Here is a 72,089-nt window from a genome sequence, read left to right as displayed (position 1 = left end):
TGCGCGTGTGCACTCTAAACAGAAATGAGTAAAATGGGAGAAAACTACTCATTTTTACACCCATACAGGCGTTTTAGTGTTTAGAGTGTGCGTGCGTTCGTGTGTGCGCGTGTGCACTCTAAACAGAAATGAGTAAAATGGGAGTAAGCTACCTCTTTTTTTACTCCCATATAGGCGTATTCGAGATTAGAGTGTGCGTGCGTGCGCATGCCTACGTGCGTGTGCACTCTAAACAGAAATGAGTAAAATGGGAGAAAGCTACTTCTTTTTTACTCCCATATAGGCGTATTCGTGTTTAGAGTGTGCGTGCGTGCGTGCGTGTGCATGCCTACGCACGTGTGCACTCTAAACAGAAATGAGTAAAATGGGAGTAAGCTACCTCTTTTTTTACTCCCATATAGGCGTATTCGAGATTAGAGTGTGCGTGCGTGCGCATGCCTACGTGCGTGTGCACTCTAAACAGAAATGAGTAAAATGGGAGAAAGCTACTCCTTTTTACTCCCATACAGGTGTTTTAGTGTTTAGAGTGTGCGTGCGTTCGTGTGTGCGCGTGTGCACTCTAAACAGAAATGAGTAAAATGGGAGTAAGCTACTCATTTTTACTCCCATATAGGCGTATTCGTGTTTAGAGTGTGCGTGCATTCGTGTGTGCGCGTGTGCACTCTAAACAGAAATGAGTACAATGGGAGTAAGCTACTTCTTTTTTACTCCCATATAGGCGTATTCGTGTTTAGAGTGTGCGTGCGTGCGTGCGTGTGCATGCCTACGCGCGTGTGCACTCTAAACAGAAATGAGTAAAATGGGAGAAAGCTACTCCTTTTTACTCCCATACAGGTGTTTTAGTGCTTAGAGTGTGCGTGCGTTCGTGTGTGCGCGTGTGCACTCTAAACAGAAATGAGTAAAATGGGAGTAAGCTACTCATTTTTACTCCCGTACAGGCGTTTTAGTGTTTAGAGTGTGCGTGCGTTCGTGTGTGCGCGTGTGCACTCTAAACAGAAATGAGTAAAATGGGAGTAAGCTACTCATTTTTACTCCCATACAGGCGTTTTAGTGTTTAGAGTGTGCGTGCATTCGTGTGTGCGCGTGTGCACTCTAAACAGAAATGAGTAAAATGGGACAAAACTACTCATTTTTCCTCCCATACAGGCGTTTTAGTGTTTAGAGTGTGCGTGCGTTCGTGTGTGCGCGTGTGCACTCTAAACAGAAATGAGTACAATGGGAGTAAGCTACTTCTTTTTTACTCCCATATAGGCGTATTCGTGTTTAGAGTGTGCGTGCGTGCGTGCGTGTGCATGCCTACGCGCGTGTGCACTCTAAACAGAAATGAGTAAAATGGGACAAAACTACTCATTTTTACTCCCATACAGGCGTTTTAGTGTTTAGAGTGTGCGTGCATTCGTGTGTGCGCGTGTGCACTCTAAACAGAAATGAGTACAATGGGAGTAAGCTACTTCTTTTTTACTCCCATATAGGCGTATTCGTGTTTAGAGTTTGCGTGCGTGCGCATGCCTACGCACGTGTGCACTCTAAACAGAAATGAGTAAAATGGGAGTAAGCTACTTCTTTTTTTACTCCGATATTGGCGTATTCGTGTTTAGAGTGTGCGTGCGTGCGCATGCCTACGCACGTGTGCACTCTAAACAGAAATGAGTAAAATGGGAGTAAGCTACTTCTTTTTTTACTCCCATATAGGCGTATTCGTGTTTAGAGTGTGCGTGCGTGCGTGCGCATGCCTACGCGCGTGTGCACTCTAAACAGCAATGAGTAAAATGGGAGTAAGCTACTTCTTTTTTACTCCCATATAGGCGTATTCGTGTTTAGATTGTGCGTGCGTGCGCATGCCTACGCACGTGTGCACACTAAACAGAAATGAGTGGAATGGGAGTAAGCTACTTCTTTTTTACTCCCATATAGGCGTATTCGTGTTTAGATTGTGCGTGCGTGCGCATGCCTACGCACGTGTGCACTCTAAACAGAAATGAGTGGAATGGGAGTAAGCTACTTCTTTTTTACTCCCATATAGGCGTATTCGTGTTTAGATTGTGCGTGCGTGCGCATGCCTACGCACGTGTGCACTCTAAACAGAAATGAGTAAAATGGGAGTAGCCTACTTCTTTTTTTACTCCCATATAGGCGTATTCGTGTTTAGAGTGTGCGGGCGTTCGTGCGCATGCTTACGCACGTCTGCACTCTAAACAGAAATGAGTAAAATGGGAGTAAGCTACTTCTTTTTTTACTCCCATATAGGCGTATTCGTGTTTAGAGTGTGCGTGCGTGCGTGCGCATGCCTACGCACGTCTGCACTCTAAATAGAAATGAGTAAAATGGGAGTAGCCTACTTCTTTTTTTACTCCCATATAGGCGTATTCGTGTTTAGAGTGTGCGGGCGTGCGTGCGCATGCCTGCGCACGTCTGCACTCTAAATAGAAATGAGTAAAATGGGAGTAAGCTACTTCTTTTTTTACTCCCATATAGGCGTATTCGTGTTTAGAGTGTGCGTGCGTGCGTGCGCATGCCTACGCACGTCTGCACTCTAAACAGAAATGAGTAAAATGGGAGTAGCCTACTTCTTTTTTTACTCCCATATAGGCGTATTCGTGTTTAGAGTGTGCGGGCGTGCGTGCGCATGCGTACGCACGTCTGCACTCTAAATAGAAATGAGTAAAATGGGAGTAAGCTACTTCTTTTTTTACTCCCATATAGGCGTATTCGTGTTTAGAGTGTGCGTGCGTGCGTGCGCATGCCTACGCACGTCTGCACTCTAAATAGAAATGAGTAAAATGGGAGTAAGCTACTTCTTTTTTACTCCCATATAGGCGTATTCGTGTTTAGATTGTGCGTGCGTGCGCATGCCTACGCACGTGTGCACTCTAAACAGAAATGAGTAAAATGGGAGTAAGCTACTTCTTTTTTTACTCCCATATAGGCGTATTCGTGTTTAGAGTGTGCGTGCGTGCGTGCGCATGCCTACGCACGTGTGCACACTAAACAGAAATGAGTGGAATGGGAGTAAGCTACTTCTTTTTTACTCCCATATAGGCGTATTCGTGTTTAGATTGTGCGTGCGTGCGCATGCCTACGCACGTGTGCACACTAAACAGAAATGAGTGGAATGGGAGTAAGCTACTTCTTTTTTACTCCCATATAGGCGTATTCGTGTTTAGATTGTGCGTGCGTGCGCATGCCTACGCACGTGTGCACTCTAAACAGAAATGAGTGGAATGGGAGTAAGCTACTTCTTTTTTACTCCCATATAGGCGTATTCGTGTTTAGATTGTGCGTGCGTGCGCATGCCTACGCACGTGTGCACTCTAAACAGAAATGAGTAAAATGGGAGTAGCCTACTTCTTTTTTTACTCCCATATAGGCGTATTCGTGTTTAGAGTGTGCGGGCGTGCGTGCGCATGCTTACGCACGTCTGCACTCTAAACAGAAATGAGTAAAATGGGAGTAAGCTACTTCTTTTTTTACTCCCATATAGGCGTATTCGTGTTTAGAGTGTGCGTGCGTGCGTGCGCATGCCTACGCACGTCTGCACTCTAAACAGAAATGAGTAAAATGGGAGTAGCCTACTTCTTTTTTTACTCCCATATAGGCGTATTCGTGTTTAGAGTGTGCGGGCGTGCGTGCGCATGCCTGCGCACGTCTGCACTCTAAATAGAAATGAGTAAAATGGGAGTAAGCTACTTCTTTTTTTACTCCCATATAGGCGTATTCGTGTTTAGAGTGTGCGGGCGTGCGTGCGCATGCCTACGCACGTCTGCACTCTAAACAGAAATGAGTAAAATGGGAGTAGCCTACTTCTTTTTTTACTCCCATATAGGCGTATTCGTGTTTAGAGTGTGCGGGCGTGCGTGCGCATGCCTGCGCACGTCTGCACTCTAAACAGAAATGAGTAAAATGGGAGTAAGCTACTTCTTTTTTTTACTCCCATATAGGCGTATTCGTGTTTAGAGTGTGCGTGCGTGCGTGCGCATGCGTACGCACGTCTGCACTCTAAACAGAAATGAGTAAAATGGGAGTAGCCTACTTCTTTTTTTACTCCCATATAGGCGTATTCGTGTTTAGAGTGTGCGGGCGTGCGTGCGCATGCCTGCGCGCGTGTGCACTCTAAACAGAAATGAGTAAAATGGGAGTAAGCTACTTCTTTTTTTACTCCCATATAGGCGTATTCGTGTTTAGAGTGTGCGTGCGTGCATGCGCATGCCTACGCACGTGTGCACTCTAAACAGAAATGAGTAAAATGCGAGTAAGCTACTTCTTTTTTTACTCCCATATAGGCGTATTCGTGTTTAGAGTGTGCGTGCGTGCATGCGCATGCCTGCGCGCGTGTGCACTCTAAACAGAAATGAGTCAAATGGGAGTAAGCTACTTTTTTTTACTCCCATATAGGCGTATTCGTGTTTAGAGTGTGCGTGCGTGCGTGCGCATGCCTACGCGCGTGTGCACTCTAAACAGAAATGAGTCAAATGGAAGTAAGCTACTTCTTTTTTTACTCCTATATAGGCGTATTCGTGTTTAGTGTGCGTGCGTGCGCATGCCTACGCGCGTGTGCACTCTAAACAGCAATGAGTAAAATGGGAGTAAGCTACTTCTTTTTTTACTCCCATATAGGCGTATTCGTGTTTAGAGTGTGCGTGCGTGCGTGCGCATGCCTACGCGCGTGTACACTCTAAACAGAAATGAGTAAAATGGGAGTAAGCTACTTCTTTTTTTACTCCCATATAGGCGTATTCGTGTTTAGAGTGTGCGTGCGTGCGCATGCCTACGCGCGTGTGCACTCTAAACAGAAATGAGTAAAATGGGAGTAAGCTACTTCTTTTTTTTACTCCCGTATAGGCGTATTCGTGTTTAGAGTGTGCGTGCGTGCGTGCGCATGCCTACGCGCGTGTGCACTCTAAACAGAAATGAGTCAAATGGAAGTAAGCTACTTCTTTTTTTACTCCTATATAGGCGTATTCGTGTTTAGTGTGCGTGCGTGCGTGCGCATGCCTACGCGCGTGTACACTCTAAACAGCAATGAGTAAAATGGGAGTAAGCTACTTCTTTTTTTACTCCCATATAGGCGTATTCGTGTTTAGAGTGTGCGTGCGTGCGTGCGCATGCCTACGCGCGTGTACACTCTAAACAGAAATGAGTAAAATTCGAGTAAGCTACTTCTTTTTTTACTCCCATATAGGCGTATTCGTGCTTAGAGTGTGCGTGCGTGCGTGCGCATGCCTACGCGCGTGTGCACTCTAAACAGAAATGAGTCAAATGGAAGTAAGCTACTTCTTTTTTTACTCCTATATAGGCGTATTCGTGTTTAGTGTGCGTGCGTGCGTGCGCATGCCTACGCGCGTGTACACTCTAAACAGAAATGAGTAAAATGGGAGTAAGCTACTTTTTTTTACTCCCATATAGGCGTATTCGTGTTTAGAGTGTGCGTGCGTGCGTGCGCATGCCTACGCGCGTGTGCACTCTAAACAGAAATGAGTCAAATGGAAGTAAGCTACTTCTTTTTTTACTCCTATATAGGCGTATTCGTGTTTAGTGTGCGTGCGTGCGTGCGCATGCCTACGCGCGTGTACACTCTAAACAGAAATGAGTAAAATGGGAGTAAGCTACTTCTTTTTTTACTCCCATATAGGCGTATTCGTGTTTAGAGTGTGCGTGCGTGCGCATGCCTACGCGCGTGTGCACTCTAAACAGCAATGAGTAAAATGGGAGTAAGCTACTTCTTTTTTTACTCCCATATAGGCGTATTCGTGTTTAGAGTGTGCGTGCGTGCGTGCGCATGCCTACGCGCGTGTACACTCTAAACAGAAATGAGTAAAATGCAAGTAAGCTACTTCTTTTTTTTACTCCCGTATAGGCGTATTCGTGTTTAGAGTGTGCGTGCGTGCGTGCGCATGCCTACGCGCGTGTACACTCTAAACAGAAATGAGTAAAATGGGAGTAAGCTACTTCTTTTTTTACTCCCGTATAGGCGTATTCGTGTTTAGAGTGTGCGTGCGTGCGTGCGCATGCCTACGCGCGTGTACACTCTAAACAGAAATGAGTAAAATGCGAGTAAGCTACTTCTTTTTTTTACTCCCATATAGGCGTATTCGTGTTTAGAGTGTGCGTGCGTGCGTGCGCATGCCTACGCGCGTGTGCACTCTAAACAGAAATGAGTAATATGGGAGTAAGCTACTTCTTTTTTTTACTCCCATATAGGCGTATTCGTGTTTAGAGTGTGCGTGCGTGCGTGCGCATGCCTACGCGCGTGTACACTCTAAACAGAAATGAGTAAAATGGGAGTAAGCTACTTCTTTTTTTACTCCCGTATAGGCGTATTCGTGTTTAGTGTGCGTGCGTGCGTGCGCATGCCTACGCGCGTGTGCACTCTAAACAGAAATGAGTCAAATGGAAGTAAGCTACTTCTTTTTTTACTCCTATATAGGCGTATTCGTGTTTAGTGTGCGTGCGTGCGTGCGCATGCCTACGCGCGTGTACACTCTAAACAGAAATGAGTAAAATGGGAGTAAGCTACTTCTTTTTTTACTCCCATATAGGCGTATTCGTGTTTAGAGTGTGCGTGCGTGCGCATGCCTACGCGCGTGTGCACTCTAAACAGCAATGAGTAAAATGGGAGTAAGCTACTTCTTTTTTTACTCCCATATAGGCGTATTCGTGTTTAGAGTGTGCGTGCGTGCGTGCGCATGCCTACGCGCGTGTGCACTCTAAACAGAAATGAGTAAAATGCGAGTAAGCTACTTCTTTTTTTTACTCCCATATAGGCGTATTCGTGTTTAGAGTGTGCGTGCGTGCGTGCGCATGCCTACGCGCGTGTACACTCTAAACAGAAATGAGTAAAATGGGAGTAAGCTACTTCTTTTTTTACTCCCGTATAGGCGTATTCGTGTTTAGAGTGTGCGTGCGTGCGTGCGCATGCCTACGCGCGTGTACACTCTAAACAGAAATGAGTAAAATGGGAGTAAGCTACTTCTTTTTTTTACTCCCGTATAGGCGTATTCGTGTTTAGAGTGTGCGTGCGTGCGTGCGCATGCCTACGCGCGTGTGCACTCTAAACAGAAATGAGTCAAATGGAAGTAAGCTACTTCTTTTTTTACTCCTATATAGGCGTATTCGTGTTTAGTGTGCGTGCGTGCGTGCGCATGCCTACGCGCGTGTACACTCTAAACAGAAATGAGTAAAATGGGAGTAAGCTACTTCTTTTTTTACTCCCATATAGGCGTATTCGTGTTTAGAGTGTGCGTGCGTGCGCATGACTACGCGCGTGTGCACTCTAAACAGCAATGAGTAAAATGGGAGTAAGCTACTTCTTTTTTTACTCCCATATAGGCGTATTCGTGTTTAGAGTGTGCGTGCGTGCGTGCGCATGCCTACGCGCGTGTACACTCTAAACAGAAATGAGTAAAATGGGAGTAAGCTACTTCTTTTTTTACTCCCATATAGGCGTATTCGTGTTTAGAGTGTGCGTGCGTGCGCATGCCTACGCGCGTGTGCACTCTAAACAGCAATGAGTAAAATGGGAGTAAGCTACTTCTTTTTTTACTCCCATATAGGCGTATTCGTGTTTAGAGTGTGCGTGCGTGCGTGCGCATGCCTACGCGCGTGTACACTCTAAACAGAAATGAGTAAAATGGGAGTAAGCTACTTCTTTTTTTACTCCCATATAGGCGTATTCGTGTTTAGAGTGTGCGTGCGTGCGTGCGCATGCCTACGCGCGTGTACACTCTAAACAGAAATGAGTAAAATGGGAGTAAGCTACTTCTTTTTTTACTCCCATATAGGCGTATTCGTGTTTAGAGTGTGCGTGCGTGCGTGCGCATGCCTACGCGCGTGTACACTCTAAACAGAAATGAGTAAAATGGGAGTAAGCTACTTCTTTTTTTACTCCCATATAGGCGTATTCGTGTTTAGAGTGTGCGTGCGTGCGCATGCCTACGCGCGTGTGCACTCTAAACAGCAATGAGTAAAATGGGAGTAAGCTACTTCTTTTTTTACTCCCATATAGGCGTATTCGTGTTTAGAGTGTGCGTGCGTGCGTGCGCATGCCTACGCGCGTGTACACTCTAAACAGCAATGAGTAAAATGGGAGTAAGCTACTTCTTTTTTTACTCCCATATAGGCGTATTCGTGTTTAGAGTGTGCGTGCGTGCGTGCGCATGCCTACGCGCGTGTACACTCTAAACAGAAATGAGTAAAATGGGAGTAAGCTACTTCTTTTTTTACTCCCATATAGGCGTATTCGTGTTTAGAGTGTGCGTGCGTGCGTGCGCATGCCTACGCGCGTGTACACTCTAAACAGAAATGAGTAAAATGGGAGTAAGCTACTTCTTTTTTTACTCCCATATAGGCGTATTCGTGTTTAGAGTGTGCGTGCGTGCGTGCGCATGCCTACGCGCGTGTACACTCTAAACAGAAATGAGTAAAATGGGAGTAAGCTACTTCTTTTTTTACTCCCATATAGGCGTATTCGTGTTTAGAGTGTGCGTGCGTGCGTGCGCATGCCTACGCGCGTGTACACTCTAAACAGAAATGAGTAAAATGCGAGTAAGCTACTTCTTTTTTTACTCCCATATAGGCGTATTCGTGTTTAGAGTGTGCGTGCGTGCGTGCGCATGCCTACGCGCGTGTACACTCTAAACAGAAATGAGTAAAATGGGAGTAAGCTACTTCTTTTTTTACTCCCATATAGGCGTATTCGTGTTTAGAGTGTGCGTGCGCATGCCTACGCGCGTGTACACTCTAAACAGAAATGAGTAAAATGGGAGTAAGCTACTTCTTTTTTTACTCCCATATAGGCGTATTCGTGTTTAGAGTGTGCGTGCGTGCGTGCGCATGCCTACGCGCGTGTACACTCTAAACAGAAATGAGTAAAATGGGAGTAAGCTACTTCTTTTTTTACTCCCATATAGGCGTATTCGTGTTTAGAGTGTGCGTGCGTGCGTGCGCATGCCTACGCGCGTGTACACTCTAAACAGAAATGAGTAAAATGGGAGTAAGCTACTTCTTTTTTTACTCCCATATAGGCGTATTCGTGTTTAGAGTGTGCGTGCGTGCGTGCCCATGCCTACGCGCGTGTACACTCTAAACAGAAATGAGTAAAATGGGAGTAAGCTACTTCTTTTTTTACTCCCATATAGGCGTATTCGTGTTTAGAGTGTGCGTGCGTGCGTGCGCATGCCTACGCGCGTGTACACTCTAAACAGAAATGAGTAAAATGGGAGTAAGCTACTTCTTTTTTTACTCCCATATAGGCGTATTCGTGTTTAGAGTGTGCGTGCGTGCGTGCGCATGCCTACGCGCGTGTACACTCTAAACAGAAATGAGTAAAATGGGAGTAAGCTACTTCTTTTTTTACTCCCATATAGGCGTATTCGTGTTTAGAGTGTGCGTGCGTGCGTGCGCATGCCTACGCGCGTGTACACTCTAAACAGAAATGAGTAAAATGGGAGTAAGCTACTTCTTTTTTTACTCCCATATAGGCGTATTCGTGTTTAGAGTGTGCGTGCGTGCGTGCGCATGCCTACGCGCGTGTACACTCTAAACAGAAATGAGTAAAATGGAAGTAAGCTACTTCTTTTTTTACTCCCATATAGGCGTATTCGTGTTTAGAGTGTGCGTGCGTGCGTGCGCATGCCTACGCGCGTGTACACTCTAAACAGAAATGAGTAAAATGGGAGTAAGCTACTTCTTTTTTTACTCCCATATAGGCGTATTCGTGTTTAGAGTGTGCGTGCGTGCGTGCGCATGCCTACGCGCGTGTACACTCTAAACAGAAATGAGTAAAATGGGAGTAAGCTACTTCTTTTTTTACTCCCATATAGGCGTATTCGTGTTTAGAGTGTGCGTGCGTGCGCATGCCTACGCGCGTGTGCACTCTAAACAGCAATGAGTAAAATGGGAGTAAGCTACTTCTTTTTTTACTCCCATATAGGCGTATTCGTGTTAAGAGTGTGCGTGCGTGCGTGCGCATGCCTACGCGCGTGTACACTCTAAACAGAAATGAGTAAAATGGGAGTAAGCTACTTCTTTTTTTACTCCCATATAGGCGTATTCGTGTTTAGAGTGTGCGTGCGTGCGTGCGCATGCCTACGCGCGTGTACACTCTAAACAGAAATGAGTAAAATGGGAGTAAGCTACTTCTTTTTTTACTCCCATATAGGCGTATTCGTGTTTAGAGTGTGCGTGCGTGCGCATGCCTACGCGCGTGTGCACTCTAAACAGCAATGAGTAAAATGGGAGTAAGCTACTTCTTTTTTTACTCCCATATAGGCGTATTCGTGTTTAGAGTGTGCGTGCGTGCGTGCGCATGCCTACGCGCGTGTACACTCTAAACAGAAATGAGTAAAATGCAAGTAAGCTACTTCTTTTTTTTACTCCCGTATAGGCGTATTCGTGTTTAGAGTGTGCGTGCGTGCGTGCGCATGCCTACGCGCGTGTACACTCTAAACAGAAATGAGTAAAATGGGAGTAAGCTACTTCTTTTTTTACTCCCGTATAGGCGTATTCGTGTTTAGAGTGTGCGTGCGTGCGTGCGCATGCCTACGCGCGTGTACACTCTAAACAGAAATGAGTAAAATGCGAGTAAGCTACTTCTTTTTTTTACTCCCATATAGGCGTATTCGTGTTTAGAGTGTGCGTGCGTGCGTGCGCATGCCTACGCGCGTGTGCACTCTAAACAGAAATGAGTAATATGGGAGTAAGCTACTTCTTTTTTTTACTCCCATATAGGCGTATTCGTGTTTAGAGTGTGCGTGCGTGCGTGCGCATGCCTACGCGCGTGTACACTCTAAACAGAAATGAGTAAAATGGGAGTAAGCTACTTCTTTTTTTACTCCCGTATAGGCGTATTCGTGTTTAGTGTGCGTGCGTGCGTGCGCATGCCTACGCGCGTGTGCACTCTAAACAGAAATGAGTCAAATGGAAGTAAGCTACTTCTTTTTTTACTCCTATATAGGCGTATTCGTGTTTAGTGTGCGTGCGTGCGTGCGCATGCCTACGCGCGTGTACACTCTAAACAGAAATGAGTAAAATGGGAGTAAGCTACTTCTTTTTTTACTCCCATATAGGCGTATTCGTGTTTAGAGTGTGCGTGCGTGCGCATGCCTACGCGCGTGTGCACTCTAAACAGCAATGAGTAAAATGGGAGTAAGCTACTTCTTTTTTTACTCCCATATAGGCGTATTCGTGTTTAGAGTGTGCGTGCGTGCGTGCGCATGCCTACGCGCGTGTGCACTCTAAACAGAAATGAGTAAAATGCGAGTAAGCTACTTCTTTTTTTTACTCCCATATAGGCGTATTCGTGTTTAGAGTGTGCGTGCGTGCGTGCGCATGCCTACGCGCGTGTACACTCTAAACAGAAATGAGTAAAATGGGAGTAAGCTACTTCTTTTTTTACTCCCGTATAGGCGTATTCGTGTTTAGAGTGTGCGTGCGTGCGTGCGCATGCCTACGCGCGTGTACACTCTAAACAGAAATGAGTAAAATGGGAGTAAGCTACTTCTTTTTTTTACTCCCGTATAGGCGTATTCGTGTTTAGAGTGTGCGTGCGTGCGTGCGCATGCCTACGCGCGTGTGCACTCTAAACAGAAATGAGTCAAATGGAAGTAAGCTACTTCTTTTTTTACTCCTATATAGGCGTATTCGTGTTTAGTGTGCGTGCGTGCGTGCGCATGCCTACGCGCGTGTACACTCTAAACAGAAATGAGTAAAATGGGAGTAAGCTACTTCTTTTTTTACTCCCATATAGGCGTATTCGTGTTTAGAGTGTGCGTGCGTGCGCATGACTACGCGCGTGTGCACTCTAAACAGCAATGAGTAAAATGGGAGTAAGCTACTTCTTTTTTTACTCCCATATAGGCGTATTCGTGTTTAGAGTGTGCGTGCGTGCGTGCGCATGCCTACGCGCGTGTACACTCTAAACAGAAATGAGTAAAATGGGAGTAAGCTACTTCTTTTTTTACTCCCATATAGGCGTATTCGTGTTTAGAGTGTGCGTGCGTGCGCATGCCTACGCGCGTGTGCACTCTAAACAGCAATGAGTAAAATGGGAGTAAGCTACTTCTTTTTTTACTCCCATATAGGCGTATTCGTGTTTAGAGTGTGCGTGCGTGCGTGCGCATGCCTACGCGCGTGTACACTCTAAACAGAAATGAGTAAAATGGGAGTAAGCTACTTCTTTTTTTACTCCCATATAGGCGTATTCGTGTTTAGAGTGTGCGTGCGTGCGTGCGCATGCCTACGCGCGTGTACACTCTAAACAGAAATGAGTAAAATGGGAGTAAGCTACTTCTTTTTTTACTCCCATATAGGCGTATTCGTGTTTAGAGTGTGCGTGCGTGCGTGCGCATGCCTACGCGCGTGTACACTCTAAACAGAAATGAGTAAAATGGGAGTAAGCTACTTCTTTTTTTACTCCCATATAGGCGTATTCGTGTTTAGAGTGTGCGTGCGTGCGCATGCCTACGCGCGTGTGCACTCTAAACAGCAATGAGTAAAATGGGAGTAAGCTACTTCTTTTTTTACTCCCATATAGGCGTATTCGTGTTTAGAGTGTGCGTGCGTGCGTGCGCATGCCTACGCGCGTGTACACTCTAAACAGCAATGAGTAAAATGGGAGTAAGCTACTTCTTTTTTTACTCCCATATAGGCGTATTCGTGTTTAGAGTGTGCGTGCGTGCGTGCGCATGCCTACGCGCGTGTACACTCTAAACAGAAATGAGTAAAATGGGAGTAAGCTACTTCTTTTTTTACTCACATATAGGCGTATTCGTGTTTAGAGTGTGCGTGCGTGCGTGCGCATGCCTACGCGCGTGTACACTCTAAACAGAAATGAGTAAAATGGGAGTAAGCTACTTCTTTTTTTACTCCCATATAGGCGTATTCGTGTTTAGAGTGTGCGTGCGTGCGTGCGCATGCCTACGCGCGTGTACACTCTAAACAGAAATGAGTAAAATGGGAGTAAGCTACTTCTTTTTTTACTCCCATATAGGCGTATTCGTGTTTAGAGTGTGCGTGCGTGCGTGCGCATGCCTACGCGCGTGTACACTCTAAACAGAAATGAGTAAAATGCGAGTAAGCTACTTCTTTTTTTACTCCCATATAGGCGTATTCGTGTTTAGAGTGTGCGTGCGTGCGTGCGCATGCCTACGCGCGTGTACACTCTAAACAGAAATGAGTAAAATGGGAGTAAGCTACTTCTTTTTTTACTCCCATATAGGCGTATTCGTGTTTAGAGTGTGCGTGCGTGCGTGCGCATGCCTACGCGCGTGTACACTCTAAACAGAAATGAGTAAAATGGGAGTAAGCTACTTCTTTTTTTACTCCCATATAGGCGTATTCGTGTTTAGAGTGTGCGTGCGTGCGTGCGCATGCCTACGCGCGTGTACACTCTAAACAGAAATGAGTAAAATGGGAGTAAGCTACTTCTTTTTTTACTCCCATATAGGCGTATTCGTGTTTAGAGTGTGCGTGCGTGCGTGCGCATGCCTACGCGCGTGTACACTCTAAACAGAAATGAGTAAAATGGGAGTAAGCTACTTCTTTTTTTACTCCCATATAGGCGTATTCGTGTTTAGAGTGTGCGTGCGTGCGTGCCCATGCCTACGCGCGTGTACACTCTAAACAGAAATGAGTAAAATGGGAGTAAGCTACTTCTTTTTTTACTCCCATATAGGCGTATTCGTGTTTAGAGTGTGCGTGCGTGCGTGCGCATGCCTACGCGCGTGTACACTCTAAACAGAAATGAGTAAAATGGGAGTAAGCTACTTCTTTTTTTACTCCCATATAGGCGTATTCGTGTTTAGAGTGTGCGTGCGTGCGTGCGCATGCCTACGCGCGTGTACACTCTAAACAGAAATGAGTAAAATGGGAGTAAGCTACTTCTTTTTTTACTCCCATATAGGCGTATTCGTGTTTAGAGTGTGCGTGCGTGCGTGCGCATGCCTACGCGCGTGTACACTCTAAACAGAAATGAGTAAAATGGGAGTAAGCTACTTCTTTTTTTACTCCCATATAGGCGTATTCGTGTTTAGAGTGTGCGTGCGTGCGTGCGCATGCCTACGCGCGTGTACACTCTAAACAGAAATGAGTAAAATGGAAGTAAGCTACTTCTTTTTTTACTCCCATATAGGCGTATTCGTGTTTAGAGTGTGCGTGCGTGCGTGCGCATGCCTACGCGCGTGTACACTCTAAACAGAAATGAGTAAAATGGGAGTAAGCTACTTCTTTTTTTACTCCCATATAGGCGTATTCGTGTTTAGAGTGTGCGTGCGTGCGTGCGCATGCCTACGCGCGTGTACACTCTAAACAGAAATGAGTAAAATGGGAGTAAGCTACTTCTTTTTTTACTCCCATATAGGCGTATTCGTGTTTAGAGTGTGCGTGCGTGCGCATGCCTACGCGCGTGTGCACTCTAAACAGCAATGAGTAAAATGGGAGTAAGCTACTTCTTTTTTTACTCCCATATAGGCGTATTCGTGTTAAGAGTGTGCGTGCGTGCGTGCGCATGCCTACGCGCGTGTACACTCTAAACAGAAATGAGTAAAATGGGAGTAAGCTACTTCTTTTTTTACTCCCATATAGGCGTATTCGTGTTTAGAGTGTGCGTGCGTGCGTGCGCATGCCTACGCGCGTGTACACTCTAAACAGAAATGAGTAAAATGGGAGTAAGCTACTTCTTTTTTTACTCCCATATAGGCGTATTCGTGTTTAGAGTGTGCGTGCGTGCGTGCGCATGCCTACGCGCGTGTACACTCTAAACAGAAATGAGTAAAATGGGAGTAAGCTACTTCTTTTTTTACTCCCATATAGGCGTATTCGTGTTTAGAGTGTGCGTGCGTGCGTGCGCATGCCTACGCGCGTGTACACTCTAAACAGAAATGAGTAAAATGGGAGTAAGCTACTTCTTTTTTTACTCCCATATAGGCGTATTCGTGTTTAGAGTGTGCGTGCGTGCGTGCGCATGCCTACGCGCGTGTACACTCTAAACAGAAATGAGTAAAATGGGAGTAAGCTACTTCTTTTTTTACTCCCATATAGGCGTATTCGTGTTTAGAGTGTGCGTGCGTCCGCATGCCTACGCGCGTGTGCACTCTAAACAGCAATGAGTAAAATGGGAGTAAGCTACTTCTTTTTTTACTCCCATATAGGCGTATTCGTGTTTAGAGTGTGCGTGCGTGCGTGCGCATGCCTACGCGCGTGTACACTCTAAACAGCAATGAGTAAAATGGGAGTAAGCTACTTCTTTTTTTACTCCCATATAGGCGTATTCGTGTTTAGAATGTGCGTGCGTGCGTGCGCATGCCTACGCGCGTGTACACTCTAAACAGAAATGAGTAAAATCGGAGTAAGCTACTTCTTTTTTTACTCCCATATAGGCGTATTCGTGTTTAGAGTGTGCGTGCGTGCGTGCGCATGCCTACGCGCGTGTACACTCTAAACAGAAATGAGTAAAATGGGAGTAAGCTACTTCTTTTTTTACTCCCATATAGGCGTATTCGTGTTTAGAGTGTGCGTGCGTGCGTGCGCATGCCTACGCGCGTGTACACTCTAAACAGCAATGAGTAAAATGGGAGTAAGCTACTTCTTTTTTTACTCCCATATAGGCGTATTCGTGTTTAGAGTGTGCGTGCGTGCGTGCGCATGCCTACGCGCGTGTACACTCTAAACAGAAATGAGTAAAATGGGAGTAAGCTACTTCTTTTTTTACTCCCATATAGGCGTATTCGTGTTTAGAGTGTGCGTGCGTGCGTGCGCATGCCTACGCGCGTGTACACTCTAAACAGAAATGAGTAAAATGGGAGTAAGCTACTTCTTTTTTTACTCCCATATAGGCGTATTCGTGTTTAGAGTGTGCGTGCGTGCGTGCGCATGCCTACGCGCGTGTACACTCTAAACAGAAATGAGTAAAATGGGAGTAAGCTACTTCTTTTTTTACTCCCATATAGGCGTATTCGTGTTTAGAGTGTGCGTGCGTGCGTGCGCATGCCTACGCGCGTGTGCACTCTAAACAGAAATGAGTCAAATGGAAGTAAGCTACTTCTTTTTTTACTCCTATATAGGCGTATTCGTGTTTAGTGTGCGTGCGTGCGCATGCCTACGCGCGTGTGCACTCTAAACAGCAATGAGTAAAATGGGAGTAAGCTACTTCTTTTTTTACTCCCATATAGGCGTATTCGTGTTTAGAGTGTGCGTGCGTGCGTGCGCATGCCTACGCGCGTGTGCACTCTAAACAGCAATGAGTAAAATGGGAGTAAGCTACTTCTTTTTTTACTCCCATATAGGCGTATTCGTGTTTAGAGTGTGCGTGCGTGCGTGCGCATGCCTACGCGCGTGTGCACTCTAAACAGCAATGAGTAAAATGGGAGTAAGCTACTTCTTTTTTTACTCCCATATAGGCGTATTCGTGTTTAGAGTGTGCGTGCGTGCGTGCGCATGCCTACGCGCGTGTGCACTCTAAACAGCAATGAGTAAAATGGGAGTAAGCTACTTCTTTTTTTACTCCCATATAGGCGTATTCGTGTTTAGAGTGTGCGTGCGTGCGTGCGCATGCCTACGCGCGTGTGCACTCTAAACAGCAATGAGTAAAATGGGAGTAAGCTACTTCTTTTTTTACTCCCATATAGGCGTATTCGTGTTTAGAGTGTGGGTGCGTGCGTGCGCATGCCTACGCGCGTGTGCACTCTAAACAGCAATGAGTAAAATGGGAGTAAGCTACTTCTTTTTTTACTCCCATATAGGCGTATTCGTGTTTAGAGTGTGCGTGCGTGCGTGCGCATGCCTACGCGCGTGTGCACTCTAAACAGCAATGAGTAAAATGGGAGTAAGCTACTTCTTTTTTTACTCCCATATAGGCGTATTCGTGTTTAGAGTGTGCGTGCGTGCGTGCGCATGCCTACGCGCGTGTGCACTCTAAACAGCAATGAGTAAAATGGGAGTAAGCTACTTCTTTTTTTACTCCCATATAGGCGTATTCGTGTTTAGAGTGTGCGTGCGTGCGTGCGCATGCCTACGCGCGTGTGCACTCTAAACAGCAATGAGTAAAATGGGAGTAAGCTACTTCTTTTTTTACTCCCATATAGGCGTATTCGTGTTTAGAGTGTGCGTGCGTGCGTGCGCATGCCTACGCGCGTGTGCACTCTAAACAGCAATGAGTAAAATGGGAGTAAGCTACTTCTTTTTTTACTCCCATATAGGCGTATTCGTGTTTAGAGTGTGCGTGCGTGCGTGCGCATGCCTACGCGCGTGTGCACTCTAAACAGCAATGAGTAAAATGGGAGTAAGCTACTTCTTTTTTTACTCCCATATAGGCGTATTCGTGTTTAGAGTGTGCGTGCGTGCGTGCGCATGCCTACGCGCGTGTGCACTCTAAACAGAAATGAGTCAAATGGAAGTAAGCTACTTCTTTTTTTACTCCTATATAGGCGTATTCGTGTTTAGTGTGCGTGCGTGCGCATGCCTACGCGCGTGTGCACTCTAAACAGCAATGAGTAAAATGGGAGTAAGCTACTTCTTTTTTTACTCCCATATAGGCGTATTCGTGTTTAGAGTGTGCGTGCGTGCGTGCGCATGCCTACGCGCGTGTGCACTCTAAACAGAAATGAGTCAAATGGAAGTAAGCTACTTCTTTTTTTACTCCTATATAGGCGTATTCGTGTTTAGTGTGCGTGCGTGCGCATGCCTACGCGCGTGTGCACTCTAAACAGCAATGAGTAAAATGGGAGTAAGCTACTTCTTTTTTTACTCCCATATAGGCGTATTCGTGTTTAGAGTGTGCGTGCGTGCGTGCGCATGCCTACGCGCGTGTGCACTCTAAACAGAAATGAGTCAAATGGAAGTAAGCTACTTCTTTTTTTACTCCTATATAGGCGTATTCGTGTTTAGTGTGCGTGCGTGCGCATGCCTACGCGCGTGTGCACTCTAAACAGCAATGAGTAAAATGGGAGTAAGCTACTTCTTTTTTTACTCCCATATAGGCGTATTCGTGTTTAGAGTGTGCGTGCGTGCGTGCGCATGCCTACGCGCGTGTGCACTCTAAACAGAAATGAGTCAAATGGAAGTAAGCTACTTCTTTTTTTACTCCTATATAGGCGTATTCGCGTTTAGTGTGCGTGCGTGCGCATGCCTACGCGCGTGTGCACTCTAAACAGCAATGAGTAAAATGGGAGTAAGCTACTTCTTTTTTTACTCCCATATAGGCGTATTCGTGTTTAGAGTGTGCGTGCGTGCGTGCGCATGCCTACGCGCGTGTGCACTCTAAACAGAAATGAGTCAAATGGAAGTAAGCTACTTCTTTTTTTACTCCTATATAGGCGTATTCGTGTTTAGTGTGCGTGCGTGCGCATGCCTACGCGCGTGTGCACTCTAAACAGCAATGAGTAAAATGGGAGTAAGCTACTTCTTTTTTTACTCCCATATAGGCGTATTCGTGTTTAGAGTGTGCGTGCGTGCGTGCGCATGCCTACGCGCGTGTGCACTCTAAACAGCAATGAGTAAAATGGGAGTAAGTTACTTCTTTTTTTACTCCCATATAGGCGTATTCGTGTTTAGAGTGTGCGTGCGTGCGTGCGCATGCCTACGCGCGTGTGCACTCTAAACAGCAATGAGTAAAATGGGAGTAAGCTACTTCTTTTTTTACTCCCATATAGGCGTATTCGTGTTTAGAGTGTGCGTGCGTGCGTGCGCATGCCTACGCGCGTGTGCACTCTAAACAGCAATGAGTAAAATGGGAGTAAGTTACTTCTTTTTTTACTCCCATATAGGCGTATTCGTGTTTAGAGTGTGCGTGCGTGCGTGCGCATGCCTACGCGCGTGTGCACTCTAAACAGAAATGAGTAAAATGGGAGTAAGCTACTTCTTTTTTTACTCCCATATAGGCGTATTCGTGTTTAGAGTGTGCGTGCGTGCGTGCGCATGCCTACGCGCGTGTACACTCTAAACAGAAATGAGTCAAATGGGAGTAAGCTACTCTTTTTTACTCCCATATAGGCGTATTCGTGTTTAGAGTGTGCGTGCGCATGCCTACGCGCGTGTACACTCTAAACAGAAATGAGTCAAATGGAAGTAAGCTACTTCTTTTTTTACTCCCATATAGGCGTATTCGTGTTTAGAGTGTGCGTGCGCATGCCTACGCGCGTGTGCACTCTAAACAGCAATGAGTAAAATGGGAGTAAGCTACTTCTTTTTTTACTCCCATATAGGCGTATTCGTGTTTAGAGTGTGCGTGCGTGCGTGCGCATGCCTACGCGCGTGTACACTCTAAACAGAAATGAGTCAAATGGGAGTAAGCTACTCTTTTTTACTCCCATATAGGCGTATTCGTGTTTAGAGTGTGCGTGCGCATGCCTACGCGCGTGTGCACTCTAAATAGAAATGAGTAAAATGGGAGTAAGCTACTTCTTTTTTTACTCCCATATAGGCGTATTCGTGTTTAGAGTGTGCGTGCGTGCGTGCGCATGCCTACGCGCGTGTACACTCTAAACAGAAATGAGTCAAATGGGAGTAAGCTACTCTTTTTTACTCCCATATAGGCGTATTCGTGTTTAGAGTGTGCGTGCGCATGCCTACGCGCGTGTGCACTCTAAACAGAAATGAGTAAAATGGGAGTAAGCTACTTCTTTTTTTTACTCCCGTATAGGCGTATTCAACTGCGCCGTAAAGGAAGGGATAAAGGAGGGAGTGCAAGAAGAAAGGAACAGGTGCCGAAGTGGAGGGCTCCGGAATAATAGCGACCACCTGGGGATCTTCAATGTGCAGTGACATCGCACAGCAGACAGGCGCCTTAGCGTTTTGCGTGCATAGAAACGCCCCCGCCACGGTCGGGTCCGAACCCGGAAACTCCGGATCAGTATCCGAGTGCTCTAACCATTGGGCCACCGCAGCGGGTAGTTTTTGAAGCAAAAAAACTTCACTACGCTAGGTAAAGCAGTCGTCGGGTAGGCCGGAGAATGACCTTGAACGACCTTCAGCTCCAATCACATTAATCTCTTCCTTACGGCGCGGTTCGGGTGTCTACCGATATATGTGAGAGAGTAACTGCTCCATTTCCTTTCCTGAAAACCAATTATCCAACCGCTGGTGGGCGCACTGCCTGTGCAGTGTGCGGAACGCACTCAACGTTACAGACTCCAAGCCGCGTCTAGTTGCCCGATACACCACAGCTTTCGCTCTCTAGCCAGGTTTCGCAGTAGTTGAACCACAGCTATTTTTTTTATTTTTGATGGAAAGAAATCTCTCAGCAATTGGTTTTATGATTTGTGGGGGTTTAACGTCCCAAAGGGACACAGGCTGTGAGGGACGCCGTAGTGATTGACTGTGGAGATTTCGATCACCTGGGGTTCTTTAACCTGCATTGACATCGCCCAGTACACGGGCTTCTAGAATAAAAATAATTGGTTTTTGGGGAAAGGAAATGGGGCAGAATCTGTCTCATATATCGTTGGACACCTGAACCACGCCGTAAGGGAAGGGGTAAAGGAGGCAGTGAAAGAAGAAAGGAAGAAAAGGTGCCGTAGTGGAGGGCTCCGGAATAATTTCGACCACCTGGGGATCTTTAAAGTGCACTGACATCGCACAGCACACGGGCGCCTTAGCGTTTTTCCTCCATAAAAACGCAGCCGCCCCCCCCCCCCCCCCCCTCCGGCGCCTTTGTTCTCCCCGGTGTCTTTGTTCCCCGATTCGAGACGCCTCGCAGCCTTTCTTTTCCCGATAAAAGCCTCCTCGGCACGGCGCATATTTTGCCTATCGGGCCAGAAACACGTGTGCTGGTGACATAGGCCGGGAGAGGTCTATTACTGGAAATTGCGCTCAAAAGATATTGGAAACAATGACATACTGCACACCAGGAGAGAGCCCAGACTATCAACTGAATTTTTTTAGTAACGCATGCCACTCATAGGTTTGGCGAAGTCGCCCTGCTTAGTATCTTGCTAACGTTTCCACTGCGTACACTTTTATCTTCAGATAAATCCTGTAATGAATCTGATATCAAGCTCCGTGAGTGTGATAAAAGGGCTGTGGATGTTCCTATATTTGTTGCTAGTGATGTGAAATTCCTCCCAGATAGCCCTGCTAGTTTTTCTTCGCCCTAGACTGCATGCCACTTTGTTCAAAATGCGGCAAACTGCCATAGCTTTCGCAATGGTCTTCAAGATTCCTGGAGGCACTAATCTCCTGGAAATTGCGATGATGTTCCCGCAGCCTTTCACTAATGCAGTGTCCTGTATGTCCGAGGTATGCTCCTATGAAATGTGCAGGGAATGCGCCTAGGCCTGCACACTTCAAAATCATTGTAGAAAAACACATGGTTTCGGCTGTGTTTTCAGCTCAATACAAGCCGAGGCCTTCCAGCAAGAGAACTAACAGGAGCGTAGAAATACCACAAGAAGAAAATAACGGTGGCGTTGAGTAGACCTGGAAGTTGGACACGTGTGGTTAGCAAACGGTGCACAACACTCCTTTAACTTGACACAGGAGCCAATAATCCTCACCGTAACTGGATGCCACCTTTAGCCTTTCAGTGTAGACGTACCAGTACTAGCCTCATGTAACATTGATAACCAGGGACGTTGCTTTTACTATTAGTGCAGAGCTAACATATATCAAAATAGGTAGCTGCAAACTTGCAACACTTGCGTGGCCATGTGGCAAAAAAGTTCTCGTGTTTTGTGGAGCTCTTGTAGCAACGGGACAGGCTTTTTCTGGCTGCAAGTTTGAAACAGAGTTGAAATTCTTGCTTTTAAAGCAACATGCACAAACTGTTTTTAAACACTTATTACACTGAAAACTTAATATTATTACATTGAGTTTCATTACAATTAAAATTGCATTACATAGAATTTTCAACGAAAAAATTGACACTAACAAACAATATAGCACATTGTGGATGCTACTTGCAAATATTTTTGCAATTTTTGACATACATATGCATTAAATTGCATAACGAAGGGCTGAATTTACATGAAATTTCCCTTGACTGACGACTGCACTCCAGCTTATCTTCTAGCCCTTATCTTCTAGTCCCTGTTTTTTTTTATCTGGCGTTTTCAACGTGAGTATACACGAATGCTCTAGGATTGCGTCAGCTTTCACAAAATCGAAGTTCAGCAGAAACAGTGCTCAAGATGTAATTGCAAAAGCATAATTACCTTTAGAGTGGACATCAACTCCACCAAAGATTACATGAAAATAACCTGAACCAAGCATGAAAATTCACTACCTTAAATTTTCCTCAACAACGAAGAAACACTGCAGTGAGAACGCTGTCACATTTATACTCTGCATAACGTAGGTGCGAGATGGAAAAATTTTCCATCACCGGGCATGCTCCAATTACTGTATGTCACTGCCAGCTGGCACGTACAAGGGCACGGCACAACCTGCAAATCAGCTGTAGCAGAACCCCTTAATAATTCAGCAGATCTGTGTAGGTCATGCCGCAGTGATCACAAAAACAGTCTCAGTCTCTGCAGAGTAAAATCACCGCACTATATATTATACTGCATTTTATCATATCCTAGCTATCATATTGTACTTTCTAGACAGACCATCTGTCAAGACCATTTAAAAAACGATGATTTAACTGGCTGAATAAATCAAGAGGCCAAACTACGTGCCATGTGCGTTTTTCATCAGTGAACAACGTGACACCACAAGCATAAATATGCATAGCGTAATACGACGTAAAACTTCGTCTTACGTAAAACAAAACGTAAACACGAGATGGCAGCATTGGCAATGACACTTATTCCGGAGCCCTCCACTACGGCACCTCTTCCTTCCTTTCTTCTTTCACTCCCTCATTCATCCCTTTTCTTACGGCGCGGTTCAGGTGTCCAACGATATATGAGACAGGTATTGGGCCATATCCTTTCCTCAAAAACCAATTATTATTATTATTATTATTATTATTATCAATGCAACGCTGCCCCTAGAAACAAGAAAGGGCGAATATAGGAAAACAAGACGCTCTTAACTCCCAGCCCACAACGTCGGCTGTAGGCTGACTTACTGCTTCCTTTTACAAAGATTCTCGTAATCTTTTGCCGCAGGATTTCAGCCGTCATCACAGCGGCGACGCTCAGAAAACTTTCCGTGTTCGCATTGTACAGCTGTTTGACGTTTTTTTTTCTGTAGTTGTGCGGGCAAACAGGCAAGCGGTTCAGAGCCACTGCACTTGGCGTCAGCCTGAAGCCTCAGGCCGCAAGTGCGTGACACAAACACCTCGTCCTTTCAAAAGTATGCAGTCTACACGAGGCACCTGTCAATTAACCGTGATCAACAGGTACTTGGCTTCGCTTAGATGATTAGTCGATTAGTTGATTTTCAGGAAGTCTTCCGTCAATCGAGCCTATGTTACGCAAGCGGTTGCGAAAGTTGAGGAAACAATGCGCCGGTCCATGGAAAGTGGCGCTCCTAACTTCTTCGGAGATGCACCCGGAACGAGGCGTTATTTCTCGCGAAACAACACATGTGAGGAGGTTGAAAAAAAGAGAAACATCCTCGCACGGGTCACATGCTGATCGCAGTTTCCCTAGCTGAGGCGAGTTAGCCTCCGCTAAGAATGCCCGGTCCTAGCTAGCGGAGACCCTACCGCGACCTCCACTCATGGAGCTACAAGGCAAAAAAAAAAAAATAAAGACGCCGTGCACAAGTCGCCGCGGGCTGCGAGAAGCAAGACGCAAAGTTGAGGCGACGTCCTCACCGCGTGTTGATATTGACGAGACCTGGGAACGACACAACTTGCATGCTGGAGGACGACACGGCGGGTGGACCTTGAGTGAACCCGGATTCGGGAGTGAGTCTGAATGGAGTGTTGGTTATCTCTCAACGGATTGTTGCTGCCGCCGATCAGATATATGAGACAGATACTGCGCCATTTCCTTTCCCCCAAAAACCAATTATTATTATTATGCCGCCGATCAGATCATTCACGGCCACCACCTCTTTGCACGAAGCGCATCCGTCGACCACACCGGTCGTAGTCCACTTCCGTCATTTTTGCCGCTTTGTTTGAAGCTGGGGCGGTGCAGTCGCGACCGCGCTTGGCGCCCTTATTTTTCCGGACTTCATCAGCGGCCTGAAATTAGTGGGGAAATTTTCAAGCAGCCTGCAGCTGGCTAAGAAGCGCAGAGGCCCTACCAAGACCGAAAATAATTCTGAGCCACTCCACTGAAGCAGAAGCTAGAACGCGGCCCCAAAGGCACATATTCGTATTTGGCCGAACTACGCTAATATCAACTGCCATTTTTTCAGTACAGATGGTGCGTCAGCAACATGAAACGACTCCAAATTTACAGCCATGTTGTCTGACGGATGTAGACGTTACTTGAATGCAGCGCGATTTCTCTGTTCGACAGAAAACCGAATAAAGCACTAATTCTTTACCTGGCGAATAGAATTCATCCGACCGCCTTTCCCGGGGCATACCTGGGGTCAAAAAGCTCACAACTACTACGCAGCAGGTAACCAGGATTCCCAGCTGCATCTGCGACAAGCACCACGGCATAAATGTGAGGGACACAGTTCGCCAGGTGCAAGATTTTGTCGTCCTAAGAGTAATGTACGGGACTGCCTACATCCACTTTACCCAGTCAGAAATAGCAAAGCTGCAATCACTAATCACGGCACTTGGTCTCCCATAATTAGACATCAGCATAGCGCCTCATGTCTCTCAGCATCCACAACACGCCCCAAGAAATCTGGGGGACGCAAAGACTGTCACAGCTCCATCGCCTGACCTAAACTCGAACAGGCCAGACACTTGTGAGCAAGATGCACCTCACAGTACCCTACACGGTCGACCCAAAGGAGGGAACTTCTATTCAACCGCAAGATCTATATATGTCCATCAAATAGCCAGAAATATGCTTCCAACATTTAACACGGAGCGAAGAAACGCCACAGCCGAAAGCCTGCGCAAGAAAAGTGATGGCCACCGGGACACGCTCTACGTGGATGCAGCCTGTCCAATCCAAGGGCGGATCACCATTGCCATAACGAACGCCGAGGGCAAACTAATCGGCTGCGCGTCAGTGCGCACGTCCAACCTCGCTCACGCAGAGGAGCCAACTATTGCGCTAGCGGTAGCTACCAACCCAAACGCCACTGTACTGACAGGAATGTCAAAATGACTAACCGATGAGACGTCCCCGCTTGACGCAACGAGGAATCAGCCAATTACAGCAGGGCGGCGCCCCGAAAGCAATTATTTCCCTCCACGATTTATTTGCATGGTGAGGGACCGTCTGCTAAACTTTTGCAAAAAAGTATTAAGAAATATACAGTGACAAAAATAACTAATATTTTATTTTGCCAAAACAGTGTTTAAAGTTGAAAAATATTAACAAAAAAAGTGTTTAAGGTTTTGTAACTAAATTTGCACTGAGTAACTTTTGCTGCCGCGGGAAAGCGCTGACGGTGGTAAAACGCCGCGGTGGCTCAGTGGTTAGGGCGCTCGACTACTGATCCGGAGTTCCCGGGTTCGAACCCGACCGCGGCGGCTGCGTTTTTATGGAGGAAAAACGCTAAGGCGTCCGTGTGCTGTGCGATGTCAGTGCACGTTAAAGATCCCCAGGTGGTCGAAATTATTCCGGAGCCCTCCACTACGGCACCTCTCTCTTCCTTTCTTCTTTCACTCTTTCCTTTACCCTTCCCTTACGGCGCGGTTCAGGTGTCCAACGATATATGAGACAGATACTGCGCCATTCCCTTTCCCCCCAAAACCAATTATTATTATATAGTGATAATGGCTGACAACAAGGAAGACCTCAAGTTGTTAGACATATGCAGTACAGAGGGAGATAGATTAGGCTTCAAGTATAGTAAGGAAAAATCTGCAGTCATGATATTTAATGAAGAGGGCGGCGAGCATAGAATACAGGAGTTCGTGCTAAAAGTAGTGAATGAGTACAAGTATTTTGGGGTGTGGATAAATAACAGTGCTGAGTATCTGACAGAGCATGAAAAATATGTAATGAATAAAGCTAGTAGGAATGCAGCTGTCATGAAAATTAGGGCACTGTGGAATTACAATAGGTATAAGGTGGTAAGAGGGATCTGGAAAGGGGTGATGATCCCTAGCCTGACCTTCGGTAATGCGGTCCTGTGTATGAGGCCAGATGTTCAAGCAAGGCTGGAAATTAAGCAACGGGGATTAGGGAGGTTAGCTTTGGGAGCACATGGCAATACACCAAATCAGGGGGTACAGGGTGATATGGGATGGGCGTCTTTCGACAGCAGAGAGGCTAGCAGTAAGATAGCATTTCAGGGACGATTGAGAAAGATGGAGGAAAAGCAGTGGGCTAGGAAAGTTTTCAGATACCTGTATATAAAGAATGTTGACACGAAATGGAGAAAGCGAACTAGAAAATTGACAAGCAAATATCTGGACAGCAGTAAGGGGGCAAATCAGCAATTATCGGTTAAGCAAAAAGTTAAAGAAACAGAGAGAGCTTTGTGGAAAACAGGGATGCTGACGAAATCGGCACTGGGAACATACCAGAACTTTAAACAGGAAATTGTCAAAGAAAATATCTATGATAATTCTAGGGGATGCTCTTTGTTATTTGAGGCCAGGACGAGTTTTGCGGACTAAGATGTATAGAGTCAGGTACCAGGAGATAGACACTTTGTGCATTGCGTGCGGAGAGGAGGAGGAAACGGCTGAACACTTGATACTTTTCTGTAAAGGGCTTCACCCTACAGTGCAAAGCAGCGGGGCTGACTTACCCAAGGCATTGGGGTTTAGGGATAGTGAAGGAAAAGTGGATTTTAAGAGGTTAGAAGTAACCGAGCGAAGGTTATCTGGTTGGTGGCTAAAAGCAAGACAGGAGTAAAATTTCACAAGACATGGCTAGGTGGCTTGAGCCACCGCCCGATGTAAAGGGTTCAGCCGTATCCATCCATCCATCGTCCAGCCGCTTTGCACTCTCGGAGTTTTTTTTGCCCCTCCATTTTTGCACGAAAGCAGCCGATTCCACGCCGTGTTATTGTTTTTTTAGGCGGCGTCTGATATCAAGCTATTGTGCGGATGACTTAAGTGCGCAGAAAAATTTGAACGAATGTAGTGAAGGATACGTGCTTGCGGAGTGAACCAGCAAGGACCGCACGGAACGAAATCGAAGAAGAAAACTTGTTGAAGTCGGTGTTGTTCGGCTCTTTCGATCGATGACAAAAATGCCAAAAGGTGTGGTGCTGCAGTATGTGATGTGTGGTTATTTCATTCTTTTCCCCTGGGAAACAGAAGACGACCACGAAGTGCAGTTTGCTTTGAAAAATAAAGTGCTTTGACAGCATAAGCGTGTTTTACTTATATGTAGCTGTGGCACAGAGGTGACCGCTGGAGTCCGCCTTATCTGCGTGTACTTTGCAGATTTCCTCCAACACCTGCCGCACGCATTTGCTTACCATCGGTTGTGCGATGCCGACGTGCGCCTCGTTACCAACGGCGGTTTGAAATCCGCCCGTGGCAAATAACCGCAGAGCACATAGCACCTGCGCTCGCAAGCACGCCTCCCAGTTCATCGCGGTGACCTCAACGCACAGCCACTCCACAGTCTGCTTCCAGTCAAAAAAGGCGTCGAAACAGCTTGTCCGGCAAGTCAAACGCGTCTTCGTGCGATCTCCTTCGCCGTTGCTCGCGCCGGCGCAGCCGCCTCACTCGTATCGCCGCGTACACCGCCGCCATTTTCTGTCACAAACACAACGGTCAAATTGACCGCCTCGGGGCTATCACAAAAAACTCTCAATTTGCACTTGCATAATTACGTGTGCAACGTCACCACTTCTGCCCCATACGTGACGTAATCTGCAGCCACCCATGACGCAAAAAAAGCAATATGGCCACACACGTCCGAATAAGAGGAGTGAAACTAACTGACCTGTTCTTGACAAGTTTTTGAAAGCTTTGCTATTTGAAAGTTCCGTAATAAAGCCCCAGTTCTCCAACTCTTAGCCAAACATCCTCGTAATCAAGCATCAATCATATGGTTTGCAGGCCACACGGACCACATGGGAGGGAATGATGCTGCCCACCGGCAAGACCCAGTTCTTGTACTTGGATTCCCCCTTAGTCGAAGAGCCAGAGGAACACATTACGCAGCCCATAATCGGCTTCGCCGAACACCTAGAGGCCTGCAGACAGGCCAGACAAACATACCCCACACCTCATAAAACTCTAGACAAGGAAGAATAACACACCTTTCGCCGACTACAAATAGACACTCTCGTAATTCCATCAATGGTAGTCCTCACTCTACAAACCAGAGTGCACACACTGTGGAGAAATAGAAATAGCGACAGGTTTCCACACGGTGTGGGCATTCCAACTCAATCCTGCTACACACTTCCGAATCGCAATTTGGAGCAGTGGGAGTCCATTCTGCACAGCGAGGACCACCGACCAGCAAACAGGACTGGTTCGCAGGGCCCACGCTGCGGCGCAGGCCAATGGGCTGCCGGAATAGGCGGACCACCCAAGGCTCCGGCAATTTCTATTGCTAAAATAAAAAATGCTATCAATCAATCATTGAAGTTAAGCCTTTGTACGCCTTTGCACCACCGTAGTCCTCATAATTGCCAGAGTCGCGAGGGCGCTCGAGTCCCGCTCAAATTTGAGGCGCGAACGTTGGCTACGCAAAAACGAACCACACTACATGGCTCAGGAATAGACACGATTGCTTGTAGACTTCTGAGAAACGCTGTACCTACCCTTATAGCTCTCTCTCTCTCTGTTCTTACTCCCTTCTCTCTTCAATGCTGCAAGTGTAATCTAGCCGCACTGCCTACGGTCCTACGGATGACTTGCAAGAAACAGCCATGTATACAGGGCAATATAGCTTGCATAGACATCACAGCAGCCGCCATTTTGGGAACCAGGAGCACTGCAAGAAGGGCTGCTTCAGGCCTGAATGGCAAAGCTATGCCTGAATCACCATTATGGCGCACGTTATGTCAAGTCATGCATGTATAGACCTCCTGCATGTTTGTAAACAAACGAGGTGGCGCTGCAGTCGCTAGCGAGCTCGTGGTAGGCAAAAGGTCGGGGAGTGGCGTCGCGGATAGGTGTTGAGCGCGGGTTTTCAAGGCTTGTAGGCGCGTTTCCAGTTTCTGCGAATCATAGCAATGGTCGATGCTTCCAACTTGTAATTTGTTGAAGTACACGAGCTCGCGTTGGCCACGTGTGGCCTATAAAGAGAAATAGTTTGCCACTGTATTGTATATATGGTTAGTAGTAAACATGTAGAAAGCGTTCCTGCCGTTTATTTATGTGCTAGGCATTGAATAAAACAAGTTTTGACACTCTGCATAGTGTCACTGCACTAGTTTTGCACTCTGCACAAGGACAATAGTGAGGGGAAGCGCTGGCCTTGTTTCGTCGGAGCAGACATGCGCTCATCGTCTGCTGACATACGTACGTGTCGCGCTGTGCGAAAAGTGGGGACAGCGTCGTGTCCCTGATCTCCTGTCTCGCTTAGCGCTGTTTTCAACCGCATGACCACGCACCAGCCAGGCCGACTTGTCCTCTTGTTAAGCTGGTCGATTTGGTGAAAATTTTTGATTTCTAGAATTATTTTCTTTCCTAGCCCTGAAGTCTAGTTTCGTGACGAAAAATTATAGCAAAATATTGAGTACAAATTTATAAATTACGCTTTTTAGAAGTGTGGTCGTCAAAAATTGTGAGGTAACTTCTTTGATTTCAGTGCCGCATTTCTTTGACCAAAGCGAAAGCGAAGATGCCATAAACGAGGGAATAAACTTTAAGGTTCGTTTTGTGACCTCTCACATTTTCTGCGACTGGATCACTCACCTTCGTAATTCGCATGAAAATCAAATGATTCCATTTGTCGCAAACTATTCCTGAGACGTTGAGGAGCGTAATAAATCTCTCGATTTTTTTTCCCTACACGTGCAGTAAGTACTGTGTTAGTTATTTCTTGTAAGAAACGTTTTCATGTAACTATGCATGCATAAGTACTGATCATATAGAAAAAGAACTAATAGCGTCATCGTACAGAACAGGGCTTTATGTACATGCTGGCATAAAAAAACTGCGCACTCTCTACTCAATTATTTGAGACCTTGGGGGGACTTGACGGTGTTAATTATAATTACCCAGAACTGCACTAGGTATAGCTATAAATAAAAATAATTACTGAAACTAGCGTAGGAATTTCACATTTGCACCAAGTTTAGTTACATATCGCATGCATGAATAACGAAAACACTTTTCATTGCCGCGTCCCCTCTCAATCTCGCCACGTGTCTGTTAGTAGCACGCCTGCGGCTGCTTCTTTCCAAACAAGCTTCGCGATCATGTACTACCTCATGAAACATGACACATGCATGATGCAGTGAAAAAGCATATGGCGTTTAGCACTCTTAAGGTACGCTATTCTAAGCACACCAACGCGACCGCGCAAGATTGACACAACTTACCAGACTTCTTTCTACTCGAATGAAATAATTACGTCGTCATATCAAGAAACAGTTTCAAGTGAATATTAAATGTCATAAAACGCGCCATTAAAACATGGTGTGCTATTAACAAAAAAAAAACGCATTCCTTGGGGGCGAGTGAACCTAGTCGGCGCACCGTGCACTCCGGCTCAAGGTGATAAGTACGTGTGCAGCTGCATATGTCTTTTTTTTCCTTGAGCAATTATCAGCATACTATACTGAAGTTCAGGTTAATGAACGCAGTAACTTGCATGCTATTAAGTGTATTGAGTGGCAGTGCCTATCGACTCCCAGACTTCGCGCTTTACTACCATGGCCCAATGCCTGTTAGCCAGTTTCCGAATGCGGCATTTATGCGCGAGAAACCTATCGAGGCTAATTTAATATTTTTTATGCTACTACGCTGATCCAGCAGTGACGCAGCTGGTCAATAGATGCTGCTTCTGCAGTGCACAGGCTTGAAGCAGCCGCCGGTAGCTGCGGCAGCTACGGTAGGCACGGGCAAGCGGAACCTGTTTTGCCTACCATGCGAAAGTCGCTGCTAACATCAGCACCACCGCATCTTCGTGACGTCACGGGGTGAAGGAGGTCCATACAATGGCCACTTTTCAACTCAAGTGTAGCCTCTACTGCTACACATGAGAAATAACCTTAATTGTTTGTTATCCAAGTGAACTGCGCGGTGCATACGTAGAAATGGGTGAAACATCTGTCGTGAGTCGCGTAAAATCCATTTCTGCACCAATATAGGCGACTCCTCGTAGCAGAGAGGGAGAGGTCTGAAGGTCGTAATGCAATTATCAGTTCAAAAAGTTAAGAACAGGTCACACGGTAACCTTTCAAGTCGCACAACGGCTGAGACCACCCGGAGTGCGTGCACAATGTGTCGCCCACAAATCGAAACCAGACTTTTCTTTGCTTCTAAAACTTTATTCAGAAAACGAGCTTCGTCCGCCTTGCTTACCAGATACGAACCAAGCATAACAGACACATAGCTACACACAAATAACTGTACAATAAAAAATGCAGAAAATGAAAAAAAAAATTTGGCTACATCGTGCTAAAATATGTGCACTTTCGGAAAGTATGCAGGCAAAGCAACCCCTTCAGTGGTCGCAACTAGTTAAAATACCCAAATTTTGTTGTGCCACAGCGGCGAGAGTAATGGCGTTTTAGAAATTCTGAAGACTTATATGGCTATTACTAATGGCCGGCTACATATATCTAATTGGAATCAGGTGCCTATTGGTAATATTTAAAAAGTTAAGTATTCTAATTCAGTTGATCACTTAGCTAGTTAAGATGATTCGCCTGTTTTTTGACCTCCGCTAACACTCATATTACTATGCCACAAATTGCTTCTCGTTACCTCAAGAACCTTATTTAAAAAAATAGTTATCACCTTCCCTGAAACACCTGGTGCACTAAAGATGGTAGCTAACTATATTAACATCCAACATGAAAACTGAAAAAAAATCAGCTGGGGTCATGAATCTACAACCCAATATAGAACCAAATTATAGAGCAAGCCCAGAATTAAAAAATTGCAGATTTCAGCACCCGACTGCAAACGATGACCACTTATGAACTCGCACCTAGCTAGCGGTCGGAGTGGATCACTCCCAGCTCTACCTTCAGAAAGGTGCCATATATCACCCGGGTGCTGCCTGCAGAGTGAATTATAAGGCACACGACATTAAGGGTCAGATAGAGAAATGATTCACCTCATGCTTGGCAAGAAAAATTAAACACGCAGCAGCATCAACAACAATACTAGGAAATATTAAGACATGTAAAAGCTGCCATTGTCTAGCAGCGATGGGACGCAACAATCGAAATCTATCTTCGCTCCGAGAGGCAAAAGAAAAAAAAAATGCCGCAAACGACTCCACAGTTTCCTGAACGGCGCATCAAATCGCCGAGGGATCAGGGTCTAAAACGTTATAGTTCACCTGAATTTCGCGAACACTCACGGAGTGACCGCAAGATTTGTACCCTGACTATGAGACCAAGTGTTAAGGAACATCTTAAAAACACGTAACATGAAAAACCACTTCTTTTAACCGCCGCTCTACCTTGTACTACAAAGACACGATACTGGTCTCCACCCGTGCTCCGAAAGAAAGAAAAATTTAAAAAGAAACCCGCATTCTCTTTTGCGTGGTGGAGAAAGCTAATAGAGAGATTTAGCTTGGCGGGGACTTACTAGCAGCGCAGGTGTATACCAGTTTACAGGACACAGCCTGCGCACACGCAGTGGCCCTGCCTCGCTAAACCGTGCCAATGCTGGTGAGCAGGACGTGTCCGGTAAGCCAGTATACGTCTACCCTAATAAGTCACCACTATGCTAAATCTCTCTAATAACAAATGCCAACTCTTAAGATGACTGCCCTGGTCGCAGTTACGCCGTGAAAGTCATCCTGTCAGAACCCGAGTAGGGAAGGCGCCAGAGCGTCGCCCAGGTGCTGGCTGCTATCTGCAGGTGCCGCAGGCTTGGTTATAGTGCAACGCCATCCGCGGGAGTTCCTTCCTCCCAATGCCATACGGCTCAGGCTAAGCATTCGTCGTTCTCGGGGAACGCCGGATACACCAGGATGTACCACGTCCCGTTGTCCATCATGAGGACCCTCCTCGGGTTGGCGATCGCTGCAAACACAAGCTCCCCTACGTATGGCCACCCCGGCAATTGTAGCCGCCCAGATCGCGGCCGGAATCCAGGTCCCGTACCCCATGGCCCGGTCTTTTCTTGTCGTGGGAGCGAAATGGGTCCTCCTGGCAGTGGGGGCCCTTTCTGTGGCCACGGGAACTGCGGGGGCCGAGGCAGCTCCGGATGCGGCAGGGTTCCCTCTTGCGAATTTGATGGTCCCAGTCGCGGAAGAACTGCTCCTGAGGCATCACTGCCTCTTGCTCTGGATGCATTTCCTGACGAGAAAAAGAGAGTTCTGGTCGCGTATGCGGTTCCTGTGCAAGAGCCAGCTGCGGCTTCTGGTGTGGCGAAGGATGGCTGTAGCCCCCGCTGGTCGGTTCCACCGGCGTGTTGTGCGTTAGTCGCGGCGAGCAAAGATAAGGCACAAAATACTCGCCAAGTGGATGAGTGGCGTCATCTGTTGCAAACGCCACAATTCACAATTTTTTTTCAAGAAATAGCGAACACTTGTGATGGAATTGCGCGTTATTGACAAGAAAAAATTCTTTTCACTGAACATGAGCACTCGGTCAACATAAAATGCCTCAAAGCACCAGAACACTAGCTGCACGAATGGACTGCACATGGATGCTTTTCAATCAGGCGATCGTGCTTAGCCAATACAGTTGTGAGTGGCGCAGGGAAAACAAACGCACAAATATAGGAGCCTGTACACTAAATCTTGGAAAAATTGACAGTCAGTGTCCACTGGCGGCGTATTTACAAAACTTCTCCGCTACAGCGCAAAGTTCCCAATTTTATAAACAGCGGTGTAGACTTCGATGCTACGCGGACCAATAGAGTATATCAATTAGTCCACATGGCAACTTTCTCGTGTACGGATGCAATACTGTTGTAACTGCACGTACGTCTACTGCGTACTTTTGTTGTGCACATTTTCACCTAAAATTCTACACAGTTTTTAAAAATAGGCTTTTTGAGTTAGGATGACTTTGTTGGCGTAACATTGTCAGTGGTGCAGTACGTCAGAATACAGCTAAGGCGTGCTAACTAGCCGAATGGTTAACTAGTATAGAATAGTTAACATAGTCACTGTTGCTGTTAAACTCATTAATCATTCAAAGGCATGTAGTCCACCATAATATCCATATCAGTTTTAAAAATAATGAAAAAATGGCTACCCTCGCCACTGTGGCCTAGGAAATTTTGCCTCTTTCGAACTCTTGCACTAGACAGGCTGTTTTGTCTGCAAGCTTCTCGAAAGCGCATGTATTTCGCGCAATGTGACGACATTTGTTGGGGAGGCAGCGCCAAGAGTAACAGCGGTTTCGAAATTCTAGAAAGTGATAATCATATTACTTACGGTGGGCTACATACCTCGCAATAATTATCAAGCCGAACTGCAAGTCTTAAGCAAGTAAATATTCAATATTACCTCCAGCGCTGAAGGGAACAACGAGGATTTTGGACATTCTATTAATATTCTTCGAGCTCTTCTGTATTCACCAGAATTCTGTCTGTTATTTAACATTAAATATTCTTCTGTCGTTATTATTGATAAATTTTTCAAAATTCACTCTTGATGGTAAAATAATTTTGTCGTAATCTAACGAAATTTCTTTGTTTATGCCACTACACCTTGGCCAATCCCCCCGAGTGGGAGGGAAGGAAGGAAGGCCTCAGATGTTGCAGGCACATGCCCACTACAGGGGAATGGCCAAAACACAGGTAGTTAATTGCTGGATACAGGAAAGTTTTGACGGGAAAAGGAGTGGTAATAGTATGTATTCTGATAGATGGGAAGACGGAAGGACAGGGGTCCTGTTAACTTGGAGATCGAGGATGGGACAATGGCTAAATGTACATAATAGTATACAATGCCTGTAATGTTTCAATGTCGTACTGACTGAGGGAAAAAGAAATTAGAATGGGAGTCGCTGCGTTTCTTGAAGAAAATTTTGCAGAGCAGAGTGCACACTCCTATCTCTTCAGCCAAGCAAAGAAGCGCCAATAGAAAGAACAACTCCGGAAGACACAGGCAAGCCCAGTTGATGAAATGGAGTTTGCAAAAGACGCTTCCTCAAATGAGAGAAGCGGCGGCAGAACAGCAGGAAGTGATCTATTGTCTCAGGTTCGGCACAAAAAGGGCACAATGGGGAAGCCGCCAGGTCAGATCTGTGAAGGTAGAAATTTAGAAGGGGAACCCGGCAAATACCCGCGTGGGCATTTGCAATGTTTACTGAGGTATACAAGAAGTGCGCGGCTCGTGCTCTCTCCTCGGCCGCTTTTGCTGACCGCTGCGGCGCCTAATTCTTCGGGCTTAGTCCTTGATCTACCTGCAAGGCTGTTATCCTACGGAAATAGCCTACGTGACAGTATTAGTTAACGAGGCCAATATTTAGCACGTCTCCGTTGTATTCTAGTGTACTACAACGCTGGCGTTGCTAAGGTGAGATAAGGACTCTGACTCAAAAAGCATATTGAAAAAAAATTGTGTAACGGCTTAGGCAAACCATCCTGTATAACAACTGCGTAGCTTTCTGGGTGGATGTTAGGAGGCGGAGGCTGTCCGTGCGTAGTAGTTTTTTGCGTTAGGTGACGTCTGTGGACTCTGCGGAAACTACGACAGCCAAGGAGACGACAGTCAAGTCCACAAAAAACCAATCCTAATCACCACGCGTTTCAAACGGCTCTGTGTATTCTGAAGAGAGAAAGGATACCGCACAGTGTGAGCGGAGCAGGGGACTCGTTATCCACAAGAAAGGCCTGCCGTCATGCTCGACATTGCTCTCTTGAAGGGTACGCAATAACTCAATTAGGTGGAAGTCTTCTGCAAGAGCAGCATAAGACCACGTGCTTTGATCTCTTGCTACTAGGTAGTGGAGATATTTGTATAATAACCAGAGCGCAACGATTATCAATAGCCAATCTAAGCCCCCTACAAAATAAATTTGGGGACACAGCTCTGCCATACGGGTCCTGGGGTACTTTTTGCACATCACTTCGAAAATACTGTCACTGGTCCTTATTTGATTTCTTTTTATTCTCTGGATGTGTCTCCTTAGTCTACGTGTGTGAACCCTCTTGAGTAGCATGTGTAACTGGCTCCCTGGGTCAGTGGATACCACTATTGTGCTTTGAGGTGCGTGGCGGTGGTGTCCACATTCAGGAAACTGCTTTCGCGCAATATTTTGGGCTTAGCAATGGTGAAGCCGATAGAATACCGATAGAATACCGATAGAATAGAACTAACAGAGCTATCAAAGTTAAGGGCACAGGGTAAGGTAAAATTAGAAAAAAATCGTTTTTTTTTCTTTTGGAATTTTAGAAGTTCAATTCTTTCTACACATGTTCCATGATCGCACTTTCCTCAGAAAGCCATATTTATGGCTGAAAAACGCTTTTTCCGAAACCAAGTAGTGAGCGGCCACGCCCCCTTTCAGGATTAACGTCAATTTTTTCAACCAAAAAGTCCACCACCTGATTTCAAAACTTGTCTAAAATCAGCTACATATAAAAAATTGTCTGACAACTATTGTACAGCTCCTCTTTTTTAGCCAAGACAATCCTGAGACGCTTTGCACGTTTTTTCCATGTTTCTGCAACCTTCATGCAGCTGCGTCCGAGTGCTATCCCTTTCGATCAGTATTGTAAATTGTGCCGGTGTTGGTTGCTGCTGATAAGTTGAGATGCCCAGGGCAAAGAAGGCCTTCGTCAGGCGTGAATGTCACGGCAACCGCTACGCTCATCGTGAAAAAGCAAAAGGATGTCCACGACCGAATGAGATCCCGAACGCCGAACGCGCCAGCTCCTCGACATCGAAGCTTTCAAGATTTTCTCTGTGCTTCCAGGAAGAGGATGTGCTACAGAGCAGCAGCCAATATGCCTTAATGGACATGGATGGCATTTGTGCCGCAATTACACAGATTTGTGTGTGCAGAGAGTGCGGTGGAAGTGTTGAGCTCATCGAAATTGTGACAAAACGGGTAGGTGTTGCAAGCGTTTACAGTTTGAACTGTGAAGTGTGTAGTGCCGCACAACGATTTGAGACGTCGAAGAAAACTACTTCTGGCCTCTATGAAGCCAACCTCAGGTTAGTGTATGCCTTGAGGTCCATTGGTAAGGGAATGGCTGCAGGAAATATACTCTGTGCTATGCTAAACCTTCCTAAGCCGCCGACAAAGTTTGCGAAATACAATCAAGAGCTTCTAGGTCACATCGAAGCTGCTGCTCAGGAGTCGATGAAAAGGGCAGCTGACGAAGCTGTGCAGCTGAATGAGGGGGATAAAGACATCGCAGTTGCTCTTGATGGAAGCTGGCAGAAGCGAGGCCATACTTCCAATAACGGCATAGTCTCTGCGACCAGTGTAGACTCTGGGAAAGTGCTGGATGTGGAGGTTTTGTCTAAACATTGTCCAAAGTGCAGCATCAAGGGTACAAACAGTGACCCCCTTCATAGAGAGGTGTGCCAAAGCAACTACCAAGGCACCAGCGGTGGAATGGAAGTCGCAGGAGCACTGAAAATTTTCGGCAGGAGTGAGGAGCTTCACGGCGTTCGATACGTCAAATACCTTGGGGATGGTGACAGCAAGGCTTTTATGGCTGTGAAGGCACAAATGCCATATGGTGATTCCGTTGAAATATCCAAGGTTGAGTGCATAGGGCACGTGCAAAAAAGGATGGGCACAAGGTTACGAAGGCTAAAAAAAGGAAACAAAGCAGGAAAACTCTCTGATGGAAAGAGCCTCTCGGGCCGAGGCCGACTGACTGATGCAGTAATAGACAAGCTCCAGACGTACTATGGTTTGGCCATCAGAAGAAATGTAGGAAACCTGGATGAAATGCGAAAGGCCGTTTGGGCAACCTTCTTCCACTTATCGGCCACAGACGATGACCCATGCCATGGACTTTGCCCAAAGAGACCTGATACGTGGTGTGCCTTCAACAGAAGTCAGTCAGAGGGCAAGCCATTTTTCCACAAGGAGAGTTTGCCTGCATCTGTCTTGGAGGCTATCAAACCCATTTATAGGGAGCTATCGAAGGCTGAGCTCCTAGAGAAGCACCTGCATGGGCGAACTCAAAATGCAAATGAGTCGTTCAACCATGTTGTTTGGGAACGCGCGCCAAAGAATGTGTTTGTTAGGCTTCGGACCCTACGGATGGCAACACTGGATGCTGTTCTTTCATTTAATGATGGTAGCATCGCACGGGCCAACGTTTTGAAGGCGTGTGGATTGAACCCAGGGAGCAACACCATCAAGTGGTTGAGGGAAGCTGACCATAAGCGCATGTACTTTGCGGACCGAGCAACACGACAGCTTACAAAAGAGGCCCGACAGTCAAAACGACAAGCCGAAAAGCGAAAAAATGACGGCGACAGTGACTACGAAGCAGGGGGCTATTAAACCAATTACTATGGAGGCGTTTCTGCGAATAAAAAATGGTTTTTCACATCTTTTTTCTCTTTACGCTCTATTATCTCAAAACAGTGTTTTTTCTTACAAAGGTACCATTATTTCCAATGCCTTTCAAGACAGACGGCTGATTTTTTTTTGCAATTATCTACATAAGTGTTGCCAACTACTGAACTAGAATTAAGCAATTTCACTGAGCAGTTATTCTGTTATGAATTTTGAAATGCGCAAAGAAAGGCCAGATTTGTGTACTACCGGAAAAAATTTTATTAAAAATCGAATTTTCAACACATTTCAAATATTCTAGTTCAGTAAAAAGAGCACAAAATTTGGCAAACAATGATATATGTATTATTAGGCTACTGTTATTAGTTAGTGAGAAACATGTACCTCAACATGGCCTAAAATGCATGGGAAGTATAGGGCTTACCCTGTGCCCTTAATAAATAAGCGCAAGGTAGCCGACATAAGGAAGTTTAATATGGAGAAAATCGAGCATGCTATAAAGAACGGAGGTAGCCTAAAAACAGTGAAGAGGAAACTAGTCATAGGTAAAAACCAGATGCATGCATTAAGAGACAAGCAGGGCAATGTCATTAGCAATATGGATAAGATAGTAAACGTAGCCGAAGAGTTCTACACAGACCTGTACAGTAGCCAATGTAATCAGAGCGTTAATGAGAAAGACAGCAGTGCACAGCAATGCGTCATCCCGCCAGTAACGAAAGATGAAGTAAAGAAAGCCTTAGAAGCAATGAAAAGGGGAAAAGCAGCTGGGGGGGATCAGGTAACAGCAGATCTGTTGAAGGATGGAGGGGACATCGTGCTAGAAAAACTAGCCACCCTGTATACGCAATGCCTTATGACCTCGACGGTACCAGAAGCTTGGAAGAATGCAAACATTATCTTAATTCATAAGAAAGGAGACGCCAAGGACTTGAAAAATTACCGGCCGATCAGCTTACTATCCGTTGCCTACAAAATATTTACTAAGGTAATCACTAATAGAGTGAGGGCAACGTTAGACTTTAATCAACCAAATGACCAGGCAGGCTTTCGTAAAGGATATTCCACAATAGATCATATTCACACTATCAATCAGGTGATAGAGAAATGCGCAGAATATAATCAACCTCTATATATAGCATTCATTGATTTCGAGAAAGCATTCGACTCAGTGGAAACCTCAGCAGTCATACAGGCATTGCGTAATCAGGGGGTAGAAGAGCCTTATGTCAAAATACCGGAAGATATATATAGCAACTGCACAGCTACTATAGTCCTCCATAAAGTCAGCAATAAAATTCCAATAAGGAAGGGCGTCCGGCAAGGAGACACGATCTCGCCAATGCTGTTCACCGCATGTCTACAGGAGGTATTTCGAGGCCAGAATTGGGAACAGTTGGGAATAAGAATAAATGGAGAATACCTAAATAATCTGCGATTTGCTGATGACATTGCCTTGCTGAGTCACTCAGGAGGTGAACTAATTATAGCAAACAGATGCTTGAGAATAATTTACCAAGGTTGTTGAATTCCCTAATTGAAATGGGTATCGACTTTCTAAGCATGAACCCGTCAAACTTTAAGGGGGGACGCGGGTCTTGAAATCGCGAAAAATGGTCAGAAATGGCAATTTTCAAAAATTGCGATTTTGAAGTCTATAATGTCCCAACTATGCCTCTACAAAATATTTTAGCTGAATTCAAACTCAAAGTATGAAAAAAACGGCAGTTTAGAAACGTCGGTGAGGTGAAATTAAACGCCAAGCTCGAAGGTTTGCCCCATTTTCAAGCTGCCGTAGCTCCGCGCGACGCGAACCGATCGGCGCCATCTTGGTCTCGTTTGAAAGCTGGTTTCCCGCTCTCCAATTTGGCGCCTTTCGGCAAGCTGTAGACCCTCGCACAGCGGAGCTATCAGCACCCGTTCGCAAGGGGGAAAGCGTCGAGAGACAGCCGCCGACTGGGTAAAACGGGCGCCTCCTCGAGGCGCAGCCCTCTGATTGGCCGTGACGCATGCTTTGCCCACCGCGGCCGCGTTGTACGGCTCCTTCCCGTCGTCTGCTTTCGCCTGCACGCCCGTCATTTTTCGCGCTCCTCTTTGTTTCCTAGTATTTTTCGTTCTGCCGTTTTCCTTATCGTTATTGTAGATATTTTGGCTATTGAATCGCTTCTTTTAGCCTCGAATTTCGTGCTTTTGCGTGTATTTTCCTGCCTTGTGTCTTTGTTCCGTGTGTCACGATGGCCCGAGACGCGGGCTTGAAATTAAGCACGCGAAAAGCAGTCGGCAAAAAGAGACGCGCATGGAATAAGTAGAGCCCTGCATCGTCGAGAAGTGCAGCTTCGGTGATGCCGCAAGCTGCTGTACCCTCGGTGGATGCGGCTGGACCGAGCTCGCCAACAACAGCTTCGCCGGTGGACGCGGCTGAACAAACCCTGTTGACGCCAGCATCGCCGGTGGACGCGGCTGGACAATGCCGATCGCCGTCAACTTCAGTGTTACCGCAAGTCTCTGCAGTGCCGGTGGATGTGCCTGGACTAAGCCCGTGGAAAATATCGTCTTTTGATACGCTGCAAGCCGCTTCGAATTCCGTGTCGTCGGAAGCGGCCGAGCCGCTGACCTAAGCCTAACATCGACTTCGGCGTTTGCGCACGCCGCTTCGTGCAGACGGACGCGGCTGAACCGAGCTCGCGTGCTCAACGCTTCGCGCAGCGCGGACCTTGGCAGCTCGCCAAGCCGCTGCCGCCGCTGATAACATCATTTGTTTTTTATATATATATTTTGAGGAGAGCTCCGGGGGGGCTCGGCGAACTTGGCAGAGCGCCAAGACGTTGTGCGCTCTAAGCTGAAGCTTGAACATTCGCATTAGACACTCCTCACTGTCCTGTTTTTAACCTCGCAAGAAGCAGTTTCTCGCTTCAACCAAGGAATGGCAACAACCAGCAGAGCTGTTGCAGCACAGCTTGGTTACAGGCCTGGGAGCTGCCTCATTGGTAGGAGCCTTGAAAAAGATAAACAGAGGCTGTGCAGGTCTGATAAGGGTCACACCAATGCTGAAAAGGTGAAGAGGATGGCCAAGAAGCACAAGCCTGACAGCACCCAGGACTACTGCCCAGGACTTTTGTGAATGTGTGGCAGATTCAAAGAAAATAGCAAGTGAATTTCTGAGTTTTTTTGTCAAGTGCCAATGCAATACAGAGGTTTTCACAATCTTTACATGAACAGATTTCTGTAAATTTGGTGTTATTGTGTTCAGCGATGACTGGGCTGCATGCTAAAGCATTAAATTTTTCCATATGATCAGTAAACAAAAATGGCAGAGTAAGCAAAACTTTGAATGCAATTTTCTCAGCTTTGCTTTTTCGATCAAATGCCTTTGCCTTACGGAACTTTTCATAATGTTTGCATCGACTGATTTTATTGAAGTAGGTATCATTTTTTTCAGCAACACCTCAGCTACATCCTAAAGCTTTCCAATTTTCATTAAACCCAATAGACTAGCAATTAGGTCAGATGTAAGCTAATTACTCCCACATTGTTTTTTTTTCCTACTTTGTTATTCATTCATGACCTATGTGATGACTTTTTAAAAATTTCTTTAGCTTTAGGATGTGCAATGGGCCCTTAAGAATGACAGCATTACTTTAAAACTAGTTTTTTAATTAAGAAATCACCATAATGGCCCGTAAGAAAAGACCTAAGTGGCATAAATTATTTTGCCATATCTTCATTTCTAGATGAGATATATAAAATCTGAATATATATTTGGGATTAGCATTCAGAGATATATCTGCATGCCAATTTTCAGGAAGATATGTTAAGAAATAAAAAAAAAAAGTTTTCAAGACCCTCATCCCCCCTTAAAGCGTTCATGCGTTCCTATACTGCATAAAATGTAATATATTTTTGTCTTTATTATTTCTTTAATACTTCTGTCTCTCCTTCATACATATTTGTGAATGTTTCTATGTTTTGTTTTGGGCTTTCTTTATTCACTTCTTGTGTTCTGATGAGCTGACTGCCACCGCTGCTCTGCCAAGTGTACACCAGGATGCAGGACCGGTCAAGCCTCCAGGAGGCTTTTTGCCTGCCATCCTCGACATTATATCTGTATGGTGCAATGTTGGAATAAATATTTGAAAAAAAAAAAAAAATCATGATCAATGAGTTATACAGGCAGAGCAGATAGATGGGTCTAAAAATTAACATGCAGAAAACCAAGGTAATGTTCAACAGCCTAGCAAGGGAACACCAGTTCACAATTGGCAGTGAGAGCCTAGAAATTGTGACGGAATACGTCTACTTAGGGCAGGTAGTGACAGCTGATCCGGATCATGAGAGGGAGATAACTAGAAGGATAAGAATGAGGTGGAGCGCATATGGCAAATTCTCGCAGATCATGAGTGGCAGTTAACCAATTTCCCTCAAGAGGAAAGTGTACAACAGCATAATCTTACCGGTACTCACCTACGGGGCAGAAACGTGGAGGCTAACGAAAAGAATTCAGCTTAAGTTAAGGACAACGCAGCGAGCCATGGAAAGAAAAATGATAGGTGTAACGTTAAGAGATCGGAAGCGGGCAGAGTGGGTGAGGGAACAAACACGGGTTAATGCCATCCTAGTTGAAATTAAGAGAAAGAAATGGGCTTGGGCAGGGCATGTAATGCGAAGGCAAGATAACCGCTGGTCCTTAAGGGTAACGGAGTGGATTCCAAGAGAAAGTAAGCGGAGCAGGGGGCGGCAGAAGGTTAGGTGGGCGGACGAGATTAAGAAGTTTGCAGGCAAAGGGTGGATGCAGCTGGCAAAGGATAGGGTTAATTGGAGAGACATGGGAGAGGCCTTTGCCCTGCAGTGGGTGTAGTAGGGCTGATGATGATGATGATGATGAATGGTGAAGCAGTAGCCTTACTTGTTTTATTCTAGATCTTTTTTAAATTCGTGATATACCTCAGGACACAAGGTCTCCCTTGAACCAACTCGGACGAATTTTTCTTACTGGACCAGGGGTAGCGCGCCCGGCTCACGACCAAAGGGCAGCGCTTCGAGTACAGGCTTGACCATTTTCCTTATCAGCGCAATAGTTTTCGAAGCAATATTGAAACAAAAGCTTGACTACGCCATGTAAAGCCAAGGCACAGGGTCGAGCAGGAGCCGTTAATGTGTATGCGCCGAGCAACAGGTACGCCACTCGTGACGTCAGAGTTGCGGCATCGCCGCAGCAGCCGCCAACGACTACGCATCGTTGCATCGCGCATGCGCAGTTGCGCAACAGATGCGCGTCATTGCTCGGCCCCTTCATAAGCATAGGATGCGAAACACTCGTTCTTCAGATGAACAATGGGCGAAGAAGCGGAAAGTCGGCGTGTATACCGTATTTTCCGGTGTATAAGACGCGGTTTTTTTTCCAAAAATCTTGCTGGTGCGTCCTATACAAGGGTGCGTCTTATATGCGAATTTTTCGGTTTTTTTTTTGCGGGTTCAGAAATTACTCAGGTTCATGCTCAAGCTTTTTTCACCGAAAAAATATCACTACCAATGATGCGGTAGTAGCACGGTTAATACTTCAATACGGGGACCGCCGTGCGCAACTTTTTTTAGGTGAAATTTATCATGAAACGGCGGGGATGACGACTTCCAGAATCGCAAACACGCGGTCGTTTCGGAGGCGCAAGCAAAAGTAATGTGAAATTCCCAAAGATGGCGACAGTCGCGCTTCTCGACATTGTCAAGACAAGCCAAGCCGGCGTTCTTTTTTAGTCATTCTTTGCAACTTCGCAACCGTGTACGTATTACGTCTGTGTTGGTGACTTCGGCGTGTGTTTTCCACTACCTACACCTGTCGTGCTCGGTCTTACTACAGTATGCCACCGAAGTTGCGCAAGAGCTACACCGCAAAGTTCAAATTATCTGCGGTCGAGTATGCTACCGAAAACAGAAATCGGGCTGCGGGCCGCCATTTCGACGTCACCGAGAAGATGATTCGCACGTGGCGACAGTCGTCCGCCAAACTGCAGGCGATGAAGAGCGGAAAGAAGGCTGACCGCGGGAAGAAGGCGCGGTGGCCTGAACTTGAAGACCGACTCCTCAAGTGGGCTCTTGAACAACGGGTTCAAGGTAGGGCTCTGTCAACCGTGCAGTTGCGCTTGAAAGCACGCACTTTGGCGAGTGAAATCGGTGCCGCTGATTTTGTTGCTGGGCCGTCATGGTGCTATAGATTTATGCAGCGCAAAGCCTTGTCAATAAGAGCGCGAACGACAATGTCTCAACAACTACCAGACGATTTCGGAGAGAAAGTGGAGAAGTTCCATGAATTTGTGAAGAAGGAAGTCGAAAAGAATAACATCATCGACAGCCACATCGTAAACATGGACGAAGTGCCTCTAACATTTGACATCCCTATGTCAAAAAGTGTCGCTCAGAAAGGTGATAAGACTGTCACAGTACGAACAACTGGGCACGAAAAGTCTCACTTCACTGTCGTACTTGCGTGCTGTGCTGACGGAACAAAGCTGCCGCCGATGATAATTTTTAAAAGGAAAACGATGCCAAAAGAAAGCTTTCCGCCTGGTGTTATTGTCACAACTAACCAGAACGGCTGGATGGATGAGCAAATGATGGGAGTTTGGCTCGAAAAGTGCTTTTCGAAGCGCCCGGATGGATTTTTTCACTCCCGGAAAGGCCTTCTGGTTATGGATAGCATGCGGGCGCACATTACTGACTTGACACTGAGGCAAATCAAGGCGAAGAACTGTACCCCTACAATAATACCCGGTGGTTTGACGAAGGTTCTACAGCCTTTGGATATTTCCGTCAACCGCAGCTTTAAAGCTGTTTTGCGACGTATTTGGGAGGCGTGGATGACGGAAGGCGAGCACAGCTACACCGCAACTGGACGCATGAGGCGCGCTTCTTACAGCGAAGTTGCGAAGTGGGTCCATGAGGCCTGGAGTGCTGTTAGAGTGGCAACCATAACTGCAGGGTTCCGGAAGGCTGGCCTGCTAGCTTCATCGCCAACCGAGCACGACGACAATCAGACCAGCGGTTCTGAGTATGAAGAGAATGCTTCAGCCGCGTTGCCTCCAGAAATGGGCGAGCTTTTTGAGAGCGCATCCGAAGATGAAGACTTCGATGGTTTTAAGTAAAAATAAAATGTTGTTATGGACATATGGGAGAGTTCTTTCGTCGTATTTTTCTTTCTTTTTTGCTAAAACGTGGGCGGGTATGGCGTGAGTGTTGCCTTTTGCGATCACTTAGCGTTGCTTAAGAACTTCTCACAGGCCGCCGCGGTGGCTCAGTGGTTATGGTGCTCGACTGCTGACCCAAACGACGCGGGTTCAATCCCGGCCGCGGCGGCTAGAATTTCTTTGAAGGAGAAATTCTTGAGGCCCGTGTATTGTGCGATGTCAGTGCCCGTTAAAGAACCTCAGGTGGTCGAAATTTCCGGGGCTTTTCACTACGGCGTCTCTCATAGCCTGAGTCGCTTTGGGACGTTAAACCCCATAAACCATAAACCAAGAACTTCTCACAGATAGGTAGGTAGGTGGGTAGGATAACTTTATTTAGCTCTACGGAGCTTTTATGCGATCAGATGAGTCCACCCATGGTTCATTTCGCGATGGTCGATCAAGCGTGTTTAATTAACCCTGACTAGCCTAAGTGGGTAAATTGGGGTGCGTCTTACACACGGGTGCGTCTTATATACCAACTTTTTTCAATGAGAGCCTTCATATATGGCGAGTGCGTCTTATACAAGGGTGCGTCTTATACACCGGAAAATACGGTACTGCGACCGACATCCCGCAGCGGCGACTGCGGGAAGCCACGTCGACGGATCCCGAAGTTGTGGCGTGGTATAAGGCGAGTCAACAACGAGCCCAAAAAGCCGTGAATGCCAAGCGCGCGGCCGAGACGCCGAACAACGAGAGGGACGGCTCTCCAAACGACGCCGTCAAGAAGCGGAAAAATGACAGCGACAAGCCGTGAGCGAAGCTGCGTATTCTTCGGGTCAGCTATCGCGCACATACCAGGTTTGACCGGAGCTGAGCCAGCAGCAATTCTTATCTCTTCGCAAGCACTGCGTACAGGTAGTGGAATGACGCCACGTCCATGAAGACCAATGAGGAACTGTGTTGTGACATAATCACTGTTGTTATGTGTTGATATTGCGGGATGTTTAAATGACCCTCGAGAGGTCATTAGGCTTCGACTCCACGAAAATAATAATTGGTTTTGGGGGAAAGAAAAATGGCGCAGTATCTGTCTCATTTATCATTTGACACCTGAAACATGCCGTAAGGGAAGGGATGAAGGAGGGAGTGAAAGAGGAAAGGAAGGGAGAAGTGCCGTAGTGGAGGGCTCCGGAATAATTTAGACCACACGGGCGCCTTTGCGTATTGCCTCCATCGAAACGCAGCTGCCGTGGCGGGGTTTCATCCCAGGAAATGGGGCTCAGTAGCCGAGCGCCCTAGCAACCGAGCCACCGCGGCGGATACTGATGTGGTTCACACTGTTCCTGCAGACTTCCTAACGTCATCTGCCCACCTGACTACATCTGCCAAGTACGTACTTAAGCACAAAGCTGGCCCAACTGGCTGCCAATCGGAATCTCGTCGATGCTGCCGAGTACGTACTTGAGCACAAAGCGGGCCCAACTCGCTGCCAACAGGAATCTCGTCCATGCCGGTGCACCAGGCCGGCGGCGACATGTGAAGCATGTAGAGGGGAGACATCAAGGAGGGTTCCGCGCTGCTTGACTGGAGGGTTGGCGCTGGTGAAAGGGTCGTCATAGGCCACACCACAGGCGGCTGCTGCCTCTGCATCGCCGTTTGTGGCGACAGCAACACCTGCACGTCTGCTGTTGGGGCGGAGGAGACTGCAAGGGTGGCAGCAGGCCAAGCTCCATGTCCAGGTGCTGCGACCACACGGACGGCGTAGGCTCTGGGGACTCCCCGAAGCCAGTGCTCGGCATTTCCTCCTCCTCTGGCATGGCCCATCCGCGCGGCCTGCAAGTGCACCGGTTAGGATGGAAGTGGGAGGGTGTGAGGGCTGTTCAGAGAGCTTTGTCTATCGCACATCTATAGGTGTTAGAGCCGCTACCCCAAAACACTCGTCCTGAACACCGTCAGTATTTTAAAAATACGTTAGCTAACATTGCAAAACGCCGCAGTAATTTGTGCTTCGCTTTTCTGCCGGGTTTCTTATTTTCTGTTTAATATGCCATGAACTTGACCACTCCAATATGTAATTCCAGCGATTCCTCGATGTTACCAACAAGTGAAATGAAAAGAACGAAGCGACGTTCGTATTCGTTGTCACTGGCTTCATGTTTCGTCGAAGCACCGACCCTCCGAAAGCATAGCTTGCCTTCTTTCGTCCTCACACTCCTTCGTCTTTCAAGGGTGCTAGCGCGAAACACGTCACAGTGTGCAATGGCCGCAATACCCAATGAAGACAAGAGTGATGCGCCGCAATGGCGAGAGGAGCTTTGCCTGCTCCCAGCCAGAGGGGATAGTAACTAGGGTAAAAAGACGCGGAAACAAGGTAAGGAGGTTTGGTTTCGTTTATGGGGATTAATGTCCAAAGCGATTCAGGCTATGAGAGACGCTGTAATAAAGGGATCCGGAAATTTATACCACCTGGGGTTCTTTAACGTGCACTGACATCGCACAGCACACGGCTTTCTAGAATTTCGTCTCCATAGAAATTCGACTGCCGCGGCCGAAATTGAACCAGCGTCTTTCGGGTCAGCTGCCGAGCGCCATAACCACTGAGCCGCCTTGGTGGCTGGAAGTTTAAGAGAAGGAATAGGAGGATAAGGAGGTTTGTGTGGGTCCTGGTCTCCTCCCGTGTGTGGGGTGTGTTTTTGTTCTCCCTAATATTCCTTCAAATTCGACTAATCAGCTAGAGCCCATCTTCCTTTCGGGTAAGAACACGGCCAGTCAATGGGTTTTACAAGCTGTTGCGGTTAAGAGGTCTGCAGCTTGTAGGATGGCCGAGGCGAATTCTCCTCTATGAAGTGCCGACTCGAGAAAAAATAAAAGCGTAAAAATTTTCTCCCCTTTTCCGTGGTATATATTTACAATCAGGGTGCTCCACATTGCTTTCGCACACTGAGTGCACAGTATGCCGGAAGTCCAGTGAAGGAGAGAGCAACGATGATAGGATGAGGCATTTTACTAGCCGGAACTGCCTTGCCCAACTGCCACAAAAAAAAAAAAGAAAAATTCACAGGGACGCCTATTTTTCATTTTGTGTTGGCAGTGCGATAGCATCAGCAGCTGTTGATGTCTATCTTTAGCGGATGTGACGTCACCACCGGTCTGCTGACGTTTTTTCTCTACAGCAGGCGGGAATGCTCCTGTCTGGTGATGTCAATTCATTCCAGCAAATGGGAATGCTCCCATCTAAACACGTCACTTCCCTTCAGCCAGTCACCGTAACACTGCCTTCCCGATGACGCTTCTGATGCTATCGCATTCAGACGAGGCGTCGGCCGCCGAAGCTCGCCGCTCTATGCCTCCGCAGCTCAGCATTCCGTAGGCACACTTGAGGCGATGCGTACCTGTTGTGGTAGTTGATCCGCCAAAAATTACTTTTGCCACGCGCGTCATTTCTGTCCGGTGGGTGCGGGTGCACCTTTTCAAACCATCGCTGGGAGAGGGCGTGCCAGACAGAGCTCTGCGACGGTGGACACAGGAGCGGGTCACGCATTTCAAACAAGTGACCCCGGTTTCATAGGCAAAGACATATCCACACGCTTCTCTACAGAGCGCTAGAACGGTGCGGTGTGTTGTGCGCTTGTGACATTCGTCGCTACTTGCCGGGCTCGATGCAGTTTTTGAGAGACACGACAAGTAAGCCATGATTCATGCGAAAGTTTATGCCCGATATGGCGATGTTTTGAGCCCTATGGCACTCTCAAGTAGCACCGGTGCATCCTGGTCCATTGTTCGAGCGTTCCTTGACAAGTGTGTGTGTGGAGGTCTCCACTCCCTTCATTTTGGTTAGCGGGAACACGCTAACACGCAGCCTCGCTTACTACCAATGCATTCTAGCGGCGCTGCGAGGAAACAGCGTATACATGAACAGGGCATGAGAGGCGCCCAGTTCCTAGCAGTCCCATTGGAACGGGCTTGTGGTACGCGATGCCATTTATGTGTTCCCGCTAATCGCGACGAAGACTGTACAGCCAAGAGTAAAGAAGACTAGCATTAGTGACGTGCCACAGTAGTGGCATACAGCAACACTCGGCGCTGGGGCTAAGAAAACGCCGATAACTAAAGTGCTATGTGTGTTCACAAAGGATGGCGCCGCTTCACCGCGCGGTGCTATTTTCATCGCTCCGGTGACGTCACGGCACTAATCTTTTTTACTCGCGACTGTTCCAGCAGTATGACACGCAGCTGTTCATTCGTAATCAATGTAATCAATGGACAAGCTAAGCTGATCTCTATCTATAGAAACCCCCATTCTATTAAAAAATAGGCTGCTTTAACTGGAAAAGGAGTCTTTGTTAAATAAGAAAGATAGAGTGGCCAACTTGAATCAGGATTAAAATTCGGTGCATTCCTTTCAGCAATGTCTCTCCCTTTTAACTCTGTTGCCAGTACTACCCAAGCTTTGAAATGTCCAGGCTGTCTTTCCCAATCTGATTAAGTATGTAATTTATAAATCTCAAAAGTTGGTGCGACAAGCACGGTGTATGGTCGCCCATGAACCCATATTAAGGTCCATATAAGCCTAGATGATGTACAAACATCTCTGGGCTACTATACCAAAGCCAAGTATGGCTGCTGTTGACAGAGTTTGAGCAAAAAGATGTTATGCACATCCACAGAAGTGAGGTTTATTGACGCGTTCAGTGCGAGAACCATATCATTTATTCAAAGCAGCTAATCCCAACATTACCAAGGGGGTATTGAAGTTTGAGTCTCTTCGTCAGAGGTGGGTTTTGCAGGCACCTCAGCAAGAAGCATGTTTGTGTCTTTAATGCACCAATGCTATGTTGCGTCATTCCGCACTGCATAGTTTAAGAGGGCATGCCTGCACACAGGGACAAAGTTAATCGGAAAGATAGACGAGAGTTCTTTGTCCTGCAATGGGTGTAGTAAGGCTGATGATGGCGATGCCTATATACTTGATGGAATTAAAATATGTCTATACAGCTCCCCACCAGCAAGATTCAGGTTGGGCGACTGGAACTTGTGCCCAAAGAAATACGGTTTTTCATCACAACTTTGGGAGTATCTAAAAAAATCGAGGTCATGTATGCAGTATGAGAAGATGGAGACTGTCAAAAAGGTTGCCTTTGTGCAAGACCTGTGCAGGTAGACCACCAATTCAATTTCCCACGAATATATCTCCAAGGTTGAAGCCAGTGCTATGCATGACGCAAAACAGTGTGAAAAGCAGAGATGCCTCGTGTTGCACTTTGGCTTTCCAGAAAGCTGGACTGCAATAATTCACAATGACGTACAATCTATCACTAACACAAAAAGCAGGTGTCCGTATTCACCTGTGTTTTCACTGCAAAAAAAATTCAATGCAAAATTTTTGCTGTGATCAGAAATAGCATGACCCATGATGCACTACATCCATCATTTGCATAGGCAAGATTCATGACCGAACAAAGAGCTTCCTCTCCAAAATCACGTGTGTAAGTGGCAGGGCTCACAAGTCATTTGAAAAATAGCTATAAACAGTACGCACTGTGCACAAGAATTGCGCATGCGCACAGTAGCTGCTCTCTGCTACAGCCCATGAAAAAAACTCCTGAACAGTACAGGGGGATTCGTAAAACACCATGCATTCCTTAAGAACCTAGGTGTAGACATCACGACTAAGATATTGTCAGCATCTGACGTTTTATTTATTTTACTCGTTTCCCATTGCTGCAGGCGTTAAGTTATTTAAACCCACGCAGGAGTGGGAAAAGAAAATACATTTCAAACAAGAAATGGCTTCACACCTATCTCCCGGGGAAGCCTAAGAAACATAGAAGTGGTCCCGCACCTGCAAATAATATTCAAAACTTGCAGGAGAAAAAAAGAACGGAAAGACTTGCAAACGGTAACGGGAGCGCTCATGGAATAAATATGTAGCTGCGTGCATAAGGCATGCAGATGCCAATAAAGTTTTGAATGTAGCCTAAATGGATGCGACCACACTCAAAGAAATGAAACCATATTGAATTACTTTCAAGCATACCTGCCTGTGCAGCAGGATAAAATACAACAAATCTGTCAGTTAATGTCACACGTCACGTGTTAACTGTCAGCTATGAAAAAGAGAAGAAAATCAAAATTTGGAAAGTGCTCATGCATACAAATCAGGTGCAATTATTACACCAGTTGTTTGAAAGGACAAATCACCCATGTGAAGGTCTGTCTTCTACTGGAGGCTTATGTGCAGAGTTTCATTTTCTGTCATTTTTTTTTTTGATGTCATAACTCTGGATTTGTATTCTCAAAAATATTTCACATTTGGACTGTCCACCCAGGTTGCAGGAAGTGCCTCAGAATTGACGCTCAGGAAACATTTGAGCAGCGGATGGCATATTCACTGCTTTCAAAATTTCACTTCGCAGAAATTTCCCTTGCTTCAAAAGTGAGAGCTGTGAGCTTCCATGTCACTTCATGACAATAATGCAATGTGTTACGCATAATTTTCCATCTCCTGGAGACCCGCTCGAGTAACGAACGAAAATTAAGGATGTGCTCTTTCTTTGATTTTTGAAAAAGACAACTATATTTAAATATGGCAGATTTGATGCCATATTCCTTGTGTTTTCGTTCATGCAACAATTAAAGCCTGTATGCTCTTTTTGACTCAGACGTGTATCTATTCTGCAAATGGTAAAAGTGCGCCTTGCAGTCACAGGGAAACAAATCCTTAACTCTTTTCTTTCAACACATATTCAAATTCTTCAAGTTGAACAATGGCACAAAACGGCCCATTCTACGTTATCCTGGCTCCTTTTGTCGTAAGCGCACCTTCTTCATGTACTTGCAGACGTGAACAGGCTGGTCCAGAGAGTGCGAGGTGTGGAAGGCGGTGCAAAAGCTGCGAAATTTTAAAGCAAGTAGCAGTTTCCAGAGGAAATACTTGCGGTCAAGCGCAGCCGCAAAGGTACTCGAATTGTAAAGCACAAGCGAAGTGCCCTCCACAGAGCAGCGGCGCCAAGATTGCATGTTATGTACCGCGGCAGGCCACTTTAGCGTAGTACAGACGCATGCTCACCTCTGCACTTAGTCATGACGCGTACATTTCACTATTTCAAACACTTCCTTCAGTCCCTAATAAATTAGCCTCTCGAACCGCTTCACAGATACCTATATGCGTTTACTGCTGTATGCACCCTGTGAAAATTCTCCGAAGGCAGGCGCTGCACTCCACAGACAATGTACTAAATGCAAGACAATAAAACACGCTTATCGACAGTCACCTGTAAAGAAACTGTTGCATCGCGGAATGCAGCAGCGTTCTGTGCAGAAACAGCATCCACGCAAACCATTACCATCCTCCGGGAAGCGCCGAAACACTAACGAACCGCTGCTAGGGCCGCTGCCATAGAAGTCGCCATGTTGGATTGAGGCAATTGAGGTTGGATACGGTTGGATGAAATTTTCAGATCCTTTGCTGACGCGCGACCCTCACGCACGAACAGGGGCTCACGAAATCATATCGGTAGTTTATGTAGTCTAACTTTTTGTATAAAACTTTACTCTTGTTGTCTTGCCGTGTTATTGGATACAGTGTTTCAGCATATCATCATCACCATGTGTATGCCGTCTGCTCGATATGGTCAATATATGGTGTTGCTGCTCTTCAGTGAATTCGTGCTGTTAAAATAAGAACATTAGTAAACGTTCTTTACTGCATGCTTATCTTCAGCTAGGTGGCGAGACCTCGCGCACACCATCGCGGCAATCTCTATCCAATGCCTCCTGAAGAACATGCCTGAAGCGTCAGGGGTTTTCTGCCCACCATAGAGCGTGCGTCCGCAGTATGGAGGCGCTGTCAGATGACCACCTAGCAGACGACACACAGGCAGCACAGAATTTTCTTGTGACTGCCGTTGCAGCAAAAAGTATGCCTTCTGGTGCGCTGTTTCTTAAATTATTTGTGTGGTGTGCTTAGTGTTACCGTATGACAAGTGACGCGTCGATGACAGCAGTTGCTGGAGGGAGTAGCGAGCGAAAATGCATTACTTTTGCATTCCGTTTTTCATGTCCAGTCAGCGAAACAATAAGAAGCCCTGCATTTCGTTCCATGAAATTCCTGCTGACTTAGAGCCCCGGGAAAGACGGCTGAACGTAATTCGAAGAAAGAACTGGCAGCCAAGCACAAAGTCAAATTATTTTGCAGTTTGTAGCTTGCAATTCCTGCCAAGGAAATGCTACTGTAGACAGTTTGACAGCCCACCAAGACAGGGGTGGGCTCTTTTACCTGACGTCAGATGCTCAGAAGAGTGTTACAGGGTTCCAAGAAGTTCGTCGATATTATGCTCAAAGACCGGACGCATCTTCAAAGGCCACTGGACACATGCTTGCTCTACAACTAGTGTGAATAAAATCGCGAGTGTGCCTATCCTTATGTGTGAGAATAGGGATAGCGGCCACAGGGAAGCACTACTAGATATTATATGCAAGGAGTTAATTAAACTGTTGCTAACAAACCATGCATGCATTTGACATATAGCAACGGTTTAAATAACTTCTTGCAGATAATATGCAGTAGTGCTTCCCTGTGGCCGCTATCCTTCAGACAAGAACGCAGTTGCGAAGATGTACAACAAGAAACCTCTTTCCCTAAAATTCTTGAAACTGCAGTAAGAAACGATTTCCACCGCCTTCATCGCACCGACGCATGCCATTTTTCTTTGTAAGGACGCACGTACGGGTCTGTGCTTTCAAGCGCAGTTTGTTTTTTTAAACATTCTCAATTGAGAACTGCTTTCTTGAATTGATTGAATGCTACCTGTGCTCCTTGTACGCGGAATATGAAGGCAAAATGTTTTTTGCAAAAAGGAGTTATAAGTATTGGATCTTGTTTGGCACCTGTGATATCCGACATTATTTTGGCACAGGGCAATCGGAAGATATCGAGCATACTAAATATGCACAATATTTTAGCTTGCTTTAGGTACGTTGATGATTACCTGCTTTGTCTTCCCAACAGCCTAACTGACTCCATAAACGTGAAAGGTATTCGTAATGAATGGAAGAGTGCTTTTCCTGGCCTTGAGTTCACATCTGAAACCCCACAGGGCTGCCAGATTAGATTCCTAGACCTGCTGTTGACTTGCAGCGACAGCCACACTTGCTGGGGTTTTTGCGATTTGATTCTGGTCATTCTAAAATTGTTAAACGAGCTGTAGCACCTTCTTGCCTAAAAGTAGCTATAAAAAAATCATGCCCCCACTCGATTATTCACAGCATAGTTCAACAGGTTTCCCGATTGAGTGCTAGTGGCTATCCGGAGCAGTTACTTGGCGGCATTGCAGAATGCTTAGTAAGGGAAGTTACTGGGTGCGATAAGAATAAGAAACCTAGCTATGAGGGACGCCCCGTTGTGATGCCATACATTCATAACATCTCCCACAGAATAAGGAAGACAGCGAACAAGTACGGAGTTGAGGTGGTTTTTTCAGCTCCCAATAAGCTAACTGGAATGTGCAAAAAGGTCAACGAGAATGAAGACCACGAAAAGAAACCTGGGTGCAACGTCAAACACGACATCACCTATGTAAAGTGTGAAGAAAACGTCATTTACAGCATTCCACTCAGCTGTCAACGAACCTACGTAGGGCAAACGGGTAGATGCTTGAACAAGGGGCTCAGCTCTAGAGCACGAAAGATTATGCGAGCAAGTAGCAATATCCGGGAATCTGGCACCACATTGCGCACACTGCAAATGCACCCCGATGCTAAAAAACACCAAGGTAATAGGTCGGGCCAGAAACAGACGGGGACGCGAAATTATCGAAGCTTTCGCTATGCATGTTGCTCCAGATAACCAATGCGTCAGCTCCCCTTCGTTGATGCTAGGGTGAACTGAATTAAACTACCTCAGGAATAGTAATCTTCGGCTGTTGTAAAGGCACGTGTTGACCTGTTATTATATATTTTAGTGTACATTTTTTCCTTCGTATCGCTTTTGTCAGCGTCGTGTGCTCTTCCCTCTTCTGTGTATGATTTGGCGTTAATATGTGTCATGTTTCTTCAGAGAATAAACAGTTGTTAGAAAGCGCTTGTTCTGTGTGTTCGTCCCTTTCCGTATTTTGGTAGCGCTCACCAATACCTTCAAGGACCATGTCTGATACTCCCCTTGTTCCAGTTGCCATTTCATCTACGCATTTTCTTGTCATTTGGAGAGATCCGGCCAGTCAGGCCCGCTGTGTTACTCGCAAAGCCACTGTGCGCATGTGCATCACACAAGAACCTAGCTAGCTGTGTTTCTTGCAGAAAGAATAGAGAAGAGGGGCATGGGTTTATTTGAAATTTGTCCCCGTTATTCAAGGAGGTATCGTTCGGCGAAAGCTCGTCGGAAAAATGACCAGGAATAGCGTAGGCTGGGCCTTCCAAGATCTTCTTCGCCCAATCGTAACATCTCTCGCAATGCTCTCTGCAGCAAGATTGTAACAGACGCGCGCTTCGCAAAGTTCTAAGAACATTAGATACACGGATTTGGCCCCTGCGGGCCAACGACTCCCCAGGCAGGTTACCGCGACGTCTCCGGCTTCCATCCATTGAGCGCCATGCCGAAATCGGCACTGGGAACATACAGGATTTTTAAGCAGGAAATTGCCAAAGAAAATATCTACGATAATTGTAGGGGAAGCTCTTTGTTGTTTGAGGCCAGGACTGGAGTTTTGCGGACTAAGACATATAGAGTCAGGTACCACGAGATAGACACGCTGTGCATTGCGTGCAAAGAAGAGGAGGAGGAAACGGGCTGAACACTTGATACTTTTCTGTAAAGGGCTTCACACTGCAGTGGAAAGCAGCGGGGGCTGATTTACCCAAGGCATTTGGGTTTAAGGACAGTGAATTGAAAGAAGGTTTTAAGCGGGTGGAAGTAACCAAGCGAAGGTTTTATGATTGACATGACTAAAAGCAAGACCAGAGTAACATTTCATAAGTCATGGCTAGGTGGCTTGAGCCACCACCCGATTTAAAGGGTTCAGCCGTATTCATCCATTCTTCGAAAGCCGCTGCGAGCTAACAACGGATTTCGGATAGCTCACATTAACGCTGTATGCATCAAATGAAGAGATGCTTGCAGTTCATTTCAGAACGCGGCATAATATTCAAGAGATTCTGAACAAAACGAGATTTCTCATTCAGGTCACGTGAAATGCAAATTGCGATGAAAAAAGTTCCACCACGCCAGATTTGAACCGACAATCCGTTCACATCGACAGAAAATACAGCCAAGCGGCCTTAATCCAAGGCGTAATGGAGGGACAAGTAGAAGGACAGGGCCAAGCACATAGTGGTTTTGTGTGGAACCAAAAATAATCTTTTGTAACATGAATCGCAAGTCCACGACGGTGGCGTCCACTTCCCCGACGCGTGGGAAGCGCAAGGCGGCAACGGTCAGATGCGAGGCCTAACGGAACCAAGAGAGTTCCACGCTGCGTAGTAGACTTGGAAAGTCAGCGTTCATAAAAAAAAACAGTGACTTTCACTTTTCTTTTTTTTTTCTTCGAGGAAGACTCCAGAGTTTTTCTAGAAATGCCTCAGTACGCGGTTATGCCGAAATTCAACATGCAGCCGCCACCGGCGTTCATACTGAAGCCGGGCCGGCCTTGGGTCCTGGTTTCTCATTAGTTGGTACCAAAGGTCGCTGTAAGAAGGGTCGCGGCTGCCAACAGAGCGCAAAGGTGCACTCCTCATTTATCCCTTCGATGATTAGGATGGTGTCAATTATTATGCACGAAAAAATTAAGCTACTCAGCCACCTGCAACGACGACGAACGCAATGTGCCAGGACGCCCCAGACGAAGAGCTACAGTCGCCACTCTGAAGCAAATATGTTCCCTATCGTCACATGTCATGATCGAGCGCCAGCGTTTTCAACGCAGGTGGCAGGAACCAGGAGGGACAATTTCCGAGTATGTCTCAGCTCTGCGGGAATTAGTGAACGCATGCTGCTATGCCGTGTCTGGAGATGTCTTGCGACCAGTTCATTATGGGAGTGGCGTCTGAGGGAGTCCGTGAAAGACTGGGGTAATAAGTGATGTTCTTAACGGGTGTCCCCATTGCGACGCAGTATAAACAAACAGGGGTGGACGCTCGGGTGTTTGACGCAGTAAAACTTGTTGAGAGAACACATGCAACGCCGTCCGCATCAGCAGTGCGTCTGGCAACAAGGCAAAAGACATAGTCAAGCGAACAAACAGCTGCAACAAAAATTGGAGGACGCTTAAGGGCGCTGTACGTTCACTTTTTTTCCGCAATCTGCCTGTGCGCACAAGTTGGTTCAATTTAAACTTTTTTCCGCACGAAACGGATGGTCGCATCACGCTATTGGCTGCTGTCCCGTGACGTAGCAGCGCACCGGCGCCAGGTCGCGCCTCCTCAGCAAGACGGCTGCCCGCGAAGCGGAGTGAAAAACCAGGCCTAGGAGGTGGTAGTACGGAATGCTGAGCAAGCTTTACCATGGATAGGTGGTAGCTCTGCCGAGAAACGCATAATATTGGCCGCGTGTGACTATTACGAGTGTTGACAGCGACTTCGAGCTTCACTGTGCAACAGCGGCAAGCGGCAGTTTCCCCCAAGTGGTTTTGCTGCCGTAATGGGCATCGTGCAGGAACCCAGGGGACAGCACTCTCGGCGAACAGGCAGCGCCGCCGGTGGCCGCCGGAGCAGATGCGTTGGGAGAGTCTCGGCCGCCTGGTTTTTTTTTGGGCGGCCGTCGGAAAGTTTTCGGGATTGTTGCAGCGAAGTGGTGGCGACTTGGCCTAGCTGGAGTGACACAGCGATAAATAAACAGTGTGGGAACATGAAGACACAACACAGAGAGACATGGACGGGCCCTGGCTTTATGCTGGGCCTCTGTTTCGAAGTAGCAAAGCACGAGAAACAGAGCAGACGACACAAGGAGAAGGGTGCACAATGGCAAGAAGCAAAACACAGCAACAAACTGAAGGGGGGGGGGGGGGGGGGAAGGGATAAAAAATAATGTGAAGAAAGAAGTAGAAAAATACAGAACAAGATTTGTGGCACCCCCAACATGTGGTACAACGCGACACAAAGCCAGCCACGAGCAAGTCATTCAAGCGGGATAACCGGATAGTTGTGAAAGGTGGGGACGTACTTAGGCAAAAGCTGCGAGAGTGAAAAAAAGAATGCTGCGAAGGAAGTGGTGGTGGAGAAGGAAGAAAAGGATACGGAAGAAGAAGAGGAATGAACGAAGGGGAAGCTGAAACGGAGAAAAAATACTAGAAGCTGAAGGCCTGAAAATTCGCGTACGTCGGCCAGCTAGGCTCATAGAAAGCGACATCTCTCTGCCTGTGAGAATAATTGAGATAACTTACATAGTAGATAGGCAGAATTTTTTTCGAAGACTTCAATTATCTCTCCCGTGGGTCGGATTCCTCTTCTCCTGATGACAGAATAGTTTTTAAAGGACGCATGTATATAGCGGCGGTCTCCGCAGCGAATCTCAATAAGACGCCCTTTGATCATTCTCTCCACACACAGCACTGGTATGCGCACAGGAGATGGCTGATCCAGTATACTATGTTGACCCTTTAATTACAAATGTCCAGCTTCGAATATAGGAATTTATATTTTTTTATTTGCCTTCAAGATACACCTTTCTTTAAAAATTTTTTCGCATTTGTATGATGATTGAGGAAATCATCGTAACTATAACATTTCGTATGGTTTCATTTAAAGACTGAATTATTACTGGAAAATGAACACATTTTCGGAGCCGAGTGTTTGAGGGGCCCTTCCCAAAAAAAAGTTAGAATCAACAAAACGAAACAATAGCACTGACAAACACTTGCTGATATCGTGACCAAACCACAGGTTAATTGGACGTTATGTAACAACTACCTAGCTACGTCGGCGCGCGCCACCACACGCGTTCTGTGGTTCCTTTCGCTCTGTCGGGTAGGCTAAATGAGAACACAAAATACAAGGGCAACATTGCGGAATAGCTTGATTCTTTTCAGATGGTGAGAAAAATGCAGGGGTTTGTAGAGTGCCTTCTTTTTCGCTTTTGGGAACAACGTCATGCGGCGAATCCTGACATGATTGCCGCCTCACTGCCCGCCAGGACGAGAGCCATCCACTGTTGCTGTCGCTTTTCTTCGTAGAACTTGTTTGCGGACGTGAAAAACATCGTCCCTGGTGAGTTCAAGTATGTGCTATTGCAGGCTCCTGCTCAGAAATTCATCTGTGACCACAGAATATCCCCAAAGCAACGAGCGAAGGAGGAATACGATGCGCTCCCGGGCAGTTTTGCAGCATCTGAGCGGCGCAGGCCGGCGCGCGTCTCCCACCCGTCTCCGCGCCGGAGTTGACCGAGCGCGCACGCCAGACGTAACAGTGCCGGTGTCGCGATGCGTTTACTTGGAGCCGTTTGTGATTGCTTCAAGTGTTCTTTATTCGCGCGACGATCTTCACGAACAGCAGCGAGAAGCAGCTCCCCAGGGTGAATTTCCTGTGCATACAGCAAGCTTCACAGCGCAGTGACAAGCGTCAGCGTAGTGAAAGTGATTGCAGTCGGAACGAGTGGTTTTGCGTCAGTCAGTGATATCGCCTGCAAGTATAATTACGTTTGAAAAGCTTACTATGCACGCCTTGTTTTCCGAGGGCTGAAATGAACTTAGAGTTGTACAGTAGATCCTGGTTCGGGTGCACGCGTGTGTACTGAGTTTGAGTGAGTGCGATGTGACGAAATGAATTTACCAGCTTCGAGCTCTGCAGCGAGTCGCATTCGTTGCAGCGGTTGTAGTGATCGCGAGCGTAAGTCGTCGTGCTGCGGCGTATCCATCACCGATATCAATCGTAGTTCGCGTGTACTGTGTTTTAGACAACCGCCGTGAGTGCGACGAGACCATTCTGAAATTTGTGTTTTGCATATGCGAAACGACCTCGGTTGCACAGCCGTTGGGCTGTTTTCTGCCGGGACTACAGGTGCGTTGTCAGCAATCTGCGGCATTGTGCTCCATAAAGTGCAATTTGCGACTATGAGTGGCCGGATTACGATGGTATGCCGGCGGCACTGTGAAATCTGTGTGAAAACATCGGTGTGCTTAGCAGATCTCACATATGGTGAGTCTATTTATTTCCTGCTGGGCGCGCGGGCCCATATCTGTAGTCAATATTTGCGTAACAAATTGAATGAATCCAGCTTCCCCTGCATGTGATCATGGTCTGAGCCAAAGCATTAGTGTTAAGTTTGGGTTGTAACATATCACCAGATCAGGAACACTTATGTACGAACAAAAACCATTGTCACAACTCATTCACCGGTGTTTCCCAATGCAGAAGTCCCTAATATGGGCCCACTAATGCAGCTCTTTTTCATGAGGATTTCATTTTATCTGATGCTAAAAAAGACCACAGCAGATGCCTGAGCTTCTCAAAGCAAGTAACTCATATACAATTGTGCCTTATTAATATGAACACTTTCGTTCTGGATCAGAACTGTACACAGTTTTCCATAACAGTGAATGGTGATTAAAAATGAAAAGCATTTTCAGTAAATTGCTGTGACTACAATTTATTTTTTCCATAGCAGTGTATAAGTCCATTATCATGGTTGCCATGGCTGTTGGTAAAATGCAGCGAACTCGAAGTGCTCCGTGAGCCATGACAATCGGGATAGAAACTTTACTCTTTGAATAAGCACCTGATCCCCGATTTATTGTGGCTTTCACTACACTGCTGTCGCCGAGGTGCTCAACAACTTGACTTTATTAGTGTCGAACAGTTGTTGACTACCACTTCCCGAGTAAGCTGTACCAGCTTGTGTGAGACATTCGCAGAGCCTTTAGAAGCATATGTCATCAATGCACATGCATCTACTGTGTTTATTTACGTGTGACTGCCTGCAGTGAACATTATTTTCCTGCTGGATGAAGGCAATGGTTGGCCTATGAGAATGTATTTGTCATAAATGTAGATTGCTTCTTAGAATTTCTTCGCCTTCTTTGCATTTGCTGCATTTCTAAATTTGTTTGCTTGAATGCAGATGCTTGTTTGCACCTTCCACAATGCTCAGCTATAGGTTTCTGTAGACACACATCTGTTCACATTTGTCGTATGGTCGGGACAGGGCCACATTTGTGATATTGCCAAAACCACGTTAGCAAGGTTTATTTTGATTTTTCAAAATGTGCTATGCGCCATTGCACTGTGGTTGGCCCTGCAATGCTGACATTGAGCCGTTTCTGACGGTCCTACAGTGCCAGTGCAGCCATCGACCTGTTGAGGTTGAGATCGCATTTTATTTCAACCCATTTCCTACTGCTTGGATTGCATTTGCAGATTCCCTACTTTGCACCTGTGCTGAATTCTCGTGGCCGACATGCTTTAACTCAAGTAGTTTTTTCCTTCTTGCCGCGTGCTCTGTTTAAAAGAACATTAGTGTTGCAAGTAAACATCTGTGAGATTATAAGAAAAATGTTATACAGTCAGCAAGCGGCTTAATTATATATTTGTGCAGTGCACAAAGTGCACCAGGAAATGAGTCGCCGAGCCTTTCAGTGCCAATGATTTTGACACCAGAAAGAGAAGTGCTTCGTCAGTCAGAAAGTGCAAGCAGAGAGAGTCGGCATGCCCGGCAGTTCATTGTTTAACAAAAACTGCACGCTATGCTGCAAGTGGTATGAGGGCAATTCCAGGATGCAACAGCCATATGATTCAGTCTGTATTTGTCGCCAAACACTTCTAACAGTCCTTGCACTATGTTATAGTATCTGGCTACCACAGTCCAGATGTTCGCATTGCAGTCCATATTACACGACAAAAATATGTCGGTCCCAATTGGCTTTGTGCATTTAGGCCCTGTCATTTGTTCAAACAGCAAGTTTTCATGTTAAGGCATGCATGCTTTGATAAAATTTCATCCCCAGAAAAACTGTCCATAATTCAAGCCATCATATCACAGGGTGGGTATTAACGAGGCATGGCTACGTACAGCAGAATGTGGTAAATTTTTGAGTTCTGATAGTGTCACAAGCACCAAATCATTGCACCATTTCTATGACTAGCATGGGTTCCTAATTGTGAAAAACACTATATACTCGCACACTGCTAAATTGTTGTGGCCCATTAAATTGTTCCTTCCAGGTCGGTACGCTTTTTGAAAAGAATTCCTTTGATAGCCAACTTTTCGTTCTTCATGACATACACTTGCTCCTTAGTCTCTTTGAGAAAGCATGTGATAAAATCATTTATAAAATAATGTCTTGCATCGTACCGTTCTGAGTGGGATTTAAGTGATCCTAGCCAGTTCACAGCAGTTGGCCCATGCCAACTCTTGGTCATCCTGCCTTTCTTTTTTTTGGAATCTCGGGCAACCTCAAAGGTTTTGTACTTGGCCCTTCCCTTTTTCTTACATTCAATAGTGACCTTCATTTCACTTGATGGGAATAACGCGCTACACACGGAGAAAAACCGACAACTGAAACGACGGACACAGGACAAGCCCCCCCCCCCCCCATTGTGCAAATCACAATTGTTCACCTTACTTTTAACACGCTACAATTTTAGCTCGTGCAAGGGACAGGAAAAAAAGAAGCCTTTGAGATACGGGAGGCTGGTGAAGACGAGTGCGTAAGCGCACCCTCGGTGTTGTTATCAAGTGAGGAGTTAGATCTAATCAAGAAACGAAGGAGCGTGTGACACAGCCGGTGGCAATGAATTCATTGTTTTGAGCATGTGCATGAAATGTATTCATGCGCCCTCGTACCAGACCAGATTTTAGTTGTTAGTGCACACTTGTCCTATGTCCGTCGTTTTTAGTTGTCGGTTCTTGTCCGTGTGTAGCATGTTATTCCCATCAAATGTGCAACCAACTAGCCGACATTGCTGTGCTTCTTCCTTTCACTGTTTCATTTAACTAGTCTTCATTGATTGCTATATGGTCTGCCATCCCAATATCAATATCAACATTCCAATCCTCCAGAACAACCATCAGCGTGCTCGGGAATGGCCTATTTCGCAATGTTAAAAGGACTGCATTAATAGTTTTTAATGTCAGCCATACCCATCTCCATTGCGAGCTGATATGTGTCAGTATTTCCTTTGCTGATGGCATACACACGCCATTCTTTGCAGAGTTAAAGCCCAACGTGTCATCTTTTTTACCACTTCGTTAAATCCTTTAATGAAACATTTCAACAAGTTAACGGCGTTTGGCACCTTGCATGGAGTTATGGGTGAAATTCTCGGCCGCGGCGACAGCATTTCGATCAATAGCAGTGGTCAAAATGTGCACAACCGCATCCGGGCTCAAATGTCACTTATTGAGACGTTAAAACGCAACGAAACCTCTAAAATCAATTGCACAAGCTTCCGCCGGTGTCATGATCGCAACTTATTAAACAGAGGCAAAGAGCAAACGTGCATGTTCCGATAATAAAACTTCCAAAAAAGGCCTTTCACTGTGGCCACGTGTGTCGCCCAGCCTGCGTCTGGTTTGGCCGCGGTTTTTAAGAGCTTATTAATTCGCTCAGTCTTTCCGCCGGGCCAGGAACAGACGCCGTCATCAACCCATGACGACGGCACAACTTCAACTTCTTTAGAGTTCAGAAACTCGACGATGGCAAACATCTAAAAAAAACGAATCAATGGATTTTTTCATATCACATATGATAGCAGGCTGGAACACATTTTTCTATCTTTTTTTTTTAGTCCCATTATATTCTACGTCACATGTGGGAGGAATATGACTGCTTCGTACTCTCACAGCATGCTGAAGACACCAGAATAAGGCATTGAGAACGTGAAGCAAACCTGCAGTACAACAAACTAAAAACGAGGGCTGAAAACACCAAATGAGAAGGTCGGGACAGATCCCGCAGCTTGTTGCGAGCAAATTATGAACTCACTAGCTCAAACTCCAATACTCTTTGTTGAATTGTTGTCGCGCCTTATATTGCCCAGCAAAATCGGATACACAAACACGACGCAACATAAAAGAATACCAACCTTTTAGCAGGACGTACCACCAGACTCCCGAAAAAGAGCGGAGTACCCTGACACCGCCACACGTGCAAGTTGAAACGGTTGAAAGTCTCGCGCCTTCGAGTCGATTTCTGCTAAGGCTTGTCTTGGCTGCAATCAGCTTGTAGCAACGCATAAGGCACAACTTTTTCAGACATTTAACAATAGCAACAACACCGACTCTTGATTTATTTTTGTCATTGCAGACACATTGTTTTTATCAATTATAAACTTGTAAAAATTATGATTTGTTTGGCAATATTTGGTCGGGTGTGTCATCAGCCAAGACGAACCGAAAGCTGATCCGAAAGATGATTTCGCAGATGTAAACAAACATGGCAAACACGCTGGAAAAGGCAAAACAAGAGTTGTAAGTCAGCTTCAAAGTAGTGTCAGACGTCGTTTGAGCTTGTAGTCGTTTCAGTGCAGGAAGATCATCTTGTCTGCCAAGGTACCGAGCACTTGGTGTCAGCGGTGTCAGCTGAGCTGACGGACTGCTATCTATTCGTCGTATTCTTCCTTTGTGCGCTGTTGCAACGATCAAGTCTTGTCATTGCGTTATTATCATTTGTGTTGGTTGTGCAGCTGTGCCACGTGACTAGCTTCGTTTGTGTATGCGTGTGTGTGGTGCGCGCGCGCACCCGACCAGTAACGCTGTGAGCAGACCGAGCTTGACTGAGGAGATATGCGACTGGACAGTTCTGTAGTTTTTTGACGATATTCGCAAGTGCACCATCCTGAGTTTCACCGCTGCAAGCTTAGGCAGCACAACTGCTGCTGCTAGAGATGCATTGCATGTCTTTATAAATCTATGCGGCAGTCATGCCCAAGGCTAAGTACTGGCTCGCGAATTATGCGTGGCATTGAACAAAACGCGTTTCTGCAGCACTGCAGGACTTGGAGATCCCACAAATTGAACACGATTCATCCGAAAGCCGGATTGACCAATCGAGCGAGCATTCAGGCCCTGAATTGGCTAGCGCATCAAATGCCTTTGGTGAGGTTTCGGCCATTGCTAGACTTCCCAACTGTTCCTGGCGAGGCAGAAAATCATGTGCCACATGCAGCTGTGCAGCCTGATGACTGGGACTTAATCACTGATAATAATTCTGCAGGCACCAAAGAAGCCAGTCAGACCAGCCATGCAGAAGAACCCGAAATAGATGGTTCTGGAAGCAGTATTATGAAAAGTCTTCAGAGCTGGGCTGTCTCTCACCACATCACACAGACTGCTGTAACCTCATTGCTAAAAATGCTTAAAAAGCATCAGTGTTTCAATAAATTTCCAAGTGATGCCCGTGCCCTTTTGAAAACCCCTAGACTGCCCGGAGCCGAGATTGTTGACATGGGTTCTGGCGAGTACTGCCATTTTGGTTTGTTAAGAGGTTTACAGCAAGCTCTCAAAACAGTGGACAGTGTGCCATCAACCATCTCTCTGTCCTTCAACATCGATGGCCTTCCTGTGTCTAAAAGTTCACATACTCAAGTTTGGCCTATAGGAGGTATTCACATGACGTCATCCGCAAGGGGCGCTAGTGGCCGGCGCGGCATTCGCCATGTTGGTGGTCGCGCGCGCGGCAGCCGCAGCATTTACCTGGCTTGTGATGTATGAAATGGGAGTGTATTTAGCGTCTCGCCGCAGATCATTTCTGTCCGACCCGTAACACCGTGTGACTGAGTGGATACGCCGTGAACTGCGCGATGCAGAAAGAGCAGGCACGCTGAAAATGTTGCATTTTGTGAAAACGTCGACCCGTAGGAATGTGCAGGTGCCGGCTTGGTGTGCGACGTACTACAAGACGGCTGCCGTGCGTTGAATTCACCGATATATAGGTCTGCCTTGTGCACGGTGTAAGTTTGCCGACAGGCCGAGGAATTAAAGTATGCAAATCTATGAGAGGGCGCAATTGCTTGACATGCGGTCGAGCCAAACGTCCGTGCTGAGGGTGCCGACGGCCGAAGTGCCGTTTTTCACCTAGGTGAGTAGTTAAACGTGTATGTTCGTTTAGCTAGCTTAACTTGTCATCTCTGTCTGCTGAAATTGACGTGTTACTACTGAATGTAGCGGAATTGCTGCACATCGCGTTGCTGCGAACCGGCCTACAGATTCCAGGTCTTGTGCACTGGAAGCAACGCTACGTTTCTACAATCAAACCTGCAAAACATTCTTGCTGTCTGCCATTCGTGCTGCGAGTGCATGACAGTATTTGCTCGACCATTTTGTCGCGTAAACAAAGCAGATATGACACAATATGCCTTTTTGCTGAAACAATGCGTATTCGGCGGTTCGCGGACTACAGCCGCTGGAAATATGAGTTTCAGCAGTGTCCGCTTAGGAATATGGGTAATTAATCATGTGCTGTGTTATCCACTATGTGTGCTGCATGAGTAGCTGACAGTTATGAACTGATATTAAAAGCTGCAAGTCGTTTACATTCTTGCGTGCAATGCAGCCGGCCAGTTTTGCTGCCAAGTTGCGGCACGCAGCTCAGTTAAATCACGGCACAGAATTCTGCTGCAAACTTCATGCACAATAAGCATTCTACAAAGAAAATTGAACGTTGTCGCATTTAACAACGTGCAAAGATGTTACGGATCACCAACAATTCAGGCCGGATACCTCACGGCGCACCATGACACTGCGCGAGCTTTCGCGAAACGACCACAAACATGGCGCGTTTGTCGCGGCGACGCTTTCGCCGTCTGGTAGCGCGGCCTCAGTGAATACCTCCTATATTGTGTTTGGTCACAAACTGTAAAGGACTGGGCCCGTTTCCTGTTGGGGTGTTTGCTGGCGACACAAAGGCGTCTGATGCAAATGAATTTCTTTCCCAGTTTGTCGATGAACTGTTGGGATTAATACAGAGTGGCATTACCATGAGCAGTTTTAAGTATTGTGTGCAGATTCACAGCTTTGTTTGTGGCGCTCCTGCTAGAGCTTTTGTCATGATGACGAAATCACACGCAGTCTACTCCAGTTGCCCACACTGCACTGCTGAAGGCAAATACGTAAATGCCAGGGTGGCTCTGCCACCAGTAGCTTCTGCACCGAGGACAAACTCCTCCTTTAGAGACCAAACGGATGGGGATCACCATCGTGGTGCATCAGTTTTGTTGAGACTACCAATAGATGCAGTCAAAGATATCCCTTTTGATTATATGCACCTGGTCTGTTTAGGTGTTATTAGGAAACTAATTCAGCTATGGCTATCTGGGCCATTGACAACTCGTATTGGGCCCACTTCCCGAAATGAATTGTCCGAGAAGACCTTGCATGCCAGCAAGTATGTGCCAGCAGAGTTTGTACGCAAAGGCAGGGCATTAACGGAATTCGACAGATGGAAGGCCACTGAGCTTCGACTTTTCCTGTTGTATACGGGACCCGTGGTTCTTAATGACATTTTGCCAGCACCACTGTATTCAAATTTCCTTGCCTTTCACTGTGCCATCGCTGTGCTTATTAACAAGGACCTCTGCACCCAACAGGCATCATATGCACAGCTCCTGCTAGAATGCTTTGTGGGTACCTTTGCAAAATATTATGGCCAAGAGTAAGTTTCTTTCAATGTGCACTGCCTCCTTCACCTTGCAGACGATGTTCGCCATTATGGCTGCCTTGACAATTTTAGTGCCTTTCCTTTCGAAAATTGTCTACAACAAATTAAAAGAGAACTCCGCAAGCCAGGAGCTTTGCTGCAACAGCTGTACTGTAGGATGGTCGAAAAAGAGCATGCCCAGGAAGTCTCAATGGTGCAGTGTTAGTAATGAGCACAGTTTTGCAGGAGCGCACAACAAAAAGGTGCTGCCTCCAGGGTGCAAGGCACCTGAATATTCAACTCTCAGAACCAGCAACTTTAATCTGAGCTGCAGCAGTCCAGACAACTGCTGCATTATTAATGGCCATATAATTCTGACAAAGAACTTTGCCTGTGATGAGAACACGTCCTCGCCAGTTGTCATTGGGTGCGAATTCCTGAAACAAGAGAACCTTTATGTGCAACCATTAGAATCATCAAGGCTTGGTATTGTTGTTGTGTCTAAGCTTTCTGAATTAAGATACTGGCCAATTAATAACATCAAAAAAGCTGTCTTGCTGCCTTTTGGATGCAAGTCAGTTGTTCTTCCTTTGCTACATTTGTGACTCTAACGTCATTATTCATAGACCCTGTGGTTCTTTAACATGAACGAGGTGAAACGTAAGGTGCCCGTGTGCTATGCATTGTCAGTGTACGTTAAAAAACCCTAGGTGGTCTAAATTATCCAGAGCCCTTCATCACGGCATCCCTCATAGCTTGAGTCGCTTTGGGATGCTAAACACCATAAACCATCGTATTCTTGCTTAATACTTAATAGAAATGCTTAATGGAAATGTTTTGTTTAGTCCTGTAAACTAAATCTGTGTTTCTTGCTCTTATATTGCTTCATATATTTTATTATGAGCTGTGATTGCTTTGTGTCTTATTCAATAGTGACCATGTCACAATGAAAATATATCTAAAGAAACAGGTGCACATTTGTGGACCAAATCTTGGCCTTGCAAAGGCACCCTAAGATGCAGACAAATAAAATGCATGTGTTTGTACACATGTGTAACCATAGTTACACATACAGTTTCCACATCTGTGACTTGTGTGTGACATGTGTATGTTAGTGAATGGATAATTTAAATAAAACATAATTACACTACTGACTGAACATGTAGTTGAAAAAATCCTTTCACTTCTACCACATACTCCTTTTCATCCGGTTACATATATTAATATGAGAAATGTATATAATAATGAGAAAAATTTATATTTAGTTGTGAGATGTCTGTGGAACACCTCTGCAGTATTTTCAATTCAAGTCCATTAAAAAAATAGAAACCATAAGTTTTAGTTTAAAACCATTGGTATCGTAGACATCCACACTCATATTATGTAACAAGTCCAATGTGAAATATATACTAGGCAGAGATGTTCTTTTGATTGTCCGCGATGCACAGCATATGCAACCACAATAGTGAGGCGTAAGTAATTGAAAGCATCATGTATGCACATAAAAAAGTACACACAATACTTTCATAAGTGCCCATAAAATAAAGTGTGTTGAGCTGCGATGATGTTTCCAGCAATTCTATATTTTAGTAAAAGAACATCCTAAAATATTGTATGAATATCTACTAGTTGATATCCACATGCAGTAGTTCACACAATATCCACAGAATATCAACAAATGACATTGGACGTGGCGCTCGGCTGCTGGCCCTGAAGATGCGGGCTCGATCCCGGCTGCGCCGGTGCACGGAATTTCGATGGAGGCGAGATTTAAGAGGCCCGTGTACTGTGCGATGTCAGTGCACGTTAAATAACCCCAAGTTGTCGCAATTTCCGGAGCCCTTCACTGCGGCGTCCCTTATAGCCTGAGTCGCTTTGGAGACGTTAAACCCCTACAAATCATAAACTATCTTATGCTTACATTCACAGCGCAAAGACGAACACGGATATGAGGGGAGACAGCACAATGCGCCGGAGACAGCACAAACGTCGCTTTGTGGTGTGTCCCCTCATATCCGTGTTCGTCTTTGCACTGTGAATGTAAGCTTGAAATACCAACTCGCCCAGCAACTGATCTTAAACTATCTTAGTCTAGCGATGCAACGGAGGTAGGCCGCAGCGATTCGCGGAGCTCGGCGCAGCAACCACCTGTTTCTATAGACGCAGATCCGGTTCCTGGGGGCGCCGTTCCTAACCACTGGCAACACGCAGCGAAACTTTGGTTCGCTCTTGTCGCGCCACAGATAGAAGTTGATGACGACGCTCTGCAGTGCTCAGCGCGAGTGTGTGCTTCAGTTTGACACGAGTCGTGTTCGGCTGCGGCCATGCCTAGTCGCCTCGCGCAGTGGTCTTTGAAGCTGACATGCTCGTGCCGCCGCGAGTTCGTCTCAGAGTCGTGGATATATGTTTTTATTTTTTTAAAGCGAAAGCTTTACTTGCCTAATAAAATGAAAATTGGTTTATGAGGAAAGTAAATGGCGCAGTAACTGTCTCACACATCTCGGTGTACACCTGAACCGCTCCGTAAGGGAAGAGATAAAGGAGGGAGTGAAATAAGAAAGGAAGAAAGAGGGGCCGCAGGGGAGGTATCCGGCTAATTTCTACCACCTGGGGACCACCCGGAGATATTCACCTACGTCAGCAAGTACGTCCGCTCGTTGCCTGCCTGTTTTGCGTCGCAAGCCCGGTCCTCACCACTCAGTCGGCCTGATCAGCCCCTCTCTTGCCATTCTCCGCCTTTTGACCGCGTTGGGATTGACCTCTACGGACCGCTTCCTTACACTGATGCTGACAACCGCTGAGTTGCTGAGTCCGGCGCGTCTTTCTGTCCGAGGTCGTGGGATCTATGCTCAAGCAATGCAAGGTCGCTCACCATACCGCAACGGCCTACCATCTGCAGACTAGCGGTTTGGCGAAATGGTTTAACCACACCCTGGGCGATATGCTGTCCACGTACGTGTCTCCTTCCGGCCATTCCGACTGGGGCTCCCCTTCGTCACCTACGCCTGCAGCACCGCCGCGCAGACCACCACTGGCTTCTCACTGTTTTTTCTCCTCTACGGGCGAGAGCCTTCCTCACAGCTAGATACTGCGCTTCCTTGCCGGCCTGACGAGTCTGAGTGCACCAACATTTCAGAAGCTGCCTAACATGCCGAAGAGTGCCGTCAGCTCGCTCGGTCATTAACGTTGGGCGAGCAGGGGTGTCAAAAATTCTGCTTCGACACCACCCACACTGACAACAGTTTTTTACCCGTCTCTCGTCTGGCTTCGCGTGCCTTCTACCACACGCGGCCTCTCTTCAAAGCTTCTCCCCAAGTATCAGGGACCTTACCGCGTCGTAGAGCGCATTTCCTCGGCGAACTACATTGTAGACCCGCAACAGATCGGCGCCGATGTAACTGCGAGGCTGTTCATGTGTCCCGCTTGAAGCCGTGCAATGACCCGTGTGTTTTGTTGTCTCTCTGACTTGCTTGGATGGCTTCGCCTTCAGTCGGCGGTGATTGTAACGAGGAAGATGGACAGTAGCGGCAGCCGCACCGCCAGCGCACAGCGCGAGATTGTTGTGCTGATGGTCAGAGGTCGGACCGCCATTCTGGCCAGCTCTCCTTAGGCTATTTTCCCTGTAAATCCCGTTAGACTTAACAATTTGCGCATTCTGGCCATCAGCCAAAGGTGCTAGAAGCTGCGTTGTGTGATTAAATATGAAATGCCTGCAGCTCTATTCGTGATACAAACGAGGCGAACACTACGGCTGTTTTTTCAGTGTGAAAGCACTTCTAACCACACACCCCGGGTTTCAGTGGTGTGTATCTGTGTATGAGTGCGAAACGTCTCGTAGAAAGTGTAACTG

General features: G+C 46.4%; 1 protein-coding gene across 1 annotated transcript; it reads right to left on the bottom strand.

Moving 5' to 3' along the window:
* Positions 1-31,390: 31,390 nt before the first annotated feature.
* Positions 31,391-64,764, bottom strand: LOC144106836 (uncharacterized). The gene is made up of 3 exons (XM_077639784.1): positions 64,689-64,764; positions 47,142-47,513; positions 31,391-33,372 (listed from the first exon to the last, which is right to left on the bottom strand). The coding sequence occupies exons 2-3, from the start codon at positions 47,502-47,504 to the stop codon at positions 33,115-33,117; spliced, it is 621 nt and encodes a 206-aa protein (XP_077495910.1). The 5' UTR covers positions 47,505-47,513; positions 64,689-64,764; the 3' UTR covers positions 31,391-33,114.
* Positions 64,765-72,089: the final 7,325 nt, after the last annotated feature.

Source organism: Amblyomma americanum, chromosome 1, assembly GCF_052857255.1.
Source record: "Amblyomma americanum isolate KBUSLIRL-KWMA chromosome 1, ASM5285725v1, whole genome shotgun sequence".
Classification (NCBI taxonomy): domain Eukaryota; kingdom Metazoa; phylum Arthropoda; class Arachnida; order Ixodida; family Ixodidae; genus Amblyomma; species Amblyomma americanum.
This window is presented reverse-complemented; position numbering and strand designations above follow the sequence as displayed.

Bases quoted from the DNA above. Each gene is read 5' to 3' on its own strand.
- LOC144106836 (XM_077639784.1), bottom strand. From the start codon at position 47,504: ATGGGCCATGCCAGAGGAGGAGGAAATGCCGAGCACTGGCTTCGGGGA. The intron at 33,373-47,141 runs GTACGTACTCGG...TTTTCTCGTCAG, and splicing joins TGGGCCCGCTTTGTGCTCAA to GAAATGCATCCAGAGCAAGA.